We start from the raw sequence: 71,336 nt of genomic DNA, 5'->3' as shown, positions 1-71,336 counted from the left end.
TACAACACTCAAAGATAAGTAAATATAAATTCATCCTAATAAGAGCCAGCAAATAGCAATAGGACCAATAATCTCACACATACCACATCACACATATGCCCGAAGTCACTGCTACAAAAGTTAGAATTCGCGACGATCTTAAAAATAATTTTTTAGGAGACCGTCGTTACAAAAATTAAGTAACTGTTTAAAACCGTTAAGAAAAATTAATATTCTCGACGATTTATAACAGTAATTACAAGAATAGACGACGGTTTTAATTGAAATTTGTGAATTTATATATTGAGCCCTTAAAACTGACGGATAAGAGCCCATTAAAAAATCGTCACCTACTCTCGCCACATTTTTCACGTGTCCACCTACTTCTTTTTTACTTCCCACATGCCCACCTATTTCTTCTCAATTTCCCACACCCTAAAACGAAAATCTTAACTCTACAAAACCCTACGCCTCCGCAACATCGCCCTCCTCTCTCGCCGTCTTCCTCCCTCTCTCGATCTCCCTTTCTTCTCGTTTCTCTCGTCCATCGATCTCCACCCACCCCTCCTCCCGTCGGTATCCCTTCGTCGCATACATCGGACCACCACCACCACCCGTAGGTGTCCTTCTCATCTCCGTCTCATACGTCGGACCACCACCACCTCCTAGCCGTCTCCCTCTCTCTTCAAGCTCGGTATAAATATATTTATTTATTTATTATATATATTTATTTTGTTATCGTATAAATTTAATGTGTTTAAAGTTAGTTTTTATTGTAATAGAATTAATTCGTTGTTTTATTTTAATTCATATAAATTTAATGTGTTTAATTCGTTGTTTTATTTTAATTTAGGTAAAATTATAAAATTAATGCAGGAAAAAATACGGGAAATACAAATTTTTATGTCATTAATGGCAGAATAATTTGTATATATATATTTTTACATTCCCGATGGTTTAAAATCGTCGCCTATACCCTGTTATAGGCGACAGTTTTAAACCATCGAGAAATCCACATTAGCGACAATTTTTAACTGTCGCTTATTTTACCCGTTTTGCGACGGTCATATAGGCGACAATTATAGAAACCGACAAGAATATTTTAAATGACTGTTTAAAAACGTAAAAAAAAACTATTTTTGTAGTATTAAGTCATAGTCATTAATAAATTATTATTAGGTATTATAGTGTCAGGTACCACTACAAGGTGGTGCCTCACGAATGCATGTTAACGGATTTTTATGATTATTAAATTAAGATATAAATACACTATAATAGTACAATATCTTATAATAGTATAATATCTTCTAGAGGTATGTATCTTTAGTGTCCTTTAGTATTTCATACTAAGTACTATAGCATATAATTTGTTTATATAAATTTATATGATTTTTTCTTTTTTTTTTTACAAAAAATAGAGTACTAAATTCGAAAGGTTAATATTATTTTGGATTTTGTGTTTGTAAAAGTTATTAATTTGACCATTTGTCTTGTAAATGATAAATTGAACCTTGTATTTTTTTAAAATAGTACAAAATAGAATCCTAATATCAATTTTTGATAATTTTTTTAAATAATATAATCAATTTGAAGATAATTTCTAATAAAAACCGATATAGATATTGTACTTAAGTTTTATCATAAAAACTCTAGATATCGAGTTATTATTAACTTTTATTTTGAGTAAAAATTAATTCATAATACTATTTTATGCCATTATAAAAAATACAATGTTCAATCGGTAAAAAAAAACATAAAATTTAAAATGGTATTAATTAACCCAAATTCAAATAACCCTAACTAATAACCAATAAAGTGTGATGATTTGTGTATTAAACATCAATATATGACATATATTAGTAAACAATTAATTATTTCTTGTACAGTATTAATATATATGTAGATTTGTGACATAGTAATATATATAAATATAAATATATACATATAGTCTCATGAATTAAATTTGGGATCAATATATATATGAGGATGTTAGTAAGGGTGTGCATAAATCGATCTAATCTAATGAGAATTGACCGATCTAATTACAATTGATCGCCAAACATTAATTGGATATCCAATTGGATCGGATCGGATGGTAGATGTGGTGTCTAAAAATCTAGTACATCCAACATCCAATCGAACTAATTTGTATTTTTATTTAGTTTGGATGAGTAATTAGATTTTATATTATTATACGTCAAATGTATATATAAAAATTAACATTAATTTTTTTTATTTTATTTTTGGATTTGATGGATCCAGTCCAATCCAATGCATAATGGACCTAAAATATATCCGATCCGATTCAAGAAAATACTAGGTCTAAAATATTGGATAAAAACCTAAATTAAACTAATAAATATATATGAAATACATATAATGGATAGAACCGATCCAATCCAACATCCAATAGATGTTGGATAGATTGGATGACTGAAATTGATTAGATCGGATCGGATCGGTGGTAAAATTTAACTTCCATATATAATTAGATCGGATCTGAATAAGCTTAAAAATATTGGATGTGATTCAATAAACACTGCATATAGTAGTCCCTTAAGTGTTTCTTTATTTCTTCATTAAGGAAATCATAATTCTTGATTTATTATTAATTTCTGATCATATTAGTTTTGTCAAATGAAAATATGTGCTTTTCAAATTATTTCTACATAATTAATAATATAGTACGTATAACTATATATACATACGTAATCTAGGAGAACCGACACTAAATCATATATATTATTATATATAACCAAGTCTTTGAAGCATTATAAGAAATATTAATTAATTAATTCATCAAAAATAATAATATTACTGGTATAATATTAATAATAATAATTTTGAAGGAGTGCCCGCTTATTTAGAACCAAAATATTATTATTATTATTATTATAAATAAGGATTAATTAATGAATCCAAATTAAGGGGTACTTTCATGATATGATCACATTAATTAACTATAAATATTTATTTATTTTATATAGTTTTTCATAAATATTAATATATAATTTTCCAAGTTTAATCTCCCAGCCTCCTCTAAATATATGATAATTGTTATTAGACATCATATTCTATAAGTAGCGTTTCCACATAATTAATTAACGATAATTATAATTTTTTTTTTTTTAAGTTATATATATGACACCGAGTAGAGTGTTAGATACTAGTAATACTTTTTAATAATTATACCCAAACATATTTATAATATATTGCATGAAAACTTGGGTTATATATAAATATATTTTTATATGTATAACAATATAAAAATAAATATAGTTCATGTACTTATAAGTTACAGCTAATTAATCAAATTAATTACTACAATATATATATATATATACCATGAAATATATATATGGAAATCAACAACGTGTTGACTAGTCAAATAAATGTACGTATACGCGTACGTACGTGCATGGCTCACATTCATGCATAATTTATATAAGAAGTTATAATAACATATTAATTCATCTCGTAAATTAAGGTGAAGAAATAAATTACATATACTAAGGTAGATAATTATTAGTCATTATGTAACGATCTCTCTTATAATATTAAACTTAGAAAAAAAAATATTTATATATCCAGTTTTTTCTGGCTTTATTGATAATTAATTAAGACACAATATATATACGTACGTTATATCAACAATATTATTAATTTTAATTATCTATTTATTATTACTATATATTTTAATATTCACGTAATTTTTATTTATTTTTTTCATTTATCATTAATTAAAATTTATGGGGAGATCAGGGTGTGTATGTCGGTGATTTTATATATTTAATTACAATTTGGTGGCCATATATGATCATGTGTTGAAGCATTTTCTAATTAATTATAATTATTAATTAAAACAATTATAATTAAAGTGATGAACACAAATAACTTTGGCACATGGGCGTGGGTGCTTATAACTTATTTACTTCTTCTTCTTCTTTTTTCTATTTTTATTAAGAACATAGTTATGAAACCCTAAAATTATATGAAACAAACACTACTTTAATTTGGGAGCCAATATGTTAAGTCTATATATATATATACATATGATTATTTTATGATATAATAAATAAGATGATTTATTTTAAAGAAAGTACATAATTGTATATAAGAAAAGAGAATACATCATATGATAATATATAATTATATTTATTAAAAAAATGATACGTACTAATAACATTGGGATTGTTGCCAAAATTACAAAATGGGTAAAGTCATCCTAAAAATGGGGTTCTAAAATGATCATTTAAATTTGACTTAAATTTATTGCATCCATGTTCAAATTTCTCCTCCTTCACTTACATGCATTAATTGTATCCCCCTTATACTAATCAAAAACATTAAGCACCTTTACTACCTAACACTATTTGTTAATAATACACTATTAAAGTTAATACATTAAATTATGTAAGATCTGATATTTAATTATATTGATAACAATATGATATATTGATATATACTAAGAAGAATATATACTACTTGTGTAACTATATGAGAAATAGTAAAAGGCATTAGTATTGACGAGCACCCACCATGTCATATATTGGTACAATTAAGTATTATTAGATCCTATATATAGCTTAAGGTAATAATTTTTAGAAAAAAATGTTAACCAATCTTAAAGCGCTACCTCTAACGGTATCATTAGTTGCCCAATAATATATATTATTATTGCCAACACTTTACATAACTCTTCTAGATCTCTCTACATGTATTTATGAATATATTATATATCTTTAGAGAAATTCAAGCATATATTCAATGTAAAGCCAAATTTGAAAGAATAATAGATAAGAGTATCTATTCAATAATAATCAAAAGAATAGATGAGTATTCGAGAGGCCCATACTGTCCCATAATGCACCTAAAAAATCTAAAGTCTTAAAAATACCATTTTAATTTACATAAATGGAAAGTACCTATTTTCCATAGAGTACCAATCATCCTAATTCTTTCCATAAAATTAATTTATTAAAAAGAAAACTAAATAATAATATAATGGTTGATTTTGAGAGGAAATAAAGTTAAGTGAATTTATTTATATCTTCCAAACAAATTAATTAAGCAAAGTCATTACAAATCATTTTTTGAAATTTAAACAATATATTAAGCATACGTATTCTTCCATATTTTTTTTCAATTATATTTGAACTTTTATTTACTAGTTATTTTTATTGAAATTTTCTTAATTAACTATTTATTAATCAATATTTTAGTAATTTTATGATTTTTTTGTTCTAGTATTACAATAATTATAAATTTCGAAGCTTACTTATGTAGTAAAGAAAGATCTCCTAAAATGGGCCACCCATTATTAAAGGGCAATAGTACTGGGCTTATTGGGCTTTTCTTCTACTTCATGTACTCCACACACAACCACCTTTGACAAATCAACCTCTTTCTCTTTCCTTGCTGCTATAATTCTCTTTGTAGACTTGTAGAACAAACCATAAATTATCAACTGGGCCAGCCCAAACATTAAGCCCAGCCCATTGGGTATCTGCAATTGCAAGATTCATCATTTAACAAAAAATGACTGAAATGAAACATGATGAGTTGGGTTTGTTAAGGTAAACAATTTTCATTAAATAATTTTTTATTGAAAAAGATCATATTTGGACTTTGTAATTTGTATATTATTCATTCCGTCTATATTTATTAAATGATAATTCAGACTCTGTGTTGCAAAAAATCCAATATATGTATATAATAATATTTGGAAATTTCTCTTCTTAACCCTAACCCTATCAATTGTGGCCCACAACTAATCTAATTATAATCTTACAAAAAGTTTGACCAAAATTGGGTTTAGTATATCGTTATATGAATAATCAATTGGTAACTTCTGTAAAACACAGACGAAATGTGAATTCGATAAATACCATAATTATGGGATCGAACCGAATAAGAGCATAAGCAATCCAAACAGAGCTATTGACAACAGTGGCAAGAGAAAAGAAGAAGGGCATGTATTCCACACTTTTTGTCTTAATCACCAATTTCTGCATTGTTCATTTGATCATCATAATTAAATTATGAAAAACAACAAAAGCATATAATAATGACTAAATTAGGATCATTGTCATTTTCATTTAAAAAGACGAATGTTGGTTGTCTTAAATATCAAATATTTTAATATAAAATAGAAATACAAGATTTAATACTAAAATACACCAATTATTATAAAATGTGTAATTTTCACATAAACAATCTAGAGCGGTCATTTTTTATTGATAATTATTGTAATAAAAATTCCATGTTCGAAAATTGAAAAATACCTATTTTTTCACTTATTTGAAAGAAAATTGTAATGATATATACATAAGATGCATAAAAAAAAATGGCAAAATTATAGTAACTTGTAACCAACATTAATTATCTTCTCTAACTTTCTTTTTAAAAATACCATATTTTTTACTAAACATATGAGGTAAATTCTCTTCATATATAAAAGATTAGAAAAAGGATACTAACCATGATGGCCAAAGGTGAAGAATACATCAAAATATTGAAGAAGACACAAACAATGCCTATAATGAGTGACCTCTTAGCATGAGTATGAGCAAGGTTTAAAGCCAAAAATGCTAGAAGAGAAGTGAAAATTAGCTCCAAAATAAGGACCACAAGTACTTTTAGCCTTGCTTTCTTGTCTGAGAAAATAAAGAAGATTAAGATGAAACAAGACTCGATGACAATCCCAATTCCATTGATAGTCAACACTAAAAGACTTCCTGGCTGCACCATTGGGAGCCCATATAGGCCCCATAACATGCAGTTCAATAGGGTTGCAAGGTATGGTATTGCTGAGTAATGTTCTACTCTACCTTTTCTCCATATATCAATCATTGTTGGCCTGCATCAAAATTACCCATTAATATATAGAGAGAAAATTAGAATCCAACTTTTAGCATCCAATCTAATTGTAATTGAATATCCAGCTTTTTGTAATTAGATTGGATTGGATCTGTTCGGTTCAATTAGATTAGATTGGATGATACCTAGGCCTAATAGATACTCATGTATTATACAAAGAAAAATACTCACATATAATATAAAAAGTATTGTTATTGGACACTAGTTGTGCCCAAGTCTTTTTATAGGTGTCATTTTGCAATTGGTTAGCGATATTACTTGAAAGTTATTGTCTTAAGTTATATGAGATCCGATATTTAATTACACCAAGAGCAATATAACATCCAGGAAGATCTTTTAGCATTTCTCTAATATATACCTAGATAAAACTAACTAACTGTGAGTTATAATGGTTAGTACTCGAGCTGAACCAAAAGTTATTTATAGCCAAGTCTTAGAGTCATTTTGTAACACAATCCTAGAATTTAGTGAGGGAAACAGGGAGAGTTTAAAGAGAAAAGAAGAGAGACAAGGAGGGATGTTAACAGGGTCGATCCTAAAATTTTAGGCCTTTATTTAGAAAAAAATGTGATATTATTCAACATCAATAAGAAAAATATAATTTAAAAGAAAAAAAAAATTGGGCCTCTGGACTAGGTAGGCCCTAGGCACAAGTCTAGTGCACCTATATGCTTAGGACTAGCCTAGATGTTAATGACATGGTGTGCGCCTGATTAATATTGTTACAACTGAGTTCATATTGTAAAGAAACTTTGCTTTTCGAGTGTCTTGTACAACACACTCTGTACTGTGTTCTCTCTAATTCTTTCAACTCAAATAAAGATCTCAAGTCCTTGTAGTTGTTTTTGATGGAAGAGTAAATAAGAGTGATTCATCATCTCTTATTCGAACCTCGTAATTGTTTTGTTTATTATTATTTTTATTATTTTTTGTTTTTAATTGGTCATTTAACTTGTTTACTTGTTTATGTTTTGATTTCTTTGTTGAGTTTTGTTCTTTAATAGTTGTGTTTCACAAGTACATATGTATTTTTAATTAATTAGACTTATTATTTTGAATTATTAGAATTGAATAATATTGAGTTCTATCTAAAAACCAAAACTAACATAATGTAAATGTAAGTAATCATATTCTCATTAATCAATATATCAAAATTTATATTCTCTATAATATACGATCTTGCTGTGAATTCACGTAAATTATAGATTAATTAATTAACTTATTTGTATATATTTACACATAGAATTTTGAAGTTTATATTTATTTACCGTAAGTGTGAAAAATTATTCAAGACATAATTTTTTTCTTTTCTTCTTATGTTAATATTATAATATTTTTTAACATTTATGTATTTTTAATCAAAGAAATTAATAATCTGTCTTCGTTTGTTTATGAATATATCAAAATGAAGCAGAAAGTTACAATAAAATAATTAAATTAGTTAATTATTTTATTAAGCTTACATTGGGGACAAGAAGAAGATAAGTGCAATGATGTTTCCTGCAAATTAATATAAACATATAAACTTAATTAATATTAATTATCAGCTTAATTAACTATAAATTATTACTAATTAAAACCAAATTAAGTGTAAAAGTAGTAGAGTTTATATTATATATATATATATTTATTATATAACATGCAAAATATATATTAATAGATGAATTAATAATAAGTTATACCAACCTAATATACCAACAAAAGTTCGAGCAGCATCAGCAGAAACCATTATTGAAATTTGAAAGATTATTAAGAATACTCAGAAAAATTATTAGGTGATTAATATGCAACTTATTAAGAGCCCAAAATATTGAATTAGGGTTTTATATTGATTATAGTACTTGATGTATATATAAATGGAAATTATGTAGTGTAATTTAAGAATGTAGAAAGTGGAAAAAGAATAATAAGATATATGAAAGTAGTTCCACTTAATTAGTATTGGGCCTCCCATATTAGAGAGAACAAATGCCCAAAATATAAGATTAATTTGACTTAAAGACTAGCTAGTATCTATATGGAAAAAACTTGACTATATTGATTAGCTATGTCAATATAATCATCATGATTGAGTATTATTCTAATTTCTTTTAATTGATTAGGATATATAAAGAAGCAACCACTACTAGTCTACTACTAGCTAGAAAGAAAAAGAAAAAGAAAAAGAAAGAAGAAGAAGAAGAAGAAGAAGAAGAAGAAGAAGTAGAGAGGAATAGAAAAAGATCTTAATTCACATAAAATTTGGTTACGTACGTTATATTCTTAATTTGGAATGCATGCATATAATTGTTTATTTTGTCGAATATAAAAATATGTAGAAATGAAATAATAAGGCACTATAAGAAATGTCACTTTTACCAGCACAATTCTTTATTGTGCTGGTAAAGGTAACTTTTACCAGCGCATTTCGCAAACTGCACTGGCAAAGATGTCAAAGTTTTACCAGCGTACATTTGCAGTGGCTAAAATCTAACTTTGACCAGCGCATTTACGTGCTGGGAAAAGTTATTTTTGCCAGCACTTTTCATTTTATACTGGCAAAAGTTCTAGTACCAACATTGATTTGCCAACCCCCTTTTGCCAACACATCACAAGTAAATTCTCTTTTACCAGCGCAATACCAACTTTTTCTAGCACAAAAATGTATTGGCAAAAGTGACATTTCTTGTAGTAGTGATGGTACTATTATTAGTAGTTATAAATCATTTTTAAGAATTATCATCATCTATATTGTGGACATTGTCCCACATAAAATAAATGGTAAAGTATTGAGTCGTATATAAGAATATATGCTACTCTACTTGTAACGTCTCCCTATTCATGGATTGATTGGTACTACCTATGTCAACAAGGTGCATCTTGTTTTTCTGGTAGCCCATCACGAAAGAACTCCACGGTTAAGCGTGCTTGACCTAGGGTAATTTCAGGATGGGTGACATCCCCCGTTCATGGATTGATGTACTCGTGTATATAAGAGTCATCATTCTGTGGGTGTAAGGGCCCAATTGAGGCTTGAAGCGGAGACGTTACATCACTTATTATCAATTGATTTTAAGATAAAACCCCATAAATCTCAACAATGTATATATATAGATATTTTTAATATTTTCGTTATATACATATATAAGTTGCAACTTCATTTTTTTTTTATTATACATGACAATATATGATATAGTTACATGAAATTCTAAAAAAATTCAAACAACAATTATTAATTAATGCTTTGAAGGTTCTAGACATGTATGGAAAGATAAAGGAGTTACTATAATTTTTTTTTTTTTTTAACTTTTATAGTCTCAGCAAAAAAAGTAAAATAGTTGAGACTAATTATAAATCATCATTCTTATACTGTAACTAAAAAATTCGTGGCTAAAAGTATTAGCAATTAGCATTATCGGTAATGCTAAACTTTTGGAGCCGATCTTTAGTTTTGATCCTCTTAAGCACAGATAACCACAAGATAAAACTATATTTAAGAATGTTAAGACGACTCCAAATAATAATACTCTATGTGACTCTAGTTGTTGAAGGGCAAAAGAGTTGATATCCTTGGGAAATTTTGAACATGCTAGCAGTGAAATGATTTGTATCAATCAAATTCTTCACTTTTCTTTAATTGTTACTAGCTTTTGCCAATATCAGTTGCCTAAACTGAGACTTTATATAATTCTACCATTCTTCTTTCCTCACATACTCATTATGTACTAATTTCACCCACAAAATATCCTCCTTCTTGACTATAGTCCAAACATATATGCTACATTTCAATCTAAAATGCTTCTAAATCCCATTCCACCCGAAGATTTAGGTTGGCATAGAGTATTCCAAGCAACAACTACTGTCCCTGTTAACATGTGACTACCATTCACAAGAAACCACGACGTATAGCTTCAATTTTACTTACATTTTTTTTGCAGCATTATCACTTGACACTAGTAGGAATGGATAGCCATTAATATTGAGTTGATGAGCACAACTCGCCCATCAAATGACAAGTTTTCAACACTCCATGTTCTTATTCTAGCCACAATCTTGTTAACAAGAATACTACATTCCTTTGCTAAAATTCTCTTAGGACAGATTGGTACATCCAAGTACCTAAATGGTAGCTCATGTCTTTTGAAACCCGAGGCATCTAGCTAGCACTCATTGGACATCTTTCTTACTCATATTACTACAATAGAAAGCAGTTTTTGTGGGTTTAGGCATGAAACTTGATGTTTGTGAAAACAATTTAATGCCTTGTAACATGAGATAAGTGCCCTTGAAATCTCCATTGCAAAATAGAAGGACATCATTTGCAAAGCTTAGGTGATTTAACTTCAAGTCTCCACACCTTTCATGGAATTTAAATTCTTGCTTCTGCCCAACTTTTTTTCATGATTCTAGAGAGATATTGCATGCCTAAGACAAAGAGAAGGGATACATTGGATCGTCTTGTCTCAAATCTTTCTTTGCCTCAAAGAAACCATGCAAGGTACCATTGAACATCAAAGAGAATCTTGGTGTTCGAACACAAGGCATTATCAGCTTAACGAACTTGCCTAGAAATTTTAAAGCATATAGCATCTCTTCTATGAAGTCCCACTCGATGGTGTCGTATGCTTTTTGTAGATCCAGTTTAATCATACAATTGATTTTGCTTATTTTCCTTCTATAATGCTGAATAAGATCTTGATATATCATTATATTGTGGCCTATGAACGTTCCTTGCACAAATTCTCCTTGGTTTTGAGCAACTAAATTTGGGAGGATTGTTTTGAGCCTCGAGCAGATTAACTTTGTAGCAGCTTTATAAAAAATATTGGAGCAGACGATAGGACGATAATCACTAAGTGTATTTGGATACTTAATTTTAGAAACAAGTGTTAATACAATTGAATTGATTTTTTTTAAAAGTTGGCAAAAAAAAAGGTTATAGCTTCATAAATGTTATTGTCTATCAATTCTCAATTATCTTGGAAAAAGAAATTGTTGTAATCGTCTGGCTGCTTTGTTACCAGGAACATAAAAAATTATAATTTTTATTTAGGGGGGTTTTCAATAATATACGTATATTATAGAAAAATTACACAATTCTGGTTAGATATTTTAATCAATCTCATACGGTACCGTACAAAATAATATCATCTCTTTCCTTTTCATTTTCTTAAGTCCGCACTTAGCATTTTTTTTCTTTTCTCTATCTTTATTGCATTTGCATGGCAGCTTTTTGTTTTTTTTTTATTTATTATTTTTGTCTACTTCTGTGTCTTTCTCTTTGATAATTGTGTAAAAGAAGAACTTAGTTTCATCATTAACTGTTTTAACTCAAGAATGGTACCAACTCAACCTACTTTTTAAGGTGATTATTTAAATGCATATGATAAATATATATTTTTTCACCCTTACAATAAAATACTTAGAATTAAAAGTAATTTTTAAGTTTCTTTTACATATTTTATTTTATTTTATTCAAAAAAAAAAAAAATAACAATTAACTCAATCTTAAACTCAAACAGCATTCAATATTTCACAATAATCTTTTATTTATTTTATATTTAAAAGTTACTATGTGTAGTTAAAAAGTAAGACACTAAGATATTAATTAGTTTTTCTAAGTGTAACTTTATGATAATATTATCTCATATATAGTTCATTACCTAAAGAAACTAAATAGTATCCTAAATATCACAAAATTAATTACATTATTAAAACTTTATTTTAAGTAACAATATTTTATTTAAGATAATTCTATGTTACTTTTTATATTTGTATCAACATTTTCATTACTTTCGAAACATATTTGAGAATTTAATGAGATACAATAAAGTATAAATATTTACTACATAACTTATGAGTGCAACTATAAGTATAATAGTTTTCATAATATAACTAATGGTATAATGTTTAAAATACTATTTAGTTACTTTATCGTTTTTTAAAAAATATCTTAAAACAATTTTACTTTTTTTTTTACCTGAATAACTCTATTAAATAGACTTATTCTATATATATATATATGATTTAGTAACTAATCTATTACTTATTTAACTGTATCTAGATTATTTTTTTTAAGTAAATTTTCACGTTAATTGTAAGTATTTTTAAGAAATTAATAATTATAATTACATAAAAAAGTTACTATTAAGTAATAATCACATATATATTTATATGTAAGTGTTACCTTTTAACTTTATCAACAAAATTAGTATAATAATAATTAAATACTATTTGGTATCCTTTATAAATTACTTTAAAAATTTATTGAAATTTTTCTATAACACAAACTTAGAAAATATACAATATGTTAACTTTTAGTAGCTCGTGAAATTGGTTAGTTTATTAAATTTAAGTAAAATTTAAACTTTGACCATTCTTTAATTATTCTCATATAACATATGTGGTTAATCAAATATAAAAAAAATTAAAAAGTTACATATATTTTTTATCATTTTTATTGGTGAAGGTAAAAAAATATTTGCTTCTTATTATATTAAAATGATCATTTTGAAGAGTAAATCACAATAGTATAATTTTTAAACCTAAATAATTATTAATATGGCCGGGAAAAAATTTAAAACTTAAAAAAAAAAAGTTTTTTTATAATATTATAAAATAAAAAGACAAAAAAGAAAAGAAAAAAAAAAGAAAATAGGTGTCAAATAATTGGATCCGTACCTCTGCTATATAAGAAAAACAAAGCAAAATAATAAAAGGACAAAAAAAAATTGTTTGTCAGAGGAAGAAGGACCAGCGGTATTTTAATATGAAAATGGGCGGTATTACTATTAAAACCAACGGTATTTTGCATAATTAAATATCCGGGCAGAATTTTATAATTAAAATGAAATTTACGTCACTTGATGTAAATTTCTCTTTTATTTATGTGGAGGAGATATTAATAATTTTTTTAATAAATAAATATTTTTTAATTAATTAATTGTCACTTTTAAGCTTTGACCAGAAAATAAAATATTTGTCTCTAAAAAAGGTTTAGCTATAATTATATATAACTCAATAATTTATTGCTTTTTTAATACATATGATTAATCAAAATTTTAAAGATGATTAGGATGGTCTTATAGTGATATTTTTTCTTATATATTCTCAAATTTTTATTACTGGATGTACAAATATTAATTATTACATTTTGACTAAAATAATAATATTGCTATTTTTTTGGCCAATCTAGAAGGATTCTTAGTGTTAGGAATCATTCTATTGAAAGTAATTAATCATACCAATTAATTATATTTCTAATTTGATAAAAACGTCTACCATTTACATGATATTACCAATTAATTACCATACATTAAAAAAAAAAAAAGCAGAAAATATAAGAGCTAGGAATTTTTATTTATTTATTTATTTGTTTTCTTATGAGTGGGCATATAACACATGTTACAAATTTACTCTTTATAACAATTAGAGAATCTCTATATATGAGAATAATTTTGCACATGAAGTAGTGATAATATATATTTGTATATTCGTATATATTATAGATATCATCATAGATAATATTCTTGAAGAAATTTTGCAGTGACCTATTCCTTCATATATATATATTTATATATATTATATAATGTTAAAAGAGTTATTAATGGTGATTTTTGTTTTTGTTCATTAGTAAGAATTAATGTTTTTTTAGGAGTAATTTGCACCATGAATATTTAAATTTAACTCTCAGTTGCAAATAAATTTTTAAGTTTAATTTTTAGCACCAATAATACCTAAGTTATATTTCTAGAACTCTGTAGGTACTTAATTATTAAGTATTAAGTAAACTGCCATGTGAGAATTCCTGATTGGTCTAAGTCATAAATTTTTATTTTTATATTAAAAAAAATAAATTAAATATACAAATAAAAAAATGATACGTGGATAATAACTTGACATGTAACTGTCGGGGTACTTACAAAGTTCCAGAAATATAACTTAGGTATATTACCGCTAAAAATTAAACTTAAGTATTTATTTGCAACTGAGAATTAAACTTAAGTATTTATTTGCAACTGAGAATTAAACTTAAGTATTTATGCCGTAAATTACTATTATTTTAGTAATAAATTTTAGGGTGATTCTACAATGCACTCCCTTAAAAGGGATGTACTGATGCACCCTTGACTTGTTTCAGCATCCGAAAGAATTTTTTAATCTAATTTTTTTTCATATTCATGTACGTTATAGCTATTTAAGATAACCTACAAAATTTTGAGAAATTCAGAATAATTTACAATATAGAAAATAATGTTCAAACAGTCTATTTTACACGCGTATAAAATAAAATAATCACGCGTGCAACACACTGTTTGAACGTATTTTTTGGCGTGTTAAACTTTTCCAAATTTCTTAAAATTTTGCAGGATGTCTTAAATAACTATAACGTACATGACCATGAGAAAAAATTTGACTAAAAAATTATTTCCGGTGCTAAAACAGATAAGAGTGCATCAATGTATCCATTTTAAGGGGGTGCATTGTAGAATTTCCCTAAATTTTATATCTCAAAACATCACTTCTCTTTCTCTCCATTTCAAGTAGTTTTGGGGCCATTTTTGATAAGCAATTTAGATGGCAACCCTATTATTGTTGTCCTTGTTGGGTTCTTGTTTTACATTGAAGTTCAAGTACTTCATCCACTACAACCACTTTTGATAAATCAACCTCCTTCCCTTTCCTTGCTTCCATAATTTTCTTTGTGGACTTGTAGAATAAACCATAAAGTGTCAACTGGGCCAGCCCAAGTAATAAGCCCAACCCACATGATATCTGCAGTTCCATGATTCAATACTATATAAGCAACTGAAATTTTTTTTTAGTAAATTTTAGCTTTTTTCAAAAAAAAAAAAAAATACATATATTTTCTAAGAAATTTTTTAAAAAATATATGAAAAAAATAGCTTACGGTATTATCTCAGGGTAACCAGTAACAATAACATTATACTTTTTTCTCTATATTTTAAATTTTTTTCCCAAAAACTAATTATTCTAAACAAAAAGCTATATATTTTCACAAATAATATAAAAACCCATCAAATGTGTAATTTTCACAAAAAAAAAATATATATATATATATTTGATCTTATTTTGAAAAATGGAGTAAGTTAGAAGTTGGTTACTAATTATTTTGTCTACAAAAACATGCATGCATAATGAAGTTTCTAATTTATTAAATAATAATAATAATAAACAAGTATTAATAAATCTCTTATAACTACTAGGTGGTCTGCAATATTTCATGTCATTTTCTAAATTCATACTTGTAAATACTAGATAAATTTCCATTCTTTTTAATTAATTTTCAAAAATAAGTAAAAAAGAAAAAACCCCAATAATTTTGCTTAATTAATGGATGCATGAAATTGAAATTTAAGATATGAAAATAATAAAAGAGTTGAGTTTGGTAAATTACCAAAATTATGATATCAAATCGAATGAGAGAATAAGCAACCCAAACACTACCATTCACAACAGACGCAACAGACAGAAAGAATGGCATGTATTCCACACTTTTTGTCCTAATCACCATTTTCTGTAACAAAACGACAATATCAGATCAAAACGACAAAGAAAACTACAACCATATTAATGTCGTTTCTTCGTTCTACTAGCAAAGACCATTGTCGTATGTATTTTTTCCCTTGAAAGAAAAGTGATGAGCATTATTTTTGACATATTATGAGCATATTTAACTAGAAAAATTTATCAAATTCATTCAATTAATGTACTCAATACCTTTTCATAAAAAAAAAAAAAAAAAACAAAAAATAAAATGCATTCCATTATGTATTTAATTATAAGATTTGTTTTATGTACACTGCGGAATGTATTTTAGACTTAGTTTGATGTATTAATTTTGATTTTTAACCGTTAGATCAATTCAAAATTATCACAAAAAATCACTCCCATATATAAAATTCAATAATAAGTCCATAAATTATTAAATAGTAAGATTTTAGTCATATTTTATGATTGCATAATATAATTATTTTAAAACTTCATATATATATATATATATACTAGATGATCGTTACGTGCCAAGCCACGTACTATTAGTTTTATTTAATATTTTAGTTTTTTATTTTAATTAATAATTAAAATAGTATAATTATTTGAACAATTTATTTTAAAAAAATAAAATATGTGTCAGTATATTTAGTAAGTAAAACATAATTATGTTATAATAATTTGAACAATTTATTCTAATATTTAGTACGTAAAACATAATTATGTTATAATAATTACTAATAAGCACCAATAATATTTTCATATTCTAATATTTTTTAACCTTCTCCTCTTGGTGGTAAAATTAAAAATAAAACTAAAAATAATCACAAACATATAAGGTAAATATCTATATTTTTCTTTTTTTTTTAAAAATGCCGTTAGATAGGCACTTTTAATATATAAAGATATTAAGTTTTAATAAACCACGCTAAAAATAAAATTATAAAATTAAATACATAACTAGTGAGAATCAATTTTTTAAATAACATGTTAAATTTTCCTTTATGCATAGTTTTTTTTTTCTTAAAAAATCTATTACTTCAAATTGTGCCCTTAAATTTTTGCCATTGTTAAAAATTCTCTCCTAATTAACCAATACATTAATTATCTACAAATATTATTGTATATACATCGGATTAAAGATGACTTACCATGATGGTCAAAGGTGCAGAATACATCAAAATGTTGATGAAGACACAAGCAATGCCAACTATGAGTGACCTTTTAGCATGAGTATGAACAAGGTTTAAAACCAAAAATGTAAAAATGAAAGTAAAAATGAGCTCCAAGACCACTACCACAAGCAATTTAATTCTAGTTTTCTTGTCTGAGAAAAGAAAGTAAAATAAGATGAAGCAAAATTCGATCAAAATCCCTGTCGCATTGATAGTCAGTACAAGAAATCTTTCGGGTTGCACCATTGGTAGCCCATATAGGCTACACAACAAACAATTCATTAGGGTTGCGAGGTATGGTGTTGCTGAGTATTGCTCCACTGAACCTTTTCTCCATATATCTATCATTGTTGGCCTGAAAAGTTATGATGATATATAATTTTTATTTTGGGGTTACATTATACATTTTAATTTGTTTATTAAAATATGGGTTGATGAATAGTTTTTTGTTGTTTTCACTCATATAGTTAGTGATGCTATATAGTTATTAGTCTTAATATTTGTATGAAGTCTAATTAAATCAAAAGCATGAGCTTTTCTAATTCAACTAAGTTTTGTTACTAATCAATTTTAAATATATGAAACTGGAGTTTATTTCTCTGATCAGAATATAATTAATAATTGATAATTAATAATAAGTTTACGTACATTGGGGACAAGAAGAAAAAGAGTGTAATGATGTTTCCTGCATGCATGCAAATGAATCACAATATCAGTTTATTAATATTATTATAAACAAATTAATTAATAAGCAAAAAATTATGAAGATTTCTGTAATAAAATTCATATACATATATATTTAACTTAATTAATTGGTGTAGTAAATATATTTACTTTGTAGTTAAACAAATCTCATTAATTGTGCCACAATAATAATAAAAAAAAATCTAGTTAATAAAAATAATAGTTGTTGTCATTAAAAAAAAAAGTAGCAGTAATTAGAGAAAATAAAAGTGATGAATTATGAGTAGTTTATAATAATAATAATAATAATTAACACATAATTATTACCTAATATACCAACAAAAGTTCGAGCAACTTCAGCAGAAACCATTATTTGAAGAATGAAAAAACTCAGAGAAATTATAATTAGGTGATTAATAATAAGAGCCCAAAGAGGGCTTTATTGATTGTTATAATTAATATCTTCTATATAATTAGTATATATTATAATTCATTTATATATATTTATATGAAAGTATATATACTTAATTCCACTAATTTATTGCCCCCCTCCCAATTAGAGAGAACAAATGCCCAATATAAGATTAATTTGACGTGTGAAGAATATAATTATGTATATATAGTAGTATACCATATTAATTAATGTTGGCTTGATTATATATAATAATAATAATAATAATAATAATAATAATAATAATAATAATAATAATAATATGTATGTGTGTATATATTAATGAATATTCACTTAATAATATTATATAAATACAAAAAATTTTACTTTTAGTTACAACAAAACTTGTGAATGAAAGTAAAAAAAAATAAGTTATAACTAATTATAAATTATTATATTCCTATGTTGTGACTAAAAGGTCCGTGACTAAAAATATTGGTTACAAAAATTACAATTTATTGTGACTAAATATATTTTTAGGCACAACAAATAACTAAATTAGTAATAATTTGTAGCTAAATATTATGTTTTAATCACAAGTAATTTTTTGTTGTGATTAAAAATCACATTATTATAAAAAATTTATGTTGCGACGAAAAAATTATCACTAAATATAAAATAATTATTTTTTTAGTATATATATATATATATATATTAATACATTTTACAAATTTCAATATATATAATAATGTGAAAGAAAATATTTAATAAATATAATAACTACATTCTATCATTTATGGCATATGAAAATGATACAATATCATAACATATATAGAACATATCAATTTCACTCTTGGATTTGATTGATTAAATTGGTGAATCGAATTAATTCTTCAAATTTCACCATATCAAAAAAACTAGAATCGACTTTCTATTCCCACAACACAAATATATATATATATATATATATATATATTTATATAAAGCTATTATATCTAATCAAATCAATAATTTTACCGCCATATAATTCACCAAAAAGAAGAAGAATATATAATCTTACTGCCATAAAATACTATTGAGAATTTATTCAGTAAGTTTTTATGGTCACGCAGAATGCATCCCACTATGTATAAAAGTATTTTATTTTAATAAAATTTAATCAAAATTTAATTTGATGTGCGTAACTTTTTTAACGATTAAAACTCATTTGATCAAAATTTAATTTGGTGTACATAACTTTTTTAACGATTAAAAATTATTTGATCAAAATTTAATTTGATGTACGTAACTTTTTTAACGATTAAAAATCATTTGATCGACTTAGCTATTGTATATCTGTAACGTCCCCGCTTCAAGCCTCCATTAGGTCCTTACACCCACGGAATGAATGACTCTTATACACGAGTACGTCACTCTGGCTGCTTCTTGGACTGACGACTGACCCTACAGACCAACACGAGTGTTTCCAGCGTGCTTTGTCCTCACTCACACACTTCCTGGGAAAACTTCCCAGGAGCTCACCTATCCTGAAATTGCCCCAGGTCAAGCACGCTTAACTATGGAGTTCTTTCGTGATGGGCTACCAAAAAACAAGATGCACATTGTTGATATAGGTAGTACCAATCAATCCATTTAAGCTCTCTTCAACTGTTTAGTCCCATACCTACACAGTCTCAGAATCATCCCACTTGACCTTCCCCAGGCGATGTGGGATTGCACAGCTTACCCGATATTTCCCCTTACGGATCACGGGACTACTGACTGTCACAATCACCCCCCTTACGGGGTCCGACGTCCTCGTCGACCACACTTGCGGCTGGGTCAAGGCTCTGATACCATTTTGTAACGTCCCCGCTTCAAGCCTCCATATTAGGTCCTTACACCCACGGAATGAATGGCTCTTATACACGAGTACGTCACTCTGGCTGCTTCATGGACTGACGACTGATCCTACAGACCAACACGAGTGTTTCCAGCGTGCTTTGTCCTCACTCACACACTTCCTGGGAAAACTTCCCAGGAGGTCACCCATCCTGAAATTGCCCCAGGTCAAGCACGCTTAACTATGGAATTCTTTCGTGATGGGCTACCGAAAAACAAGATGCACCTTGTTGATATAGGTAGTACCAATCAATCTATTTATGCTCTCTTCAACTGTGTAGTCCCATACCTACACAGTCTCAGAATCATCCCACTTGACCTTCTCCAGGCGATGTGGGATTGCACAGCTTACCCGGTATTTCCCCTTACGGATCACGGGACTACTGACTGTCACAATATCAATAAAATTTTCTCAATATATTAACATAATTTATCCAATCAATTTAATGATCACTAAGAGTACTTGTTATAAAGTACTAGATCAATTGTTGCCAAATATTTTTACAAAAGAAAGGAAAGTAAAGACAAGGAAAAAGAAAGAGAGAGAGAAAAAACTATATTTATTAAGCATGAGTTACATGAGCTTATATACAAGCATATGTAACAAACACTGAACCAATATAACCAACTAATGACAGTTGGGTAACTAACATATATATATATATATAGTCAAAGTAACAAATTGTTTCCAATACACACTCTTAAACTTATAATTGGTAGGATCACCAATTTTGAGTTTGTATCTAAAAGAAGAGAACAGTTGACTAAAAATCAGCTTGGTTAGACCATCAGTAAATTGATCAAAAGCTATAATATGTTTCAGTTGGACCATTTGTTGAAGAATTTTCTCTCTCACAAATAGAGATTTAGTTCTATGTGCTTTGTGTGATCATGTAAATCTGGATTAGCAGTTAGAAAACCTGTACTTACGTTGTCACACCACACAACAGGAGTTTAGGCAGTGGAATGTGTAACTCAATGAACAAGAAGTGTAACCAAGTGTGCTCTGTGATAGTGTATCAATTGTTGCTTGATCCAGGTCTTTAAATTTTTATTTAAGAAAATTGTTTAAATATACTAATAAGAAAATGATACGTGTGGATAATGATTTGACATTTAACGGTCAAATAGCTATGAAGTTCAAGAAATATAACTTAAATATTATTACTACAAAAAATTAAACTTAGATATTTATTTACAACCGAGTTAAATTTAAGTATTTATACCAGAAATTATTTTATTTTATATATTGCAAACACTTATACATAGATGTTATATATTAATGAATATGATATTAATTATTTATGATGTTAAAACAATTTGATATCTTAATAATTCTTTTTTTTTTCTTTCTTTTATTGCATTATACAATAATATCATTAAATTATACAGTAATATTATCAATATATCTATTCTATATAAAGTGTGCCTATATAACTGAAATTCTTAGTTTATGAGAAATTCATGGGTGGTTTTTTATTTTTATTTAATAAAATAATAATAAAACAAATCCCATTAATATTTGAATTGATATTTGAACTGATATTAAATATTCGAGAATCACAACCCATTTAAAAAGAATACACAAAGGTTAATTCATTGTTTTTTTTTTACTTCTTTAAAAAACTTCATGATCTTTGAGATTGATTATTGTCTCAATCGTACCTCTTTAAAGGTCAATTCATATTATGGTGACAGTAAAAATTTTATTCGGATATTATATACAATTAATATAGTGGCAACTCCAATAGTCAAATTAAAATATAGTATCAAAATAATACTTAAAAAAATATAATTTTAACATTAATTTTTTCTTATATTCTAATCACAATACTAAAATTTACCATAAAAAATATTCTTTATTACTATACTAATTTATTAAATTATCTCACATTATAATATTTATATAAATATAAAAATTTAATCATAGACACAATATTTTAATATTAAAAACTAAAAAAAAAAAATAGTCTATAGTGTCTCACTATTCAAATATCATAAAATATTTCACTTATTCAAATCACATTAAAAAAAAAAATTAATATGAATTTTAAATTTTTAAAAAATTCAAGATATTTTCACACTTAATATTTTTCAAATATTTAACCCCAAAAAAAAAATAAATAAAGAACAAAAAAATAAAAAAATCTTAATATGCCATAGAATAGAAAGATCAGGTATATATATCAAAACTAACAGCTCGGTTCATATTACGACTTCTATAGAGACAAGTATAAAAAAAATGAAAGGAAAATCATTAATTTGCTTCTTCTTCTTCGTATTGTTTTCGAAGAGAAAAAGAAAAGGTTATCTAATTTGTATAAATTGTATTGGTATTACAAATATACAATACTTTAAATTGTATTGGTTCTACAAAAATACATTACCTTTTTTTTTTGAAAAAATACATTACCTAAAAGAGAAATACATTACCTAAAACAAAAACTAAATATAACAATACCTTAAATTGTGTTTTCACATTTATTTAGTCTGAGTTCACATTTATTGATTCACTACATATTTTGTTTTATAATTAATTAATTGTTAATCAATTTTTTTATGTATCTCTATAATTTCTATTTCTTTTATTAATGTGAAACTTTAGCCTTAATTAGTTCCCTTCTAACCTAATAAAATTAAGCCAAATCTACTTCTCACTTCTCTTTCATTATATTTTAATTGATGTTTCATTACGTGATTCTTTATATATTCTCTATATATTTTTCTAGATATTTAGTCATTGTTATTATTAATGATTTAAAATTGAATTATTGATCTTAGATATTAATTGATAATCAGTATTATTATAATTAATAAGATATTGATTACATTTTATGACTCTTTTTATTGATTACGTAGTCATTACTATATTTTTTTATTTTGTCTATCTATTGTTTTATTTGAAAACAGGTGAATAAATGGCTACAATATACACAACAATTAAGGACATCACTCCAACTACAGAAAGTTGGAAGATTGAAATGAGAGTGTTAGAAAAATCTGGAAAGCGGACAAGCAAGAGTTCACCACTCAAATATCAAAAGCTTATGTTAGCAGATAAAAAGGTATACAATTAATTTATTTACCGTTGAAATTGTCAATACTCTACTAATAAATGCTATATTTTCCGAATTCTGACTATAAACACGCTGCAACAGATTATTATTTCATAAATATATTTTTTTCCTTAAAAATGAACACAGGGTAATGATGTTGAAGCAGTAATATTTGGCACTGAAATTGATGCTATAGAAAACACTTTGAAAGTGTTCCACACTTACTACATCAGCAACGCCTATGTAAAAAAAAACAGCCCCACCTTTCGATAAAAAGCAAGACTACAAATATTCTTGGACAGTGAACTCAAGAACAGAAATCGAAGAATTCCAAACAGAAGACAACCAGGTATCAGCACCAAACTATGATTTCATTCCGTTTAGCAACCTGCATACACCTAAAGAATTCAGCAAACCAATAGGTATTTACAATTTAATTTTCATAAATATATATTCCTCATTGACTAATTATTTAATATTTCAATTTATTAGATATTTTGGCTATTGCTCTCAAAATGAACCCACCAAAAGAAGTCAACACTCCCTATGAACTACATACAATTCAAGAGATATATTTAATTGATGAAAGGTAAACTATACATTTAATCTACCACTATAAATACACCCTTGTGTTCATTTTTATTGCGATATATTAAATACTATTTAACAAAATTTATGCTAATACATTTTTTTTTCTTTACAAAGTTGTAGCTTCAAACCAGTATGTTTGACGATGTGGGGGCATAAAGTCCACGATGAATGCTTACAAATAGCAGAAGTAATCGAAGACAGACCCATAATATTGGGATCAAAACTAATTGTTCAAACCAAGTTAAACTATTGATATTTAAAAGCAAAAATTCAAAAATTCAATTAACACATACATTTTGATTTAGGGCTGTCTCTATCGTCACGCGACACGAGTACCTTCAAAATCAATCCTCAACTCCCAGAGGCAGAAGCACTGAAGGAATGGTAATACTCATAAAATCAAATACACATACTATTATAGATACACATTTTACAAAAAAAATTAAATTTTTGTATACTATATTTATAATAATACTTACTCTATTTTAAGGGCGGAGAGTAACGAAACAGAAATTAAAAACGCAATAGCAAACTGCTTGACATATGAATCTTCTCCAAAATCTTTTGTTGGATTACACGAAATAGTGACTAACATCCAAATTTCAGAGTTGACGAAAAATCTGCAACTGAATGAGATAAAACTACTATAATATTTACTTTATAAAATTTTTGTTTCAATATCTTACTATTATTAACACCATTTGATTTGGATGTACAAAAAATATTTTTGGATTGAGGCGGCAATAAAAATAACTGATACTCTCCAGAATTTTTATTACATGTCATGTGACGCATGTCATAAAAAAATAGAGCAATACAATTGCGATGAAAAAATCATATGTGACAAGCCAACATGCGGCCAAGAAGGATTTCCTACACCACGGTATATTACAAAAAACATATGATGTTATTGAAATTAAGTTAAAATAAAAAAAAATATACTAACAATCTTATTATGCATTTTACAGTGCTATAGCATATGTTGAACTTGATGACAATACAAAGAGCCTATCTACTGTCATGTTCGCAGATATTGTGGAAAAAAATATTTTCGTGTAATGCTGCTCAACTAATGAAATATACTAATATATTGCAAACACTAAGCTTTCTTAAACACTATAATATTTTTAGTTTATTTTTGGATTAACTTAAGAACATATTTAAATCATTAAGCTTTCTTAAACACTAATATATTGCATTCAGTATTTAATAATAATCTCACTTTCAAATAACATAAAAAAAACCTAGCATAAAATTTAGTATACGTGCCTCGCACGTAGTTTTTTGCTAGTATATATATATATGTAAATATAAGAATCAGAGAGTGGAAAATTAATCCTTATTAGAATCATGATCATGAGGAGCAAAAGTAGTTGTTGAAGTAATTTTGTTGTGTTGAAGTTGAATAGAAGAAACTACCATTACATCTGATAAAATTACTTCTTTGTCCTTCCTCTCTTCCATAATTTTATTTGTTGACTTGTAATAAACACCATATAGAATCAGCTGTGCTACTCCAAACACTACCCCTAATCCATTCGGTACCTGAAATTATTATTGTTATTAATTTCAGATGTAAAATTACCTATATATAATATATACTTATATATTGACTTAGGGTTTATAAAAATACCCTTACAGTAGAAAAAGATCTTAATGACTACATTAGTTGTAGTCATAACAAAATTGAGAAATTTCAAACAATTTATAATGTCGAAATTAAATTTCAAACAATTTATAACCAAAATGAATATGGTGAATCGATTATCGTTACTTAACATAAGGGTACTTAACCAACTCGACAATTATACATATATATTATATATAAAGAAGAGGTGATTAATAAGTTTGAGGAATATTACAAGGATAAAAGGGTCAAAACGGATAAGAGCATAAGTAGACCAAACGAGACAATTGAAGAATGCAGCAAGTGAGAGTGAGAATGGCATAAACTCCACACTTTTTGTTGATATCACCAGCTTCTGTATAATTAATATAATAAAATAACAAAATCTCTTGTCATTATTTAATTATTATAATACATATAATCATATATATACATCACTATAATATATATAATTCAGCTATTAGAAAAAAATTACATTATTATACTATGTGAAATTTATTGTGTGTATACATACATGCACCACTAGTTCTTAATTACAACAATATGTTATAGTTATAATTATAATTATAATGTATTATAACCCATGCAAACATTTTTCAATATTTCATGATTAATTTTTTTTACAAGTAACACTACTTGTTTTAAAAGTTAGTTGAAAAATACTACTCTCAGCTGATTATTTTGCCACAAGAAACCAAATTTGAGTTACAAGTGATATTTTTAATACACAAATATTAAAACAAAAATTTAAAAATATAAATAATATTAAGAAAAAATTTAATGATTATAATTAATTACCATGACAGACAAAGGCGAAAAGTACATGACGATGCTGAAGGAAACACCGACGACACCAACAATCAAAGATCTCTTCTTGTATGAGTGAAATAGAGTTAGAGATAAAGTAGCGAGAAGAGCTATGATGAAGAGCTCGAGAAACAACAATAGAAGAAGTTTAAGTCGTTTTTTCTTGTCAGAAAAGATCAAGAAGATGATAAGTAAGATAGTCTCGATCACAACTCCTAAAAAGCTTATGGTAAATACCAAAGTGCTCCCGGGATGCACAATAGGCAGCCCGTAGAGAGTCCATACCATGCAACTCATTAGGGTTGCAAGGTATGGCAATGCCGAGTAATCTTCCACTGCCCCTTTCTTCCATATTCTAACAAATGTTGGCCTATATAAATATATACATACACACAAATTATTTATATTTAATTATCATAGAAATAATGACTAATATAGAGAAGATAATTTTTTAATAAGCAAAACTATTTATATATATACATAAACTTACACTGGTGACAAATAGAAAAAAAGGCATATGATGTTTCCTGAAATTAATAAAGTTAAATTATAAGTATACTAATTTTGATGTTATATATATGTTGAGAATAATCACACATATATCTATACTCAAAGTATATATATAAATAATAATTAAGTAAAAAAATAGATATACCTATGATACCAACTAGAGTTCGAAGAGCTTCAGCAGAAACCATTGTGACTTGTACTAGTAAATATAGTAATTGATCACAATATGAGATTATTAAAAGAAAAGCTATGTATATATTATATGAAGATATAATTAATATTGCTATATATCAATTAATTTGAGTAATATATATAGGAGTAGACATATATAGATGTGTGTATCAAAATTTTATTACTTTTTACTTTTGGTATATAATAATATACCAAAAGCAGTATAAGGGATTATTTTGATAGGTGGTAATTAATGATGGAGAATAAGAGCAAAAAAGAAATGCTAAAAGGTACTAGCTGTATTTAATATTCTCTTATGTATTGATTTAATTAACTATCAGGTCTCATATAATTTAATGTAATAATTTTTAGAAAGTATTTCTAGTCAATCTCAAAGTGACATGTTTAAAGGTACTATATAAGTATCACGGGTGTCTAATAACAATGCTCAATATAAAAATAAAGGCTATGCGCTAGTGATGATGATGATAATGAAAGTGATGAATTTAATTAATTAATATTAATTAGTGTGTTAATTACTCTAATTTCATTGCTCTATTTATATACTCCAATAAGGTACAACAAAACTAGTAGTGGAAGTGTGGCTTGACTTCATTAATTATTATTTATTACTAATTAAATAGCTAATATCATATGACATCATCCAAATCAAATTAGTAATTATTTGTGCATATATGATGCGATTAGATATGCTATAAATGTTTAGTTTGCTAGATTGTATAAGAGTCGTATAAGAGATCTAAATTAGGACCCGAAATGGATATAGACCCACACCCTAATGAGATCCGAATCTAGGACCCAAGACCACCCGAATTTAGGACCTGGACTTGGACTTGGGACATGGGACCCTATTGTTTGACCTGGAATCCAGAACTGGTCTCGGACTGGACTCAGATCCAAACCCAGGACTTGAACCCGAACTCGGGACCTGAGACTCGGACCCTAACCAAACCCAAGACCCAAACTTGGACTCACAAACCCACTTGGAATCCGGACCCAAACCCGTAGTCAGTGTTAGCTAGGGTCGAGTTTATTAAAAATATATTATAACCTTACACAATCTATTAATACAAATCAATATCAAATATGCTAGTATTATATTAAATACAGTAGAACTTTTATATAAGAATACTCTATTCAAGAATAACTTGTAATTTGTTTTAAAAAAATCAAATCCTAATTTGGGCCAATTATAAATAAGAATAACTTCTAAATTGTAATTATTTTTCTAAGTCTCTTATTAACAAACTATACTTCTATATAAGAATTTTTTAATAAAATATATACATACATATATTTTATAAATAAATTTACTCTAAAATAATTTTTATCATTCCTCCTCCAATATCTTATAATCTTAACCGGTTTCACATTATTGGGTGTAAATTAATTATAAAATATATAACTGAATATTATAAATTAATTTCATCAATTTATTACTATGTATGCATTATCTATAAAAAAAAATACTATATAAACGTACTTAAGATTATGCCATACTTACAAATTTACTTTTACACACAAAGCTCATAATTATAATTATTATAATGTGATTTTCAACAATACAAAATTATAGTATATATTAAGAATATTGCTTTGATAGTATAGTATTAGTACGTACGTAGTAGTAGCAATAAGTAATAATTAGTGATATAATAATAGATTTTCCTTTTCCAAAAATATATATATTAATATTTATATATATGTCCCTACATACTATTATAAGAAGAATATTATCCTATATATAGTATATATATATATATATATATTTAAATATAACAAAACAAATTATAAATAATATATATTTAAATATATGTTAGCCTGGCTATGTATACGAACATATTCCTCATATGTGTTTTCCAACAAGAATAGTACGAACTAATTAATAATGGTATTTGATTCTTATTATTACACTTTGAATCAAATTCTCATTATTTGCATTACTTTTAACATGTGTGGAATGAGACCTATAAGGATATGATTTTATTTTGTTATTGTACTTTCACGGATTGTAATCCGTGATGTACGGCAGCCGTCAAATAAGAGAATTATTTGATCTGACAGCTGAGATTGATCTAAGGGTAATTAAGGTTAAAAAGTAGAAACGTACCCTAACACTCATTTAATGTACCCTAAGACCCATCTAATGTACCACGGAATACATTCCGTGAAAATACATGACGGGACAAAATTATATCCCTATATATATATAGTACTTCAATTGCAAAAAACAATATCCTAATAATTAACAGTACATATTATATAAATATATTAATTTATATTATAAATTCTCTCTCCAATTATTAATTTTTTTTCTCTTCATCACCAAACTTTTTTGATGTTTTAGTAGACCAAATTAAGTGGAATGCCTAATATTACAATCACTAACTTTTCAAATGAAAGGATCTGATTGGTTCATTTTCATGAACAAGAATATTTCATTGAAAGTAAAATGCATAATTTATTTTTATAATATTTTAGTTGGTTTTTCCAGTCAAACCATTAGCATTTAATTTAATTAATCAAATATTTCATCTTACTCTTATTTTATTGGTGTACTTTGTTTAATTTGTTGGTTCACAGATTAGTCAACTATGAGATTTTTTTTTTTTTTTTTTTTTTTTGTAACATAATGGTATTTTACAATCAATTAATAACTTGTAGCTTAAAAGTCTTGGGTTCGAACTCATGACTTTTCCCTTTTCCCATCCTTCCCTCACCACTAAGCTAGCCTTAGTGGCTTTAGTCAACTATGAGATTGATATATCCTAATGATCACTTTGAATCAACGGCTGGAAATTATGGGAATATTTAATTTGACTCATAGCATATAATTTATAGCATATTTAAAATTTTAAAGGATGACCCAACTAGCCATTTAAGTAAGAATATCAATGTGACTCTAAAGTGGTAGTGCAAGTGTAAGCACTTCAAAAGAGAAGTTGTGTTTTGAATTGGTCTCTTTTAAATATTTTCTTGATGGTTTTAGATTTAATTAAGAAGTTTCGGTATTGTTCTTTTTTTTTATCAATCGTAAATTTAATATTGTAGCAGATAGTTTAGCAAAAATGATTAGATTGTTTAGCCAATTTGCTGGTTCCTATCAAGGGGAGGGAAATTCCCCTGTGATTCTCATCTCGTTTAAAAAAAAAAATGCTCTAGTAGTGTGAACTTTTATTTTGGCACTTAAAGAATAAATTATATTATAATTAGTTTTATATGTCTATATTGTAATTACAATTGGATCTTATATGTTTTTAGAAATTTTAAATATTTTACAGTTTTAACTTAAAATAAAGTTCAAAATAAATAATAGAAATATAAAAAAAAATTCAACCACGCTTGTAACTATTTGTTTAAATTTTATTTTTAATATTATAATAAATTATTGCGTAGATTTTTTTTTTTTTTTAAAAAAAGACCAAATGTATATAGTAACTATAATATACGATCTTATGTAAAAAATTAATTATAGTAATAACGATTTGTATTATCTTGTATTTAATATTATTTACAAAAGGTCCGGAGTTAGGGACTCGAACCTTGTACCCAACCTAGACCTCGACCTCGACCCTGAATTTGGGACCGAGAGTCGAACTCGAGCCCATTACCTGGATGCGAATGCGGACTCGGACCCAAGACTCAAATGAGCGAATCGGGACCTATACCAAATTTAGACTCGAACTTGGAAAGTGGACGCAAATGCATATGTAGACGCATACCCGAACCCAAGACCTAGACGCGGACACATAGTCAAATCCTTACGTGGCAATGTAGATCCTTAAAGTGAAAAAAAAAATGAATGTTAGTGTCACTCGTTTGAACCCACAACCTCCAAGTCCCCGAACATGGCTAGGGATCAACAGACTTTGATGTTAGATTCTAAGCTTTAATCCGATCATAAAATTTTAGTAATTAGATAAAAGTTAGAGGAAATTGCACTCTATATCCTTTTTATATTGTCTTCTTTTATTTTTACTCTCTTTTTTAAAGTCTATTATTTTTACCTCTTTTTTTAAATATTGTACCAATTTTGCCCCTGTCACTTCAAGATACTCTCCATGTGACTCTCTTATGTCAGGGTATTTTGGGTACAATACATATAACAAAAAGTATGTTTCAATTAAATATAAAAATAGAGGTAGATTTGATTAATTGATTAATAAAAGTGGTATTTTTCATCTTACCCCTAAAGGTAGATCATCCAATGGGCCAGGTCCATTAGTTATGTTTCACTAAACCATTTTTAAAGAGAAAGTATAGTAGACTTATTGGGTTCTTGTTCTAGTCCACCAACTAAATCAACCTCTTTCACTTTCTCTTTCTTTGCTGCTATAATTCGCTTTGTGGACTTGTAGAATAAACCATGTTATCAACTGGGCCCAAACATTAAGCCCAGCCCACTTGCTACCTGCAGTTCTAAGATAGAATAAACCATAAATTATCAACTAGGCCAACCCAAACATTAAGCCCAGCCCACTTTTCTTATATCGAAAAAGTGGTGTAAGTTTTTCAAAAGAAAAAAAAAAGTTTATTTCACAAATACACAAAAATAAAAAAAAAATTACAAAAATACGATTATACAGAATTTTAAATATTTTTATGATTTTTATAATTTTATTTACAGAAAATACACTCTTTTTATTATGTTGTACTCTTGTTAATTTGTTGTTATTTTTAAGTTGTTTTGATATTATTTTCTTGTTATTTTTATGTAGTTTTCTTATGACTTTTCGTGTTATTTTTTTTTATAAAAAATCGTAAAATTATAAAATAAATTCTTTAAATGTAAAGATGTAATTTTCTTACAAAAAATAGTATTTTATGTAAATATAAAAAAAAAAATGGAATAAGTTATAATAAGTTTGCTACAAATTATTTTGTGTAATTTTTTTTTTTTTTTTAAAAAAACAATAAACATGCATAATAAATAAACAAGGAATAATCACTTATTACCATGAGGTCTCGGAAATTGTCAAACACCAAAAATTATCTTTTTCTAAAGAAATATTTGTAATAATACAAGATAATCTGCAATTTAATTTATTTATTCATTTTATATAAAAAAAAATACTACAAATTTATTTAAGGGCAAATATCATTTTTAATTTTATGTTTTATAAAAATTATTGATTAGACAGTACACCTATTTTATAAACACTCTATATATATTTTACATATAATTAATTTCTCCATCAATGAAGACTTTTTATAAGAATAATGAACTTTAATTTTTTTCCAAATATGTTTACATATTATTCCATGAAAATAAACATATAAGTTAAACCTTTTTAAAAAATATAATTTTGTATCATATTCATAATCTACAAACACAATAGTATTTAGCATTATTAAAAACTATTTTTTTTTCAAATGAAAGAAAAAATTAAAAAAGATAATACGGGAAGATGATTTTTGGAGAGTGAACAAAAATTCAAAATATCTTTGTTTAGCATGAGTATAATTTTTTTTTTCTGAAAATCTTTGAGTTTAATTATAATAATTGGGTAGAAATTATTTTATTACATGTTTTTATTGATAGGAGAAATATTGAGGTCAAATAAAAATATATAATGAATATATATATCATTCATATTGATGATGTTCATTAAACAATATTTTAATTTCTTCCTATAGTACTAGAGAATAGTGATACTTTTTTTTTATTAATTATTGTATACAATAATATGATATATATTATATGATGATAATATATAAGAATCAGACGATGGAAAATTGATCCTTATTAGAATCATTATGAGGAGGAGCTAATGTAGTTGTTGAAGTAGTTTTGTTGGGTTGATTATTATTAACAGAAGAAACTACTATTACATCTGACAAAATTACTTCTTTGCCCTTCTTCTCTTTCATAATTTTCTTTGTTGATTTGTAGTATACACCATATAAAATTAGCTGTGCTACTCCAAACACTATGCCTAATCCATTTGGTACCTGAAATTATTTTTATTTGTTAGATTCAAAATTACTTAAATATATAAATGGGGTTCACAAAAATGCTCTTATACTAGAGAAGAATGATTTTAATTATGATGGTATATATATTCATTGTAGTTATAACTAGAGCCGACTCTGAAATATAATCGGTATAGAAAAACAAAATTAGGCCTTTATTTAGAAAAAAAAATATATAATATTTCTTAAAATCAATAAACAAAGAATTTTTTTTATTTGGCCTCTAGATTAGGTGGACTCTAAGCACAAGCCTAACCTACTTATACTCAGAACTGGGTCTGTTATAATAAACATTTTGTAAAAATTTTAAAATTTTCAAACAATAATTTACAGTGTTTGAAAACAAAGTGTTTGAACTTAAACTGAAAATTGAAAATTTCTTATATATTATTTGTATGTATAAAAGGAGGATGTGATTGAGTTTAGGGATCATTACAAGGAGAAAAGGGTCAAAACGAATGAGAGCATAAGTAGACCAAATGAGACAATTAAGGAATGCACCAAACGACAGTGAAAATGGCATAAACTCCACACTTTTTGTTGACATCACCAACTTCTGCAATATATACAAAATAATTATACATTATATAATTAATTATAATATATATATCACTATAATAATAGCATTATATAATTTTGCTTTTAAAAAGAAAAAAAAAAAACAACAATATTTATATATAGTGTGTTATAATTATAATGTATTTTTTTAACTAATACAAACAACACTACTTATTTTAAAAGGGAAATTTGATTTTCTATACTTAGAAAATCAAAAAATTTGATTCCTAAACCAATAATTTAAACCCTAAAAAAACTATACTTTTTTTTTTTCAAAACCCCAAAAATACCCCCAAACTCTCACAGCATCTCTCTTTCTCTCTCTATCTCGGCCGGTCCCAAGAATCCCACACCCCAGGTCCGACCCCATCGGACCCCATGGTCCGACCATCGGACCTGGTTTTTTTTTTTTTTTTTTTTTTTTTTTTTCTTCTTCATTCGATTTGAGAGAGACTTAGAGAGAGGGGCCGATAGTCGGACCATGGGTCCGATTGTCCGACCATCGGACACAGGGGCTTTTTTTCCTTTTTTTTTTTTTTTTTTTTTTTTGGCTTTCGATGACTGGCGGTGAAGAGGGGGCCTGGGATTCGTGGGCTTCGACCGCCGGTGATGGGGGGCCTGGGATTCGTGGTCAACGGGGGTGAGGGTGGTTCGGGTTGGGGTTGACGTGGGTGAGGGTGGTTCGGGTGAGGGTGGTTCGGGTTAGGGTGGGCGGTTGGGGTGAGATAGAGGGAGAGAGAGATGATGCAGAGAGAGAGAAAATATTGTGAGGGGGGGTATTTTTGGGGTTTTAAAAAAAAAGGTATAGTTTTTTTAGGTTTTAAATTTTTGGTTTAGGGAAAAAAAATTTTGATTTTCTAAGTATAGAAAATCAAATTTCCCTTTTAAAAATATTTTATAAAAATAGTACGTTGAGTTTAATTTATCACAAGAAATTAAGACACTAAATTTATTAGCGATTTACAAATTAAAACAACTTGTTTGTAATTTTATATTAAAACCAATTAAAAATTCAAACCGGTATATATAAACAATTTAAAGAAACATTAATTGATGATTACCATGATAGACAAAGGCGAAGAGTACATGATAATGCTAGAGAAAATACCGACGACACCAACAATCAAAGATCTCTTCTTGTATGTGTGAAATAGAGTTAGAGACAAAGTAGCGAGAAGAGCTACAACGAAAAGCTCGAGAAATATCAATAGAAGAAGTTTAAGTCTTTTTTTCTTGTCAGAAAAGATCAAGAAGATGATAAGTAGGATAATCTCGATCACAACTCCCAAAAAACTTATAGTAAGTACCAAAATGCTCCCGGGATGCACAACAGGCAACCCGTAGAGAGTCCATATCATGCAACTAAATAAAGTTGCAAGGTATGGCATTGCCGAGTAATCTTCCACCGCCCCTTTCTTCCATATTCGAACAAATGTTGGTCTGTATAAAATATTTATATATTACAAAAATATTAACAAATATTATAGATTAATAATTATTTATAATAGTAATCAAAATTATGATCAATATATATATAATCTTACACTGGTGATAAAAAGAAGAAAAGGCATATGATGTTTCCTGAAAATTAAGTTAAATAATTAATAGACAATTAATCGTATTTATGACACTAACACTTAATTTGAATTTGTAGAAAATCTAATATAAATATATAGACATGTAATTATATATATACCTATGATACCAACTAGAGTTCGAAGAGCTTCATCAGAAATCATTGTGTGTGACTTGTATTAATATTAATCACACAATGAAATTTTAAAAGAACAAGTTAATATATTTATAAGAATATTGGTATGTCAATAAATTTGATCTTTGTTGTATTGTATATATAGGTCTAGCTAGATCATCATGTTGTGTATCAAATTTTTGCTTTTACTTTTGGTATATAATAATAATAATTAATAAAAATGTATAAAGTAGTCGTATAAGGGATTTTATAATAATACGTGGTAATGATGGAGAATAAGAGCGAAATATATAAGGCAGGCTATATATGAGCTGGTGATGATAATGAAACTCAATTTAATTAATTAATATTAATTAGTGTGCTACTTAATTCCTCTAATTTCATTGCTCCATTTCCACTCCAATAATATTTTTGCTACACCAAAAGTAGTATTTTGGGTTTCACTTCATCAATTATTTTAGAGAAAGGCTAAAAGCTATTAATAGTGCTTAATATTCTTTTATGTGTATTTAAATGAACTGGGGGTTATCTTTTCTGATATTAAAGTCCTATTGTTTAGTTTTCCTGGGGGATCTCTTTCTCATGTTAGCCGCAACTTTAATGTTGATGCTCATAGGTTGGCTAAGCATGCCCTTAGGATAGATAATGAACTTTCTTGGATGGAAGAAATCCCCCCTCCTTCTGTGTAACTTTTGTTACCGTTTGTTATCTTAACCTTTATCGGTTACCAAAAAAAAAAAAAATTCTTTTATGTGTCAATATAATAAATTTGACATTTTTATGAGTGTTCTTAAATTTGATTTAACTAATTAGTTGTTATTGTATAATATTAGTTTGGATCTGATTATTTTTGTAGTTTAAATTCTTGGAAGTTTTAAGTAAATTGATTTTGAATAGAATTTGAATCTTTGAATTTAATAAACAAAGTTTTTTTTTTAATCAGAAGAAAAAATAACATTGTTCTTAAAATAAGATTTTGTGGTTAAATTTTGATTAAGTGTGTTAATAAGAATTAAAATATTAATTAAACTTATTTTTTAGTTTTTATAATTTTAAAATATATATTTTTTACTTATTGGAATAATATTTAATTAATTTTTTTAAAAAAATAATATGAGTTTGACCAATAAAAATATGAAACGTGTCATTTTAATAAACGTACAATCAGCATTTAACGGAATGGTAGTAATAGAAATGGATGCAAACGAACATATAGTATTTAATCCGTTAAAAAAATGTGATATTTAAGTGTATAAAATTAAAAACATAAAATATTTACACTATAAATTTTTCTAACTATAACGTATATAATTATACAAAAATTAGCCTAAGAAAATAGATATAAATACTTATGCATATGTACATTCGTTTTAGGTGGGTCGTGCACCATATAATTTTCCTCTGTTATATTTAATTTTAGAGACAAAGCATCATCATAAAACTATAATTCATGTGTGATTTTCAAACGTCTATATATATATAGAATATATATACACTAGTACTAATAAGTGATATAATAAAGTAATATATATAGGTCATTTTCCTTTTCCAAAAAAATATATACTAAAAATGACACAAACTTTATTTTTTTTTTCTTTCTTTTATATTATATATGATACTTTTGTGGAAGTAAAAACATTATTTTTGGAGATATATATATATATAAATATATATATATGTGATCTTCATCTCCTATAGGTTGGTTGATCATGGTGTGTACGTACGTATATATATATATATATACTAGGTGAATGTACGTGCCGAGCCACGTATTGCTAGTTTCATTTAAGATTTAGTATTTTTAAGATTGTGAATGTATTTTATTTTTAAAATTATAAATTTTTTGTTTGAAAAAATTAAATATTTATATTTGAAATATTATTTAATAATGTATTAAAATAATATTAGTGTAATTATAAAATTGTAAATTAATTTATTATTGGAGTAGTAGATTATTCTATTTAGTTCTTTTTTAAGATAGCATTGTAATGTAAGTTTATATCTATAAATATTCTGTAAAGTGTTAATATTATATGAACATCTCCATTTATAAAGCTAAAAAGTAGGTCAATGACAGAAGTGGTATATCTGCAATCACACAAAGATAGAAGTGGTATTTCTGCTTCCTATGCTTATCCAGAGAAAACATTAGAAAATAAAAAAAAATTATTAATATTCTCCCAAGATAAGTTTGTTAGAGAAATATGTGGCTAAAATGATTTTTTTAATTTAAAAAGAGATTATTAATATTTAAAAGATTGTTTAATTTTTTGGGTTAATTATTGGGTTTATTTGTTAACGGGAGATCAAATCTAATCGTTAAATTTAACAAAATATTCCTTTATTTTTAAGTATATTATGTTAATATATAAAGATATAACAATAAATATGAATGTATAGAATGGAAAACATGAAAAACAATATAGTACTATAACCTTTTTCGCTAGAGGGTTACTTTGAAACAAACATTAATAATCATAATTTTGTGGCTTGGCCCAAATTATCTGTAGCCAAAAGTTGTGTTGTAGTACCTAATTAACTTTTAGCGACATTAATTTAGTAGTTAAAAATGACTTATTAACTTAATTAATTACGATCTGACTATTAGTGCTCTTTATGGTGACAACTAATTATAATTGTGACCTTAGCCATATATATTTGATAATAGTTTTGAGGGTTGCTATTTGTTCGACACAACAAATTATTTTGGCGTAGTATTAATTATTTGTATTTACCAAGCGCACAAATTCTTCAGCTGCGATGGCTAGAATATCAGCACAAGAGACAACACCAGGACAAGCATTCTCAACGGCAGTTTTAATATTAACCACAACTTCAAAACCTCTAGCCAAAACCTTCTTTTTCGCTCACTATTGTATCAGTGCTGTCCAACAATAGCGATCCATCACAACCCTACAACATTAAAATTATATTAGCAATATATATTTTTTAAAAGGAAATTATATTATCATCAATATTAAAATATAGTATATATATATACAGTATATAGACAAACTGAAAAAAAAAAACATCGATTATACTAATTAAGATAAGAGTGTTTAATATGTATATACAATAACAAAGCAATCGTGGAAGTGAAGACGAATGAGACTCGCAGCAATACGAGGATCAGTCTGCAGAGCTTGTTGAATGACCCCTCCAACAATATTGGTCACACTTGGGCAGCTTTGCATGTAAAAAAATGGAGTGAGCTGAGCAAACCCTCCAGCCAAAAAGCCAATGCAGCAAAGACTTATTACCAAAATATATTGTGATGAGCCTGCCATTTTTTTGGTTTTATTAAGCCCAATATATCTTTATTGTTTATTGTGGGCAGAACATTAAACAATAGTCATAAATGCTGGTTACGAAGATAAGCCAAAACCAAATATATATGAATTAGTCAAATAAAGATCTTTATAGATTAGATACGTTTGTTAGAGAAATATGTGGCTAAGATGATTTTTTTAATTTAAAAAGAGATTATTAATATTTAAAAGATTGTTTAATTTTTTTAATTTAATTATTGGGTTTATTTGTTAACGGGAGATGAAACCTAATCGTTAAATTTAACAGAATATTCTTTTATTTTTAAGAATATTCTGTTAAACCAAGAAATGCCGTTAGATAGGCACTTTTAATATATAAAGATATCCTCAAAAGGAATATCAATAATAATATTTAGTGGGCATATAACAAAAACAACAATAATAAATGTAAATTTCATGTCCCTACGTACTATATATATGAAAAAATATATATGTAAATGACAAAAGAAATTATAAATATTATATATGCATGTATGTATGTATCTTAATATATAGGAACATATTCCTCGTGTCTTCCAACAAGAATTAGAATAGTATGACCTAATATTTAATGGTAATTGATTATTCTTATTATTATATTTTTGAATCAAATTCTCATTTTTTCACATTTTTAAAAGAGAAATGTTAAAGAGCATTTTTAGTGCTTAGTATTCTCTTATGTGTAGGACGGACTTAGGTATAGGCGGGTTAGGCTCGTGTTTAGGGCCCACTCATTGTAGGGGCTCAAATAATTTTTTTTTTTTTAATGATTTGTAAAAAACCATTTATTTTTATAATAAGGGCTCAAAATTTTTTTTTGCCTATAGCTCACTTTAAATTAGGGTCGGCCCTGCCTACGTGTTAATATTATATTGATTCAATTAAGTATCGATCGAGTCTTATATAGTTTAATATAATAACTTTTAGGAAATATCGATAACTAATTGTAAGGCAACACGTTTAAAAAATACTACATACTACTAGTACCCAATAACAATGCTCATTTTAAAATGTGGAGTTGGGAAATTAAATGACGTAGCTATAGTATATAGATATAGTACTATACTTCAATTTAATTCAAACAACAATATGCTAATAAATAGTATACACACATAACCTACTAGTACTAATGGAGGGGTTATAGCTCCTATTAACAAAAATATTATCTTTAAAAAAATTAAATGTAAATTTTTTAATTGGATAATTATAAATTAAAATAGTAGAAAAATTTTCATAAAATTAAATAAATCTAGTAAGAGTGATTATAATATAAGTATAAATATTTTTTAAATAATAAATAAGCCCTCATGAAGTAAAAATTATGGATCCGTATATATTGTAGAGTAATTTGCAGTATAAATTATAATAACTAAGTTTAATTCATGTTTACAAATAAATACCTAAATTTAATTTTTTACGGTAATATTAATAACTAAAAATTTTCGTAGGTATCTGACCGTTAAGTATAAAATCATTATTCACGTGTCATTTCTTATTGGTATATTTAAATTATTTTTTAAATAAAAATAAAAATTTAATGACCAGAACTAATCAACAATTTAAGTAGATACCTGACTGGAAAGTGTTAAGTCAATAGCCAATTGTGACAGTCAGTAGTCCCGTGATCCGTAAGGGGAAATACCGGGTAAGCTGTGCAATCCCACACCGCCTGGGGAAGGTCAAGTGGGATGATTCTGAGACTGTGTAGGTATGGGACTACACAGTTGAAGAGGGCTTAAATGGATTGATTGGTACTACCTATATCAACAAGGTGCATCTTGTTTTTCGGTAGCCCATCACGAAAGAACTCCACAGTTAAGCGTGCTTGACCTGGGAGCAATTTCAAGGATGGGTGACCTCCTGGGAAGTTTCTCAGGATGCGTGTGAGTGAGGACAAAGCACGCTGAAAACACTCGTGTTGGTCTGTAGGGTCAGTCATCGATCCAGGAAGCAGCCAGAGAGTGACGTACCCGTGTATAAGAGCCATTAGTCCGTGGGTGTAAGGGCCCAATGGAGGCTTGAAGCGGGGACGTTACAAATGGTATCAGAGCCTTGACCCAGCCGGAAGTGTGGTCGACGAGGACGTCGGACCCCGTAAGGGGGGGTGATTGTGACAGTCAGTAGTCCCGTGATCCGTAAGGGGAAATACCGGGTAAGCTGTGCAATCCCACACCGCCTGGGGAAGGTCAAGTGGGATGATTCTGAGACTGTGTAGGTATGGGACTACACAGTTGAAGAGGGCTTAAATGGATTGATTGGTACTACCTATATCAACAAGGTGCATCTTGTTTTTCGGTAGCCCATCACGAAAGAACTCCACAGTTAAGCGTGCTTGACCTGGGAGCAATTTCAAGGATGGGTGACCTCCTGGGAAGTTTATCAGGATGCGTGTGAGTGAGGACAAAGCACGCTGAAAACACTCGTGTTGGTCTGTAGGGTCAGTCATCGATCCAGGAAGCAGCCAGAGAGTGACGTACCCGTGTATAAGAGCCATTAGTCCGTGGGTGTAAGGGCCCAATGGAGGCTTGAAGCGGGGACGTTACACCAATATAACAGTCCCTAGCTATAATTAGCCTAAATCATTTAATTTTTTTATTTAAAAATATACAAATAACAAAATAATATGTGGATCTTAACAACAGTGAAGTACTTACGGAAGTTTCAAAAATATAACTTAAGTATTATTACTGTCAAAAATTAAACTTAGATATTTATCAGCAATTAAAAATTAAACTTAAAATATTTACACTGAAAATTAATTTATATTAGATGTAATATTGTTATAATTTTCTCTACTCCAATTCACACAAACTTGTAATCAATTCTTTTGTTTGTTTAAATTAGTTTAGATAATTTATTTATTAAGAAAAATATTTTTTCTCTTTACTAAAGTTTTTTGATGTTTAGTAGATCAAATTAAGTGGAATGCCTAATATTACAATCACTATAACTTTTCATATGATTGGTTCATTTTCATGAACAAGAATATTTCATTGATTATGTATATGGAACACTGAAAGTAAAATGCATAATATGTTTTTATAATTTAGTTGGATTTTCCAGTCAAACCATTATCATTAATAAATTAATATTGGTTTAATTTAATTAATTAGAATATTTCATCTTATTCTTATTCTTATTGTTTTATTTTATTTAATTAGTTGGTTCACATTCACAATATAGTCAACTATTGATTATCTTGATGATCACTTTATTGAACCAATGGCTAGAAATTATGGGGATTTAATTAGATAGATAACATAATAATAATAGCATATTTAAGGGATGGCCCAACTAGTCATTGAATGACATTGATTAATATAATTATGAAAAATCGAGTATTAGTAGTGCTTACGATTGGTCAGCGATATTTTTTTTAAAATGTATTTTCTTAAGTTATACGAAGTTTTACACTTAATTATACTAATAGTAATATAACTTTAAAAATAGTACTAAACACTAGTAATATCTTTTAGTTATAATAAGTATTGTGACTCTTTTGAATTTTTCTAAATAATTTAAAGTGCTAATAATAAAATTCCAACAATCAGTTGCACTCTCATTTATTTTTTCTATACACGTACATAGGGGTGTTCACAAAGTATCCGATCAAATCCAATCCGCAAGATTCAATCCAATCCAATCCGCAAAATGCGGATATCCGCACTTGTGCGGATTGGATTGGATTGAAAAATCTAAAATCCGCACTTGTACGGATTGGATGTTGTTTGACCTCAAAAAGTAACCGATCCAATCCAATCCGCACTTAATTATATATATTTTTTAAAAAATTATAATATGTAATATATATTAATTAAAAAAAGGCTCAAACTTCTAATTTCTTAATCTTTTTTAGTAATATATTGAGTTAGTGCATTTTATTTATTTTGTAATAAAAAACACAAGAAAAATAATTTTTATTCACATAGACACATACACATAAAGTTTAAATATATATATACTAGCTTATTTATTTTAGTAATTAGATACGTATATATTTTAGTGTAAATCTAAAGATAAGTATATATATATATATATTGATATATATGTATATTGGTTTAATTTGTATATAAATAGAGATGGAAATAGATTAGTATTGGAGATTAAGAAACAATAGTCTTTTTTTATTTTTTTTTTCTATGCAATATTAAATAATTTATTATTAAAAAAGTAATCGATCCAAAATAACCGATCCAATCCGCATTATTGCGGATTGGATTGAATTGGATTTAAACTCTTATGCAGATCGGATTGAATCCAAAATATGAAATCCGCACTTAGTGCGGATTAGATCGGATGAACACCCGTACACGTACAGTTTGAAAAATTTCAACTAGTGACACAATATATTCTTTCTAGCAAGACTTTTATCTTTATATTACCCAAAGAAAAGAATATATATGTTTTCACTTAATACATCTCTTTTTATGATTCTCACCACTTGATCTCTATACTTAGAATTAATTAAGTATTTCCTAATAATAATTATATATTATTAACTAAACCTAACATGACATGAGATGATAATCAATTGGATTGGATCAATATGGTAAAAAGATTAGATGAAATGGGGCCATCTGTGAGTGTTGAGTTGAGAGAGATTGACCATCATTAGTGAAATAAGATGCCTTAACCAATTGTTATTAAATAAATATCAATTTTCATAATCTTCAAACATTACTTATAATTCACACTATATAATTAAGGCCTTTTTTTTACACACTATAAATCAGCACTAATACACTGCACTGCTCTTTTTAAAGATTAATAGTCTAATCAGTAGTACTTAGAATAATTTCAACACCCAATTAAAAATAGTAAGATTTTCACTTTTGTAACATCACTAAGAGCATTTATATTTCTACCATTTAGAAAAAAATTAATGTAAGCATTCCATTTTATTTTATTTTATTTTTTGTTTTGATAATTTATGAACAATATACAATACAAAAAAAAAAACATATTTCAAAATTATAAATTTCACAGCACAAAATAAATGCGCTTCGGTATTTTAAGCGTGCTTTGTTTTCACACACTTTTAGAGTTCAGCAAGCTTAATTTTAGAGTTCTTTAAGTGTGGGCTATAAGCTTATAAACTTTTCAAATGTACCCATCAATCATTTTAAGTTTCTTTAATTGTGTAGTCTCGTATTAATATAATTTTAAAATCATCACACTTAACTTTTTCCAAACGATGTAGGATTGTACAGCTTATTTAATATTCTTTATTACGGATCACGAGACTACTGATTATTACATAGCAATTGAGGCGAAAGTAATGGCTTACCATAAAAGTATAGTTGTTGTAAAAAGAGCTGCTAGTATACATTCTGTTTTGACCAATATTTAACAGCAAACAATTATGCCATGCAGAAATGATGAAAGCCAATCTGTCAAGTGATTTTCTCAGCTGTATTATCAAGAAAATGCTTTAATTGAAAGAAAAAAACAGAACCAATTTCACTAAATGACATGAAGAAGAAGATTAAGAAGGCATACAAGAATTTTATTATTCACTCGGATTCATAACCTTTTTTTTAATTCAGTGAACAACTTCAAGCTCACAACAGCAGAAATTTCAATGAAATAATTAACAAGGAAAAATGAAAAATAATATAAATGAGAGAGAGAATTCCAAAGCTCATGAAATGGAAGAAAAACCTCAAGCCGAAATTTAATAAAAAAAAAATAATAATAATAAAAACTTCTTCAACCCTATACATGATGATGATGTTGATGATGATGATCTATGTTACATAATGTGCACTTTGTAAGAAGAAATCAATGTGAAGTGAACCTTTCCCTCTTTCTTTTTTCTTTCTTAAATTCTAAACCCCAAGCCGGGCCACCTCTTTGTGACCTCTTTCTTAGTCTTTTTCGAGGTGGGATCGATGAGGTTTTCGAGTGATTTTGCTTTTCTGTCTCGAGTTTTTCCTGCTTCTTTTAGAAGCTCTGCTAGCCTTCTCTTCTCGTCTTCGAAATCAGGATTTGCTATTCCAAGCTTTTCTTCGCGCAATTTAAGAACATACTCTAGAATCTCAATTGCATCTTGAACTCTGAAGAGAAAAAAATTCCAAATTTCAGTTCATATGCATAGACAACAGAGCAAATTACAAAGCATGAGAAGCAAAATTTCATGACAGAAACATTAGTGAACAGAACTTTCTCTCAAAATCTATCAAGATATGGATATAGCATGTTTGAAGAAGTACGAGTTCAAGAAAGTTCAGGAAAAATCTGTAGTACACTCCCTTAAAGGGATGTTTAGGTACATCTCCTATCTGTTTCGGTATTAAAGAAATCCAATTTCCTTTTCAACAGATAAAAGGGTGTACAGAAACGTCGAGGGTATACTATAGACTTACCCGAAAGTTTATATCTGAACAATGATTCAGAAAAATTTTACTAAATTCATTTGGCATTTGAGAAATTTAAGTGACATTATATGAGAGTTAGTTTTGTTTTGTTCTATTCTGTTCTTACCTCCCCATTGCATCATAGGTTGCTGCAAGATTGCTGTATACTCCAATAGTATCTTGATGACATGAGCCACATTCTTGTTCTAGTATCCCCCTTGCTTCTTCAAACAACTCGGCGGCTTCATCTATCTTAAACAGCTGAACACAAGCCAATCCCATCTGGTTCAACACAACCCCAAAGAAAGCAGATTTTCTTTCTCCACTAGCTCTAAGTTTCACTACAGCACTTTCAAAAGAGTTCCTTGAATCTTCATATCTCCCAACCATATAAAACATCACTCCCATTCGCGCTTCTATTCCAGCAATTGTGCTTTGCTGTCCCGGCTTGTCCTCCAACAACTTCATCGCCTTTTGCAACAGCTTCAGTGCTTCTTCAGGTTCATCAACAGACTCATATATAGCTGAGATTTCGGTCAGCCCACCAGCAATCTCTTCTGCTGTAGTTCCAGGCACAGGTTTTGAATATATCCTCAACGCATTTTCACAGTAAGATTTGGACTCTCTAAGCTTTCCTGTTCGATGGTATAGGTCAGCAAGACGAACAAAGACAGAAGCAACCGAAGGATGGCTGTCACCCTTTGATGACTTGAAAACAGTAAGCGCTTTTTGGTAGGAGAAGATAGCCTCATCAAACCGACATAGAGACATGTAAATGTTGCCTATGCTTACATCAATAGCTGCAACTTCAGTATCTTGTCCATTAGCAATCATTGCCATGCTTGCAAGAACAAGATGCTCAAGGGCTGCTTCATAATCCCCCTTTGCTTCACATACAAGGGCCATTAACCTACGATCAGCTGCCTCTTCAAGAGACGCCGGTTCACTATGAACTCGGTGAATTTCAAGAGTTTTCTTACACAATTCTTCTGCTCTATCAAACTGCATTGCTTGAACATGAGCCTCAGCCAAATACCTGAAATTTCGTATACTAACTCAACTTTATTCTTCTTCTTTTTAAGAAAGCTATTATTTAAGATTCAAGCACTAATCTCAAGTATTAAATTTAAACAGATTATTGCATTTAAACCATCTTTTGAAGAGCTTCAAAAGGACAATACTTATTTCCCTTTCCAAATTTGCTACACATAAACTCTTTGACTTCGTTTATTTTATCTTTTTCATTTAAGGAAAAATGTATTTTCACAAAAAGTGCATACTTTTTGAAATTCAACACAGAAATCTCACCTTAGACTAATATAGAAATGGTCAACTGGGACAGCTTTTTTCTGGGATATGAATTAATGCAACTAACAACTCATCTTAGAAACTACCTTATTCAGATTGCATTAGCATGAATGTAAAATATAATGGAAAAATGATCATAATTTCATTCCAGGAAATCAACACAACTCAAGTACACTAATGATTATGATTTCAGAACCATTTTTATAATAATAATAATTATAAAGAATCAATTTTTCTTAATAGCCGTTATTATGGTATATAAGATTTCACAAAATTTCATGCTGTAATTACACTACACGTATAAAAAAAGGTCCAATTTTTACTCGAAAAATGAGAAACCCACTTCAGATATGAATCGAAATATACTAAAAATTAACAAAAAAAAAAAAAACAGACCTTGAAGTTTCCCCAACTCTGGGATCAGTATCACCCAATGATTCGATCTGGATCTTCAATCCTTCCTCATAGCACGAAATGGAACGATCCACCTGTCCCAACATTGAGTAAGTATCACCCAACTGCATATGCCCAGAGAAAGCAGCAAGCGCGTGATCTGCACCTCTCGAAACCTCAGGCACCTGAATCGCCCTCTCCAAAACCGGTACAGCTTCTTCAAACCTCCCCAAGCTACAGTAAATAGCAGCAAGAACATGGAGACTCATAACCAAATCTAAACTAGGCTCACCATCAACAGCGCATCTCTCAAACGATTTCGAAGCCCTAACAGCGTAATCCAGAGCCTTAATCGGTCCTTCCCCTGAAGCGATCGTGTCTCTAGCTAATTTCAGTAGAAACGGGCCGAGATCCGGATTATCAAGCGAGGTTTCTGACAAGATCTGGTTTGGACTGTCCGGCTGGGGCTTCTTCAGTCTCCGGTCCGGTGAGGGTTTGGATCGGGAAGCTGAAGGTGATGGAGATGGAAGCCTCTTGGGTAATGGAGATGGGGTTTTGGGTATTCCGGGTTCGGATCTTTGGGTGGTATTATTGGATTCGGAGACTGAGATCCGTAACGGCGGCGCGTCCGGTGGGGTTTTGATCGATACTAATCCCGGCATCTTAACAAGTTAAAGACTGAAACTTTGAGTGAAATTGAAAATGGGTTTAAGCTTAAGATTACTAAATAAGAAAGAATGAAAGAGAAAGAGAGGTTGCAGAGTTAAATTATGGGATATGAACTCGCCACCATTCTAGAGAGAGAAAGAGGGAGTTTTTGTAGAGAGAGAAAGCTTTTCAATGGAGTTTTGGCAGATCAGATGTCTTTCTGTGCTGGCAAAAGAGTGAGACTGAGGACGAGGACGAGGACATTATTGTCTTTTCATTATTTTGAGACACGTGTTTTATTTTTATTCGTTGATTTGTTTTATTTTCTTTTTTAGCCCGTTGGAAACGATACACGTGTATATACGCTATTGGATTAGACAACGACGGTTGATCTCTATACGACGACGTTTTTTTGGTTTGAACGGTGGGGTCTGTTAAAAGCCGTTAGTTGTGGGAGAAAGGAGTCCAGGAGGGATAGGATTGTCTTTTCGGTGTCAACTGTGTGGGACACGTGTTTTGTTTTCATTGGTGGATCGTATTTTTTTATCGTTTACTTGTTCGAAACGATACATGGGAATACGCTATTGGGTTTAGATAACGACGGTTGATCTTTATACGACGACGTTTTTAGTTGGAACAGTGGTCCGTTAAAAGCCGTTCGTTGTGGGAGTTAGTGGTTACTGCTGTAAGGGCTAGATTGTCATTTTAACGTGATAATTTAATATTTGAATTAACTGATCTCTCTGGCTACAATTAATTTGACTTAATTAATGTTTGAAAGACTTAATTTAGGCCTTTAATAAAAGATTAAAACTGAAATTAGATTTCTTGTAAAAGAAACTGAATTGAGATTTAATTATTCTTTTTGTAAAGGATTAAATTAAGATGATTTTTTTTTTTATCAATGTTTATTAGTTTATTTGCTAATCAAGCTTTGTTGTCCTGAATTATTAAACAGTTGATTTTATGATTCAACTCTAATAATTGATTTTTTTCTCTAAATTTTGAAGGGAACGTTTAGTAATATTTTTTTAAAATTTTTTAATTATAAAAATAAAGTAAAATGTATATTTTTAAAACATAAAAATGTGTTCTATAATCACTTCTGTTTTTTAATTTATAAAACAGAAAATAGAAATGTGTTATATAATTTTTATTTTTATTTTTTGATTTTATTTAAGTCGAGTCTGGGTACAAGGTCGTGGTTTGATGTCCGAGATTGGGGCCGGGGCTGGAGTTCGTCCCAAGGTCAAGGTTGGGGTCAAAATCTAAAATATTGATCGAGAAAAAAAAAATCTCTTTAAAAAAATTGTGAAAGTGATTTTTTTTAAAAATTGTGAAAGTAATTTTTTTTTAAAAAAAATAAAAATTTGATTAAAAAATTAAAAAAATAAAAACAGTTTTATAAAACATGTTTTTAAGAAATATTTTTACTTTTTTAATTTAAAAAAATGATTAAAAAAATATTATCATAGGCACCCTAAGATTTCCGAAAATATTTAGTTATGTGAATTATTGAGAAAAATACTAATTAATCTTTCTCTTACGGAGGAAAAAAATACTAATATTTTCATTTTGAAAAAAAAAATACTTGTTTTTATATGATAATTAACATGTTCTCTTCAAGGTAAAATAAATCTCCTAGAATGAATTAAAATTTATTTTCTCATTTTATTAATCCTTATATAATTACATATTTATAGATTATCACATACTACTAATAAATTCATATAGCTTTTTTATACAAAATAAACATTGCGACATATAGGATTTCTATTTGCACCTATAAAATTATTAATACACCCTATTATTAAAAAAAATATAACTTAAATAATTTTTAAAAGTTACTCTTAATATTTTTTTAAAAAAAATTGCCTCACACTATTTTATGTTAATTTCAATATTTATTTTGATTTCATTTTTATAATTTTTTCTAACTCATGTATATATATTTTTATTTTTTTAAGAATATGAATTTGAAGAAAAAAGTTAAAAAAAACTTAATACAATTAAAGATATAAATTTTATATAAAATAAAAATTAATAAAATGGAATGTCTTTAAAAAAAAATTTGGGTGTAAATAAAATTGGAGAATTACCTCATATACTGTTTTTTTAACTTTTTTTTTTTTAAATTTACGGTTTGGGTTTCTAAAGTGGTTGCATCGTAGTTGCAATAGAAGTTTCTATACTATTTTTTGTTGCAATTTAGATTACAGCGCTAGTTGCAATAGAGATTTCCATGTAGATCATTCCTTAACAATGTAAATAAAAATTATTTTGAAATGTAAAAAATAAAAAAAAAAAAAAAAACCAATAAAATTTCTCTATTTGTGACGTACAACATTTTTATGTTGTCGTAAATATTACAATTAAAAACATAAGTTTTTTGTGGTGATATAACGCGATAAAAAATGTTGCAAATTCTTAAGTTATTTGCAGTAATTTTTTGGTTTTTTTTTTCAATAAAAAAATTGCCGCAAATAATTTAATTTATTGTGGTGTGTCATTTTTAGAATTGAATTTTCAAATTAACACAATAAAACATCACATGCCTTATTAGTCATTACAATTAATCCATGAAAGAAATTAAGCATTAAAAATTCAAAGATCAAGGCATATAGTTTATATTAATATATACATGTATAATTACATAATAATGTGGGGATAAGAATGACAAAACAAAATTTGATTCTATCCATCGTTTTATAAAACTTTAAGTGATCGATCTTAATATGTTTCACTTGTATATTTTTCTCCAAAATATTTCAAAAAAAAAAAAACAATACAACATAAATATATAAAATTCATTCATTTCATAACTTGTATATAAAATAGAATACTAATTATATGGTTATTTTAATTATTGGCTTATTGAAGGTTTTACTTCATTATCAAATGTTAGAATTATTTATTTGTGGACTAATATAATACCATAATCACAATCATTAGCTATGTGCCCAATATTTATTCACTACCATAATGGGATGGTTAATAATTAATAAATGTATTAGAGGCACATGGGAGCACCCTAAAACTATAATTGGCCCATTAAATTATAGTCCACCATTAATTATACTCATTACCCCAATAAGCCTAATATAACCCCTTAGGGTTAAGTGTTGTATATAAAAAGGGTAATATGTGTTTAGTATGAGTTAAGAGAGGGTGTGTGGTGAAAAGAAAGGGGTTTTGCTCTCATAGGTTCTCTTCTACCAATTTGGTGTTTTTCACATTGAAGGTGTTGGTGTCTTAGTAACAATGGAGAATAGCAATATGGGAGGTATGTGTTCTACATTTGTGATGCTCTAAATAAAATATAAATCTTGGTTAATGATTATGAGTAATGAAGATTAGCATTTAATGTGTTTTTGGTTAGCTCATAATCATAGAAAATTAACAATTGGTATCAAGAGCTAATATATTTGATTTTAGAGCTCCATAATATTTGAACTTAACCCATTTTTTTTACTTTTAAAATCTGATTTTTTATTTTCGGATTAATGTGTTGTTAATAGATATTATGAGATTAAATGTTATAGAATGGGTTTATCTTGTTCTTTGAATGATTATTGTATGGTTTCATTGTGAGATTGAAAATTTTGGTTAGAGTTTAACAATGGAGGATACCCATTTCGGATTTACCATTTTTTTTTGGTATATTATTTTGTGTTTTTTGAATTAAATGGGTATTGGGAGTGATAGAGTGTTGAAAATGGAACAAAACCCCTCAAATGGCGTCGGATTTGGTGGCCGGAGATGATACATCCGATCGGGTCACGAAGCGGGTCGCGCCGATCCGAATAGCAGACCCGCGGACCCGCGAGCTGGGTTTTTTGGGTGACAGGGACGAGAAATGAAGATTAGCATTTAATGTGTTTTTGGTGAGCTCATAATCATAAAAAATTAACATCAAAGACATGCATTGTTCTCTTTTTTTTTTAAGATAAATAAATATATAATTTCCTCTTAATTAGGTTTAATTTTACAAGAAAGTTGTGTGTGAATATATACTAATTCTTATTCAATATAATATTCCTAACCCTGCAGAATATTAATATCGAAACATTTCTCGTAATACATTATATATATTATATGCAAGCTGTTTTATTAATAATTAATAATATATATTATATATAGACATACTATAATTTATATAATCTTGATCATTAATTATAAGACTTTGCAATACATCAATTCATATTATTTTGTATCTTTCTAAAATTCGTATAAAATATGTATTTTAAATAATTTTATATAAGGAGTGTATTATAAGTTTACCATAAAATTTATTCACATGTGTTTTTTTTTATAACATTGTGTGTTTTGTTTTGTGCCTTAGGGTTTGTGAATATTGAAAAAAAAAAAAAAAAAACTTACAATTAAAAAAAATCAAAAATAATTTTTCCGTAAAAACATAATAAAATAAAAAAGAATTATATTATTATGATCATATAATAATTAATATCTAGATCTAATACAAAATCAAATAATTTCTATAAATAATTAAATGCAGATAAATATAAGCCTAAATATATATTTTTATATAAGCAAAAACATGATAATTAATTTCACATCTCCATTAATTATACAAATATGCATGTGTTTATATATCATTATATATATATATATATACACATTATACATAATCAGATCCACACCAAACACTGGAAAATCCATCACTCTCTCACTAATTACACAAATATATATATAGTTATATATATAGTACTTGCACTAATATATATATATATATATATAATTATTATAAGTTCATAATAATATGTATATATTTGATCAGTAGTACTGCTACATCAAAAGGAGCATATTAATTTTCCCTGATCATGATTATTAATTAAGTTGATAATAATTATAAACGTACTTAATAATAATTAATCACCACTAATTAATAATAATAATGATGATTAATTAGTGGCCTTTACGTGGATCATGAATAGGGTTTGCTCCTGGGTCTTGATAATCTAACATTGCATCAACTTTCATCAGTAGTTTCCTATTAATTCCCTTCATCATCATCACCTATATATATATTAATTTAATTAATTAATAATTAACCTAATAAATTATTACGTATAAATATTAATAAATTGTTTAGAGACTATATATATATATATACCTCATCTTGATTATTTGGTGTGTAATTAGTGAGCTCCATACCAATAATACTCTTGGAATTGTTTGCTCCTATAAATAAATTAATTTAATGTTTGTGATGATATATATTTCAAAATATAAGAAAACAATTAATTAAAGAGTTGTTAATTAAGTTTTAATTACCTGAAAAAGATGAGTTGATGAGTAGAAGGTACATGAGGATGAAGATCTTGATCTGTTGAGGAACCATATTATTATTGATATTTTCTTTTTCTTTTTTTTTTTTGGTGATGAAGAATATTGAGATTGAATGTATAGTAGATATGTAGATATTGGAGTGATGTGAGTTAGGTCTCCTTTTATTGTGAGTGGTAAGAGAATAGAGCCAAAACAACTTATCATCATCATCATCACTCTCTCTATAGCTACCTAGCTAGCTATCCCCCACATAAAAAAAAAAAAAAAATTAAATTATTATAAGTGAAAAGTGCTTTTGTGTGGGATGATTTTTCAACATACATTCCCTACTACTATTCCCCAAAGTCAACTATATCAAATATATTAAAGAAAAGGGTAGTGTTATTAGTTATTAGTAGTACCTAATTTAACATTAGTTAGTGATATTTTATAATAGTGATTAGATTAAATTATATAGATCTCGATATGTAATTAACTGTACCAATAGTGATCAACATGATATTTTGAAGGGTATTAAGCACCATTGATGCATTTTAAAAGAATATTACTATTAGACATTAATGGTGTCTAGCATCTTCTAGAGTGACGTCACACTATTGGTTAGTAATATTTTTTAAAAATTATTACATTAACTTATATGGACTCAATACTTAGCGATATGACACTTAATTAAGAAAGGTTGTAAGGCACCAATAGTGCATTTTAGTATTTCTCTTTTTAAAATGCTAAAATTTTACATATAAGTATCGAATCCTACATGATTTAATATAATAACTTTTATGAGATATTGTTAACCATTCGAAAAATATCTCATGTTGATGGCAGGGCCAGCCTAAGCATTCAACAACTTGGGTCATTGCACAAGGTCCAAATTCTTTTTATTTTGAAAGAAAAGCCTATTTCTTTTCTTTTTTCTTAAGGTAAATACTATTTAGACCCTGTGTTTTGCAAAAGTCATTAATTGGACTCTATGTTTTGTTAAATGACAAAATAGACCCTGTATTTTCCAAAAATGGTACAAATAGGACCCTGAACTAATGTTTTGTCAAAATAAAATTTAATAATAATTCGATCTGAAAGTGTTATGACAAAACTGTTTACATTTTCTATATTTGTTCGAGTTAGGAATTGTCTTCAAGTTGGTTATATTAAAAAAAAAAAAGTTGTCAAAAATTAAGCTCAGAGTCCTAGTTTTACCATTTTGGAAAATATAAGGTCAATTTTGTTATTTAACAAAATAGAGGGTCCATTTAGTAAATTTGCAAAACATAGAGTCCAAAATAGTATTTACCCTTTTTTCTATATATATACATAAATAAAAAAATTATAATTGAAAATTTATGAACAAATCTTAAAAAAAAAAGGCTAGTAATAGAACTGTATTCTTAATGTACACGGTGTATTTTTTTTTTTCTAAAAAGTCCAATTTCAAAATTTTGCATAAGGTCCTTAAAATATTTAGGTCGACCGGCGATGGACCCGTGATTTTTACTTTGTGGGGGCTTATTTATCATAAAAAAATATTTATAGCTACATTATAATCACTCTTACTAAATTTATCTAATTTTGTAAAGACTTGTTCTATTATTTTGGTATATAATTATTGAATTAAAAAGGTTACATTTAATTTTTTAAAAAGCAATATTTTTATTAGTGGAAGCTATAGCCCCCACATCATTGTAAATGGGTCCATCCCTGACCGTGATTGATGGTTGGCACACACTAGTGCCTAATAACAATCCTCATATATTAAATATATTATAATTTTCTTATATACCAAAAAAAAAAATAATAAAATCTTTTAGTTTCTTCTTTTTTGTGCCAAAGGCATTTAGTAGTGTTGGTGTGGAACAAAATACATGTGAAAAACTTGGTTGTATATCTTTTTGGATTATTATTTTCACTTACTTTTTGAAACCTATTCTAATATCACAACACCTAGCATAAACACTAATTAACATGTTAGGTATCATTCCATTTATGGTTATATGATCCCAATACATACCAATATATAATTAATTAAAGCTAATTAATCTCAATTATATGCTCTTCTAATAATGGGTTTCAACCCTAAAGTATAATTTAATAAATTATTTAATTAATTTATTTATTCTATGATTCATTCAGGTGAACCTATACCTACTTATATATAGGCCTCACTATGTACAAAAAGATCTTTATATCAACAAAAAAAAAAAATTATCACTAAAAGTAACAAATTTATAACTAAAAAAATATTATCATAAATATATCATTACTAGCTTAAAATAAGTCACAAAATTTATAATTTATTGTAACTAAATTAACTATAGTGATGATTTATGACTTACATTTTTAGTCATAAATAAGTTTTTAATAATATATAAATTTTCATATTTAGTAAATCCTTCACCTTGTGCTAATCTATAAACATTGATCATCATTAATAATCATGATTAGTACAGCCCTAAACCATTTCAAATTATTTTAATTATCTAGTCTAATTTCACATTAACGACACGATTTTCGATGGCGCCTTTGATTAATATTCATAAACAAATTTACATGTGTGTAATGAAATTCATAAATTAATTTTAAGGGGGTCATATATGAGTTGGGATTAAGTTGTTTATATTTGAATTAATAAAGGATAATTGGTAAATTAATATTTATAAAAAAATAATAATAATGGTGGACCTAACAATTAAGCTTCATTAATTAAGTACTAATAAAAATGATTAAGATTCTAATCGTTCTGTATTTTCTTGCACAACTTGAGGTTGTCGGTAGACATAATAACAAAACCCTAGCTCTATACTCATCATAATCATCATACTTACAATAAGACACTTTATCAGGTGAAAAAACATTATATAAATTTATTTATTTAATTTTTATGTATTAAGAAACAATTTCAGAGAAGTATCCCTATTGCTTTCTCCCACCCATTTTATTTTGTAATTATTTTATTCTCATTTTATACATATTTTCATAATTATTTCATTAATTTATTTTCTTTTCATGCATCCAATAAGAGATTGTCTTCTTTCATGAGCTTAATTAATTATAATAATGCAACTATATATATAATTCCTATATTCTATATTTTTCTAATGCTTAATTATTATGTACATAAAACACAATAAATTAAAATACTCATTATAATTTTTGGTGACAATATTTTAGTCATAACATATATTTTTTGTGATTAAATGTGATTTTTATATGTCAAAACAAAAAAATTAATTGTGACTAAAATATAGTATTTATATACAAATTGTCACTAATTTAATTTTCTTTATTGTGACTAAAAATATATTTAATTACAACAAATTTTAATTTTTGTGACTAAATTACGGACCTTTTAATCACAGCATATGAATGATGGTTTATATAATTAGTCACAATATTTTTATTTTTAGCCTGTGACTAAAAATTATAATATATATTATGTGTTTTTGCTTAATAGAATATTTGTCTTTCTTAATTAATTAAGGATTAAGGTTCATTATCTCTTATATGTATAAATAAAAATATTTTCTTAACATGACCTTTAAAATTTGATAATTTTTCTTGTACTCTATATATATTTGATGAAACAATGAACAACAATATCATCATAATATTTTTTTTCCTTATATATTTACCAATAATACTTTTAAATAATATATATTTATTATATAATAATGTCTTGGGATTCTAGTTCATATAATAATATGTTTAATAAGAATTAAACTCATCTAATTGCTTCATTAATTGTGCTTTATTAGCTATGGATCATCATATTTGTTTCCCGGAACTTTCTCATAATAAGTTGACTTTTCTAACTCTGCCAGTTGTATATTTGAAGAAAAATCTCCTATATATGCTTTAGTGCCAAATTTGCAAACAAGGGTCAATACTTTTTCTTAATTATTTTCCACTCCTTAGTTTCATTTTGTTCCAACTTAACTTGTCATATGTTGCATGTTTTGGGGGCCAAATTTATCCTTTTCAAGTGTGGAATGCACCACTTCATTATGATCTGACTAGGTTAGTGCACTCATCATAAAAATAGGGGGTTTCCCGACTGATTTTAACAGTCTGATATAGTATTGTTGTCGGTCTCTAAGGTTTACATTTATTTGACTGACGCAAAATTTGGTGAAATAGGCATTGGTAGAAAAACCGTTGGTTATAGTATAGTTGATATTTTAAAATTGTCGAGGATTCCCAATGTCAAAAGGGTCTCGTTTCAATTTTGTTAGTGTTTTAAACTGTCAGGTATTCTCAACAACTGTTTAAAACTGACGAGTATTCTTTATTATAACTATCGCTTTTAAACATTCACTTAATTTTATTAATGAACATACACTCGTTGAATAGAAGAAAACCACGACATTTTTTCAATAGTTGTAGTAGTAATGGTGTTAAAGAAACCGATCGAAAAAGTTGGCCGTCCAATTTGTCAAAATCTTGCCCTATTCATATAAAAACTCCTAACCCATACAATTTTACAGATTTTATTACTTTGGTAATAATATAGAGAGAAGTGTTAATTACAATATTCTATTATTACACATTTCTTTCTCAATCAATACATACCACAATATTTTTTATTTTCATGGTAATTATAACATTATTTCTGTAATTTTTTTTTAAAATTTCAAATTACAATTTACACTATCAAAAATAAATTTAAATTTTTTTAAATACACATAATAAACTGAAATATAAAAAATTCCCAAATTAATACTCATCTTATTATCAATTCCTAGAGTATACTTATACAAATATAAGAAGTAAAATTATTAGAGGAAATAAGTACACCTTAAATATTAATTACTCATGATATCTCTATAAATGGGTTTTGGTTTAGTATCACTAAAATATAGAACCTTATCAATTAGTGAGTACTAATCATCATTATTATTCATTAGTACATTAAAAAAGTTTTAATTAACTAAATATATATATATATATCTTTATATATTTAAATAAATCAGTGGCAGACATAATGCTGTATTGCAATGGAACTGTCTCCTATTATAAGATATGGAAATATAATAAGTTCAGTCATTTTGAATTTTGATTTTTTTTTTATTATGATTATTTATATGTATAATTTATCAATGTCATATAATTTCAGACCACACACGTGGTCTCTTTCAACTATTTATTATTAATAATTATATATATAACCCATTTTAGTATTTAATTCAACTAATAACCCTACTTATAATTTGTATCATTCTAATCCAACACGTACTATATATATATTATGTTTGCTTTGTTAGGCAGATAATTAATATTGTGTAGTGTTGTAAGTGTAACACTTAATTTCAAACTTTTGCAATATTAAACAATCATATCTTATAGACTTATAATTCAACCACATAAATATATATATATTTATAATCAAAGGTTTCTTAATATAAGGGCACAAATTTTTTAAACTTAATTAAGAATTTTTTCCTCCAAACATTAACATGTACCAAAGCATGTTCTTTGAACTTTTTTACCGTTAAAATTTTTTCTTAAACTATTGAGATTATTAGATCTTTCATTTTTCATTTTTCTTGTTTGACTTCATTACTTAGATCTTTAACTTTTAATGAAATTAAGATAAGTTGAGTCGTGGACGCTTTTAGTTTCACTGATCATTTACATATATTATCTTTCTTTTCTTTTTCCTCTCCTTCCAATTTTTTTTCAAAGAAACATAATTTCATTTTTTTAAAAAAATATATAATATTAAGAAGATGCACTACAAAAATTGTTAGAGAGTCTCACATTGCTAATGTTTGGAAAAATAATAGAATATATAAGATGAATGAGCTACTCCTCCTATTGCCAATTGGTTTTGAGATAGAACCTCATTCACCTTATCCCAAATTCTAACAAAAATAGCTATTTTTAGTAACAATCTTTTAGTTACAACATAAATTTTTTGTGACTAAATATGACTTTTAGTCACAATAAAAATTTACATGCGACTAAAATATATATAGTATTTAGATGCAAGCTGTCATTAATTTAGTTTTAGTCACAATAGTACATTTAGTCACAATAAAATATAATTTTTGTAACTAATACTTTTAATCACAAATTTTTTAGTCACAACATAAGAATTATGATTTATAATTAATCACAATTCTTTTACTTTTAATCATAAATTTTATTGTGACTAAAAGTAAAAAAATTTATACGGAGAATATTATTAATCAGTTCATTTACATTTTGTAATAACCAAAATATTTGATTATTATCTTCTATTATGTTAGTCTAGATATCTCGATGTGGAAATAATGGTTTCATAGAATATAGTATTTTCTTGTAAGACACATATATATATATTGGGCTTATAAAATTAAGGGATGATTTAATTAATAATCAGTTGTATATAAGTACCTAAATAATATATATAGATAATTATACATTATTATTATTGTAATCATTGTAATTAGTAATGTTATTATTATTAGTATGGCTAGTCATATACGTGTGAGTGCATTATTGAATTAGAAATAAGCTATTTACACTTGGGCATATTGTTGTGAGATGTATAGAGAGAAGTTGACCGATTCCACTTAAACTACATGTAAGTTTATATATGGTTATTGTGTGCTTGGCTGAAGCTTTGGAAGTGGTCTTCACATGTGGCAAGTATAGAGAGTTTCACTATCAAATTAAGTAGAATATATTTAGAGTTCATATTAAGTGTGAAATAGAGATTCAAAATTTGAACACTTAAAAACTTTTACGTGGAGGCCTTAGAGAGATAGGCTCACATTAATGAACAAGAAAGACCAAGTTTGGTATTAAGTCGGATAAGGTGGGAAGTTCTTTTTCAGCGTTGAAGTTTTGACCGAGTATTACTCAAATAGTTAGAGTTTTATCTTTTATTACTATTTAAATAAGTTAAATATAATACAATAGGAGCCACGATATGGGTGAGTTTGGTTAAATCTCAGGGCTATAAATAGGAGCTATTACTCATTATTTTTCACACAACACTCACAAAAGCCTAAGAAGATTCTCTCTAGTTTCATAGTCGAACCAACCATGTTATCCACTTTCTATTGTTATATTATTCTTAAAACAACAAAGCCTTAGTCCCCTAGCTACACTACACCATTATTCTTCAAGATTTCATTATTGTTGTTTTCCTTCTTCCATATCGTCAAAAATTCCTTACTGCCATCACAACAACCATTATATTTATATTTCCATTCTCTTCTAGACATCTTCATGTTTAATTACTCAAGGCCAAGCTCGAGTAAATTACATAGCTACAGCTAGATTGTCTTTAAAGCTAAGGTATACCATTTTATAATTTTGGGTTTCTAGATTCAATTTAAGGTTTCACATATATATATATATATATATGTATATCTATACCCCTATAATGTGTTCTAATTGATAAGTGTGAAATTTAGGTTTGGCATAAAACAATTATTATTTCTCAAAGATTTCTCTCATTGCAATCAAGGTTAACACTCCACATCCGAGGTAAGGAAATTAAGTAGAAAAATATAAGTTTTCTGTATGTAATAACATTCATAGGAAGAGTGGGAGTAGTAAAAGAGAAGTTAACTAAGGTCTTCTGCCTGACTCTTTATTGTTTGTTATTTAATGTACTGTATAATATATATTTAAATAATATGTTTATAAGATTCATGTTATTTATGTATGTTTACAGTATTAGAGCATGGCCATTGCTAAAGGTATATATTTAAATAATGTGTTTATAAGATTCATGTTATTTAAGTATGTATGTAAATAGTGTGTTTATAAGATTCACATTATTTAATTATGATTGTTATGTTATTTAAATAATGTATAGTAGTTTGACATTATTTAAATTAGGCAGATTATAATTTATGTGACATGATTTGACCGAGAAGATAATGGTTAAATACTTGACTGTTGGGTCTATATGGTAGATAGGGAGCCATTTAGTAGTGGGTACGATTTTACTGAACCCAGCCCTCCGCCATTTAGTCCAATAGCTCGAGTTTATTTGCCAAAATTGGACTCGGGCATAATCATTATTATGTGATTTAGCTTAGAACCTAATTATTAGTGACTAGTGATATGATTAAGTGTATGTTTTGCTATCTGCCTAAATATGTACATGTGCATTTTAATTAAGTTTTGTTTTTATTTATGTGACTACCTGACACACATTTCCTTACTGAGTTTAGTAGCTCACCCTTATTAAATTACCATGTGCAGACCAAAGTAACTAAAAGTCTAGAATGCCGGTGGCGAGTGGAACTTTGGGCGCTTGTGTGTGTGAACTCGCTGAGGGCCATATAACTGCGGCGGTCTAGGGCGCTCTGTTTATTTATTTATGTTATTAAACTTATGTCGCAATTATTTTAGTTATTAATTATTATGTTTTTTTTTTACGAAAACTGGCCAGTTGTGAACATTTTCAAGTATTAAATAAAAATGCGACATTACGATTTTTCCGCGTTTAACGCTTGTAAATAAAATTAATATTTTTATAAAAGTACGGGCGTTACAGTTTGGTATCAGAGCCTTGACCCAGCCGGAAGTGTGGTCGACGAGGACGTCGGACCCCGTAACGGGGGGGTGATTGTGACAGTCAGTAGTCCCGTGATCCGTAAGGGGAAATACCGGGTAAGCTGTACAATCCCACATCGCCTGGGGAAGGTCAAGTGGGATGATTCTAAGACTGTGTAGGTATGGGACTACACAGTTGAAGAGGGCTTAAATGGATTGATTGGTACTACCTATGTCAACAAGGTGCATCTTGTTTTTTGGTAGCCCATCTCGAAAGAACTCCACAGTTAAGCGTGCTTGACTTGGGGTAATTTAAGGATGGGTGACCTCCTGGGAAGTTTTCCCAGGAAGCGTGCGAGTGAGGACAAAGCACGCTGGAAACACTCGTGTTGATTTGTAGGGTCAGTCATCAGTCCATGAAGCAGCCAGAGTGACGTATTCGTGTATAAGAGCCATTCATTCCGTGGGTGTAAGGACTCAATGGAGGCTTGAAGCGGGGACGTTACAGTTTGGTATCAGAGCCACAGTTATATCGGTCCCGAACGTTCTCACGAGTTACACTCATCAGCCAAAAAGTTTCCGCTTGCCACCAAGTAAGTCTCATTATATATGCTTGCATTTTATGTGTATTTGTGTAATTTCTAAATTTGCATTTTACTTCAAAAAAAAAAAAAAAAAAAAAAAAAAAACCTTAGTACCAATATCCAAGTTTAGGTACTACCCATATGAAATAATTTTTAATACATATAAATATATTTCAAGTTAATTTAAAATAAAAAAAAAAAATTTGGGTGAAATTTTAGAACTTGATGATAGATAGCACCATATGACTCTTAAAAAAAAAAAAAATGTGTGTCTTATTATTTTATGTGATTATTTATTTTATCTTTGAATAAATAGAAATTATTTGTGAACTAGTTATGCAAGTATGGGCATTTTTTTCTAAAATAGGGATATCTTATTCATGTTTATCTTCTTTTAGAGATTCTTAGAAACAAACAAGGAACATTAGGAAATAATGTCTCCAAGAAGATCAGTTCGAATCAACGGTAATAGAAACATCGACGTGGATGCAACTCCAGCACCCGCAAGGGGCGGAGGCCGAGGTGATGGACGACGCGGAGGCCGACGTGGAGGCCAAAGCGGTAGGGGAGGTAGACAAGGAGCATCAGTAGCACCGGTAGATGAAGTAGCACTCGAACAACAACAACCTCCCAATGCTCAAGCTGAGATACTCCGAGAAAACGCTCGTATACGTGAGGAGCTAACTCAAGAAATTTCAAGGCTACGAGCTCAGAATGAGGAGTTACGCCGGAATCAAAATCCACCCGTTAGAAACCTAGCTCTTGACCGAGTGCAATGAATCCAGAACCAATACAACGTTTTGAACCTGTGTACGAGCGATTCAGGAAACAACAACCACCAATATTCAATGGGAGCTCAGACTCACTTGAAGCTGAGGAATGGTTGCGCTCAGTGGAGTCCATATTGGAATATATGGACCTCAATGATAGGGAAAGAGTATCCTGTGCTGCCAGCCTACTTAAAAAGGATGCACGGATCTGGTGGGAAGTAGTAAGACTGTAATAACCAAAATATTTGATTATTATCTTCTATTATGTTAGTCTAGATATCTCGATGTGGAAATAATGGTTTCATAGAATATAGTATTTTCTTGTAAGACACATATATATATATTGGGCTTATAAAATTAAGGGATGATTTAATTAATAATCAGTTGTATATAAGTACCTAAATAATATATATAGATAATTATACATTATTATTATTGTAATCATTGTAATTAGTAATGTTATTATTATTAGTATGGCTAGTCATATACGTGTGAGTGCATTATTGAATTAGAAATAAGCTATTTACACTTGGGCATATTGTTGTGAGATGTATAGAGAGAAGTTGACCGATTCCACTTAAACTACATGTAAGTTTATATATGGTTATTGTGTGCTTGGCTGAAGCTTTGGAAGTGGTCTTCACATGTGGCAAGTATAGAGAGTTTCACTATCAAATTAAGTAGAATATATTTAGAGTTCATATTAAGTGTGAAATAGAGATTCAAAATTTGAACACTTAAAAACTTTTACGTGGAGGCCTTAGAGAGATAGGCTCACATTAATGAACAAGAAAGACCAAGTTTGGTATTAAGTCGGATAAGGTGGGAAGTTCTTTTTCAGCGTTGAAGTTTTGACCGAGTATTACTCAAATAGTTAGAGTTTTATCTTTTATTACTATTTAAATAAGTTAAATATAATACAATAGGAGCCACGATATGGGTGAGTTTGGTTAAATCTCAGGGCTATAAATAGGAGCTATTACTCATTATTTTTCACACAACACTCACAAAAGCCTAAGAAGATTCTCTCTAGTTTCATAGTCGAACCAACCATGTTATCCACTTTCTATTGTTATATTATTCTTAAAACAACAAAGCCTTAGTCCCCTAGCTACACTACACCATTATTCTTCAAGATTTCATTATTGTTGTTTTCCTTCTTCCATATCGTCAAAAATTCCTTACTGCCATCACAACAACCATTATATTTATATTTCCATTCTCTTCTAGACATCTTCATGTTTAATTACTCAAGGCCAAGCTCGAGTAAATTACATAGCTACAGCTAGATTGTCTTTAAAGCTAAGGTATACCATTTTATAATTTTGGGTTTCTAGATTCAATTTAAGGTTTCACATATATATATATATATATGTATATATGTATATCTATACCCCTATAATGTGTTCTAATTGATAAGTGTGAAATTTAGGTTTGGCATAAAACAATTATTATTTCTCAAAGATTTCTCTCATTGCAATCAAGGTTAACACTCCACATCCGAGGTAAGGAAATTAAGTAGAAAAATATAAGTTTTCTGTATGTAATAACATTCATAGGAAGAGTGGGAGTAGTAAAAGAGAAGTTAACTAAGGTCTTCTGCCTGACTCTTTATTGTTTGTTATTTAATGTACTGTATAATATATATTTAAATAATATGTTTATAAGATTCATGTTATTTATGTATGTTTACAGTATTAGAGCATGGCCATTGCTAAAGGTATATATTTAAATAATGTGTTTATAAGATTCATGTTATTTAAGTATGTATGTAAATAGTGTGTTTATAAGATTCACATTATTTAATTATGATTGTTATGTTATTTAAATAATGTATAGTAGTTTGACATTATTTAAATTAGGCAGATTATAATTTATGTGACATGATTTGACCGAGAAGATAATGGTTAAATACTTGACTGTTGGGTCTATATGGTAGATAGGGGGCCATTTAGTAGTGGGTACGATTTTACTGAACCCAGCCCTCCGCCATTTAGTCCAATAGCTCGAGTTTATTTGCCAAAATTGGACTCGGGCATAATCATTATTATGTGATTTAGCTTAGAACCTAATTATTAGTGACTAGTGATATGATTAAGTGTATGTTTTGCTATCTGCCTAAATATGTACATGTGCATTTTAATTAAGTTTTGTTTTTATTTATGTGACTACCTGACACACATTTCCTTACTGAGTTTAGTAGCTCACCCTTATTAAATTACCATGTGCAGACCAAAGTAACTAAAAGTCTAGAATGCCGGTGGCGAGTGGAACTTTGGGCGCTTGTGTGTGTGAACTCGCTGAGGGCCATATAACTGCGGCGGTCTAGGGCGCTCTGTTTATTTATTTATGTTATTAAACTTATGTCGCAATTATTTTAGTTATTAATTATTATGTTTTTTTTTTACGAAAACTGGCCAGTTGTGAACATTTTCAAGTATTAAATAAAAATGCGACATTACGATTTTTCCGCGTTTAACGCTTGTAAATAAAATTAATATTTTTATAAAAGTACGGGCGTTACAGTTAATAACCAAAATATTTGATTATTATCTTCTATTATGTTAGTCTAGATATCTCGATGTGGAAATAATGGTTTCATAGAATATAGTATTTTCTTGTAAGACACATATATATATATTGGGCTTATAAAATTAAGGGATGATTTAATTAATAATCAGTTGTATATAAGTACCTAAATAATATATATAGATAATTATACATTATTATTATTGTAATCATTGTAATTAGTAATGTTATTATTATTAGTATGGCTAGTCATATACGTGTGAGTGCATTATTGAATTAGAAATAAGCTATTTACACTTGGGCATATTGTTGTGAGATGTATAGAGAGAAGTTGACCGATTCCACTTAAACTACATGTAAGTTTATATATGGTTATTGTGTGCTTGGCTGAAGCTTTGGAAGTGGTCTTCACATGTGGCAAGTATAGAGAGTTTCACTATCAAATTAAGTAGAATATATTTAGAGTTCATATTAAGTGTGAAATAGAGATTCAAAATTTGAACACTTAAAAACTTTTACGTGGAGGCCTTAGAGAGATAGGCTCACATTAATGAACAAGAAAGACCAAGTTTGGTATTAAGTCGGATAAGGTGGGAAGTTCTTTTTCAGCGTTGAAGTTTTGACCGAGTATTACTCAAATAGTTAGAGTTTTATCTTTTATTACTATTTAAATAAGTTAAATATAATACAATAGGAGCCACGATATGGGTGAGTTTGGTTAAATCTCAGGGCTATAAATAGGAGCTATTACTCATTATTTTTCACACAACACTCACAAAAGCCTAAGAAGATTCTCTCTAGTTTCATAGTCGAACCAACCATGTTATCCACTTTCTATTGTTATATTATTCTTAAAACAACAAAGCCTTAGTCCCCTAGCTACACTACACCATTATTCTTCAAGATTTCATTATTGTTGTTTTCCTTCTTCCATATCGTCAAAAATTCCTTACTGCCATCACAACAACCATTATATTTATATTTCCATTCTCTTCTAGACATCTTCATGTTTAATTACTCAAGGCCAAGCTCGAGTAAATTACATAGCTACAGCTAGATTGTCTTTAAAGCTAAGGTATACCATTTTATAATTTTGGGTTTCTAGATTCAATTTAAGGTTTCACATATATATATATATATATATATATATATATATATATATATACCCCTATAATGTGTTCTAATTGATAAGTGTGAAATTTAGGTTTGGCATAAAACAATTATTATTTCTCAAAGATTTCTCTCATTGCAATCAAGGTTAACACTCCACATCCGAGGTAAGGAAATTAAGTAGAAAAATATAAGTTTTCTGTATGTAATAACATTCATAGGAAGAGTGGGAGTAGTAAAAGAGAAGTTAACTAAGGTCTTCTGCCTGACTCTTTATTGTTTGTTATTTAATGTACTGTATAATATATATTTAAATAATATGTTTATAAGATTCATGTTATTTATGTATGTTTACAGTATTAGAGCATGGCCATTGCTAAAGGTATATATTTAAATAATGTGTTTATAAGATTCATGTTATTTAAGTATGTATGTAAATAGTGTGTTTATAAGATTCACATTATTTAATTATGATTGTTATGTTATTTAAATAATGTATAGTAGTTTGACATTATTTAAATTAGGCAGATTATAATTTATGTGACATGATTTGACCGAGAAGATAATGGTTAAATACTTGACTGTTGGGTCTATATGGTAGATAGGGGGCCATTTAGTAGTGGGTACGATTTTACTGAACCCAGCCCTCCGCCATTTAGTCCAATAGCTCGAGTTTATTTGCCAAAATTGGACTCGGGCATAATCATTATTATGTGATTTAGCTTAGAACCTAATTATTAGTGACTAGTGATATGATTAAGTGTATGTTTTGCTATCTGCCTAAATATGTACATGTGCATTTTAATTAAGTTTTGTTTTTATTTATGTGACTACCTGACACACATTTCCTTACTGAGTTTAGTAGCTCACCCTTATTAAATTACCATGTGCAGACCAAAGTAACTAAAAGTCTAGAATGCCGGTGGCGAGTGGAACTTTGGGCGCTTGTGTGTGTGAACTCGCTGAGGGCCATATAACTGCGGCGGTCTAGGGCGCTCTGTTTATTTATTTATGTTATTAAACTTATGTCGCAATTATTTTAGTTATTAATTATTATGTTTTTTTTTTACGAAAACTGGCCAGTTGTGAACATTTTCAAGTATTAAATAAAAATGCGACATTACGATTTTTCCGCGTTTAACGCTTGTAAATAAAATTAATATTTTTATAAAAGTACGGGCGTTACAGTTTGGTATCAGAGCCACAGTTATATCGGTCCCGAACGTTCTCACGAGTTACACTCATCAGCCAAAAAGTTTCCGCTTGCCACCAAGTAAGTCTCATTATATATGCTTGCATTTTATGTGTATTTGTGTAATTTCTAAATTTGCATTTTACTTCAACCAAAAAAAAAAAAAAAAAAAAAAAAAAAAAAACCTTAGTACCAATATCCAAGTTTAGGTACTACCCATATGAAATAATTTTTAATACATATAAATATATTTCAAGTTAATTTAAAATAAAAAAAAAAATTTGGGTGAAATTTTAGAACTTGATGATAGATAGCACCATATGACTCTTAAAAAAAAAAAAAATGTGTGTCTTATTATTTTATGTGATTATTTATTTTATCTTTGAATAAATAGAAATTATTTGTGAACTAGTTATGCAAGTATGGGCATTTTTTTCTAAAATAGGGATATCTTATTCATGTTTATCTTCTTTTAGAGATTCTTAGAAACAAACAAGGAACATTAGGAAATAATGTCTCCAAGAAGATCAGTTCGAATCAACGGTAATAGAAACATCGACGTGGATGCAACTCCAGCACCCGCAAGGGGCGGAGGCCGAGGTGATGGACGACGCGGAGGCCGACGTGGAGGCCAAAGCGGTAGGGGAGGTAGACAAGGAGCATCAGTAGCACCGGTAGATGAAGTAGCACTCGAACAACAACAACCTCCCAATGCTCAAGCTGAGATACTCCGAGAAAACGCTCGTATACGTGAGGAGCTAACTCAAGAAATTTCAAGGCTACGAGCTCAGAATGAGGAGTTACGCCGGAATCAAAATCCACCCGTTAGAAACCTAGCTCTTCAACCAGCTGCAATGAATCCAGAACCAATACAACGTTTTGAACCTGTGTACGAGCGATTCAGGAAACAACAACCACCAATATTCAATGGGAGCTCAGACTCACTTGAAGCTGAGGAATGGTTGCGCTCAGTGGAGTCCATATTGGAATATATGGACCTCAATGATAGGGAAAGAGTATCTGTCGCCACCTACTTAAAAAGGATGCACGGATCTGGTGGGAAGTAGTAAGACAGAGTCGCAACATTACAACTATGACCTGGTTGGACTTTGTTGATGTGTTCAACAGGAAGTACTACAGTGCCGCCATACTGGCTGCAAAAGAAGATGAGTTTATGAATCTGAGACAGAACAATCTCACTGTCACGGAGTATGCTAGGCAATTTGACCGTCTGGCAAAGTTTGCACAAGAGATCGTACCAACCGAGGCCCTTCGGGTCAAAAGGTTCTTGAAGGGGATGAACCCCATGATAAAAAAAGATGTGAAAATCATGGTGGGGACCAACACAGTTTATGCTGAGGTGTTAGAGAAAGCTCTCGAAGCTGAGTTGCTCGAAAATGATATAAAGAAGGAGAATGCTGCTAAGTGGGAAGCCCGAAGAAACAATGGAGGAAATCAAGAGAATAAGAGAAAACACGAGGGAAATCACGGTAATGATCGTGATAAAAAGGGGAAAGCAGTGGTCCAAAGTAACAACAATGGGGTGAAAAGGTCCTATGTAGAATTCCCAGTTTGCCCCACATGCAATAGAAAACATCTTGGGGAGTGTAAGATGAAGTCAGGGGTGTGCTACAATTGCGGGCAGCCAGGCCATCTGAAGAAAAATTGCCCAAAGGGACAAAAGAAGGAGAACCAAGCTGCTCCCGCTCGAGTGTTTGCTCTCACCAGAGGAGAAGCGGCCACAAGCAACACTATTGTCTCAGGTCAGGTTTCTATTTACGGATTGCCCTGTAATGTTCTCTTTGATTCTGGAGCTACTCATTCTTATATAGCTACTAGGTTGATTGATAGTATAGATAAGCCATGTGATCTACTTAGATGTGGTATTGTGACGGAATTACCCTCGGGAGAAACCATGCTATCAACAAGAAGAATGCGAGATGTACCTATCATAATCGAAAGCAAAGAACTCATGGGCGACCTAATAGAGCTGGGAATAAAGGAATATGATGTTATACTTGGGATGGATTGGCTATCTAGTCACGGTGCGACAATCAATTGCCGAAAGAAACTGATCGTTTTTGAAACAAAGGCTGGGGATCGGTTTATATTCAAGGGCGACAAGCTAGCCCTTAGGACTCCATTAATCTCCTCCTTGAAAGCTAGTCAGCTAATGAAGGCGGGATGCATGGCATTCTTGGCCAGCGTAGTGGATCGAGCAATAGAGACGGAACTAAATGTGGAGAACGTGCACATAGTCTGTGAATTTCCAGAGGTCTTTCCAGAAGATCTACCGGGACTACCTCCAGACAGAGAGGTGGAGTTCATCATCGAATTAGCCCCAGGGACTAATCCAATTTCAAAGGCTCCATACAGAATGGCACCTAATGAGCTAAAAGAGCTTAAAATACAACTACAGGAGCTCTTAGACAAAGGGTTCATTAGACCGAGTTACTCACCTTGGGGTGCGCCGGTACTCTTCGTCAAGAAGAAAGATGGAAGTATGAGGATGTGCGTGGACTACCGTGAGCTCAACAAGGTGACCATCAAGAATAAGTACCCTCTGCCAAGGATTGACGATCTCTTTGATCAATTGCAAGGCTCCTACCGTGTTCTCAAAGATAGATTTAAGATCCGGGTATCACCGGCTAAAGGTCCGGAAGGAAGATATACCCAAGACAGCATTCAGAACACGGTATGGACACTATGAGTTCTTAGTAATGTCTTTCGGACTAACTAACGCCCCAGCAGCTTTCATGGATATGATGAATAGGGTGTTCAAGGAGTACCTAGATAAGTTTGTTGTTGTATTCATTGATGACATTCTTATCTACTCCAAAACTGTGGAGGAACATGAGGAACACCTGAGGATGACTCTAAACCGACTTAAGGAGAACCAACTATACGCCAAATTCAAGAAATGTGAATTTTGGTTAGAGAAGGTGGCATTCCTAGGCCATATAGTTTCCAAAGATGGAGTCGAGGTGGATCCTACAAAGATTGAAGCGGTCAAGAGTTGGCCAACACCTAAGACTGCAAGTGAAGTAAGAAGCTTCTTGGGTCTAGCTGGTTACTATAGACGCTTCGTTGAAGGATTTTCCAAGATCGCAACTCCTCTAACCAACTTGACTCGAAAGACGCAAAAGTTTGTCTGGTCAGAAAAGTGTGAGGGTAGCTTCCAAACACTTAAGGACAAACTAATAACGACCTCGTATTATGTGTTCCCAATAACAATGATAAGTTTGTGGTGTACTGCGATGCATCAAAACAAGGGCTGGGATGCGTGCTGATGCAAAATGACAAAGTAGTAGCGTATGCCTCAAGACAACTTAAGGAGTATGAAAAGAGGTACCCAACACACGATCTAGAGTTGGCAGCAGTAGTTTTTGCGCTAAAAATATGGAGACACTATCTCTACGGGGAGAAATGTGAAATTTATACCGACCACAAGAGTCTGAAGTACTTCTTTACGCAAAAGGAACTCAACATGAGGCAGAGGCGATGGCTAGAGCTTGTTAAGGACTATGATTGTGAAATCCACTACCATCCGGGGAAGGCCAACGTAGTAGCAGACGCGCTAAGTAGACGCAGTTATGCCAGCTTGGCAATACTGGCACAAATGGAAATGCCACTACAACAAGAACTCCAAAGAAGTGGTATAGAGATCATTACACAAAAGCTAGCTAACCTAACCATTGTCTCAACGCTGCTACAAGAACTTAAAGATGCACAGATTGTTGATGAGTTCTTACAGAAGAAAAGAGCAGGCATGCCAGAGAAGGAGGCAGAGGATTTCTCCGAAGGTACAGACGGCATGCTAAGGTATAAGGGA

At 28.6% G+C, this 71,336-nt stretch overlaps 5 protein-coding genes, 1 long non-coding RNA gene and 1 pseudogene across 9 annotated transcripts; 2 read left to right on the top strand and 5 right to left on the bottom strand.

Annotated features, from left to right (window-relative positions):
- Positions 1-5,114: 5,114 nt before the first annotated feature.
- Positions 5,115-9,128, bottom strand: LOC115717064 (bidirectional sugar transporter SWEET4). Its single transcript, XM_030646002.2, has 5 exons — positions 8,545-9,128; positions 8,322-8,358; positions 6,460-6,838; positions 5,868-5,987; positions 5,115-5,485 (listed from the first exon to the last, which is right to left on the bottom strand). Exons 1-5 carry the CDS (start codon positions 8,585-8,587, stop codon positions 5,300-5,302), a joined length of 765 nt encoding a protein of 254 aa, XP_030501862.2. The 5' UTR covers positions 8,588-9,128; the 3' UTR covers positions 5,115-5,299.
- A 5,513-nt stretch (positions 9,129-14,641) lies between these two features.
- Positions 14,642-18,810, bottom strand: LOC115716720 (bidirectional sugar transporter SWEET4). Its single transcript, XM_030645596.2, has 5 exons — positions 18,537-18,810; positions 18,174-18,210; positions 17,502-17,880; positions 16,256-16,375; positions 14,642-15,612 (listed from the first exon to the last, which is right to left on the bottom strand). The coding sequence occupies exons 1-5, from the start codon at positions 18,577-18,579 to the stop codon at positions 15,427-15,429; spliced, it is 765 nt and encodes a 254-aa protein (XP_030501456.1). The 5' UTR covers positions 18,580-18,810; the 3' UTR covers positions 14,642-15,426.
- A 4,542-nt stretch (positions 18,811-23,352) lies between these two features.
- On the top strand, positions 23,353-24,755 carry LOC115715574 (uncharacterized). 2 transcript variants are annotated; one of them, XR_009687999.1, is made up of 4 exons: positions 23,353-23,546; positions 23,685-23,959; positions 24,434-24,512; positions 24,619-24,755. It is a non-coding gene; the product is annotated as an uncharacterized LOC115715574 (long non-coding RNA). The 2 variants fall into 2 exon arrangements; XR_009687998.1 differs by lacking the exon at positions 24,619-24,755 and having other exon boundaries at positions 24,434-24,543.
- On the bottom strand, positions 24,246-27,357 carry LOC115716812 (bidirectional sugar transporter SWEET4). Of its 2 annotated transcripts, XR_009687997.1 has the most exons (7): positions 27,218-27,350; positions 27,053-27,089; positions 26,554-26,932; positions 25,991-26,110; positions 25,548-25,673; positions 24,608-24,754; positions 24,246-24,501 (listed from the first exon to the last, which is right to left on the bottom strand). XR_009687997.1 is itself a non-coding variant. In XM_030645719.2 (5 exons), exons 1-5 carry the CDS (start codon positions 27,258-27,260, stop codon positions 25,461-25,463), a joined length of 792 nt encoding a protein of 263 aa, XP_030501579.1. In that variant the 5' UTR covers positions 27,261-27,357; the 3' UTR covers positions 25,425-25,460. The 2 variants fall into 2 exon arrangements, 1 of the variants encoding a protein (XP_030501579.1); XM_030645719.2 differs by lacking the exons at positions 24,246-24,501; positions 24,608-24,754 and having other exon boundaries at positions 25,425-25,673; positions 27,218-27,357.
- A 5,463-nt stretch (positions 27,358-32,820) lies between these two features.
- Positions 32,821-36,230, bottom strand: LOC115717058 (bidirectional sugar transporter SWEET4). 2 transcript variants are annotated; one of them, XM_030645997.2, is made up of 5 exons: positions 35,492-35,840; positions 35,340-35,376; positions 34,857-35,235; positions 33,674-33,793; positions 32,821-33,216 (listed from the first exon to the last, which is right to left on the bottom strand). In XM_030645997.2, the coding sequence occupies exons 1-5, from the start codon at positions 35,532-35,534 to the stop codon at positions 32,986-32,988; spliced, it is 810 nt and encodes a 269-aa protein (XP_030501857.2). In that variant the 5' UTR covers positions 35,535-35,840; the 3' UTR covers positions 32,821-32,985. The 2 variants fall into 2 exon arrangements, with proteins under 2 accessions (XP_030501857.2, XP_060972099.1); XM_061116116.1 differs by lacking the exon at positions 33,674-33,793 and having other exon boundaries at positions 32,832-33,216; positions 35,492-36,230.
- An 8,061-nt stretch (positions 36,231-44,291) lies between these two features.
- Positions 44,292-48,074, bottom strand: LOC115715898 (protein KINESIN LIGHT CHAIN-RELATED 1). Its single transcript, XM_030644575.2, has 3 exons — positions 46,875-48,074; positions 45,298-46,206; positions 44,292-44,870 (listed from the first exon to the last, which is right to left on the bottom strand). Exons 1-3 carry the CDS (start codon positions 47,531-47,533, stop codon positions 44,636-44,638), a joined length of 1,803 nt encoding a protein of 600 aa, XP_030500435.1. The 5' UTR covers positions 47,534-48,074; the 3' UTR covers positions 44,292-44,635.
- Positions 48,075-68,597: 20,523 nt separating this feature from the next.
- LOC133038520 (uncharacterized) lies at positions 68,598-70,809 on the top strand (annotated as a pseudogene).
- The last annotated feature ends 527 nt before the right edge of the window (positions 70,810-71,336 follow it).

This window comes from Cannabis sativa, chromosome 5, assembly GCF_029168945.1.
Source record: "Cannabis sativa cultivar Pink pepper isolate KNU-18-1 chromosome 5, ASM2916894v1, whole genome shotgun sequence".
NCBI classification, from domain to species: domain Eukaryota; kingdom Viridiplantae; phylum Streptophyta; class Magnoliopsida; order Rosales; family Cannabaceae; genus Cannabis; species Cannabis sativa.
Note: the sequence above shows the minus strand (reverse complement) of the source record. Positions and strands in the feature narration are given on the sequence as shown.

Excerpts from the sequence above, each read along its gene's own strand:
- LOC115717064 (XM_030646002.2), bottom strand. The coding sequence starts at position 8,587 with ATGGTTTCTGCTGATGCTGCTCGAACTTTTGTTGGTATATTAG. Across the intron at positions 5,988-6,459 it reads CTTCACCTTTGGCCATCATG|AAATTGGTGATTAAGACAAA; the intron begins GTTAGTATCCTT and ends TGAACAATGCAG. Across the intron at positions 5,486-5,867 it reads GGTTCGATCCCATAATTATG|ATACCCAATGGGCTGGGCTT; the intron begins GTATTTATCGAA and ends TTGCAATTGCAG.
- LOC115716720 (XM_030645596.2), bottom strand. The coding sequence starts at position 18,579 with ATGGTTTCTGCTGAAGTTGCTCGAACTTTTGTTGGTATATTAG. Across the intron at positions 18,211-18,536 it reads AACTTTTGTTGGTATATTAG|GAAACATCATTACACTCTTT; the intron begins GTAATAATTATG and ends GCATGCATGCAG. Across the intron at positions 16,376-17,501 it reads CTGCACCTTTGACCATCATG|AAAATGGTGATTAGGACAAA; the intron begins GTAAGTCATCTT and ends GTTTTGTTACAG.
- LOC115716812 (XM_030645719.2), bottom strand. The coding sequence starts at position 27,260 with ATGGTTTCTGCTGAAGCTCTTCGAACTCTAGTTGGTATCATAG. Across the intron at positions 26,933-27,052 it reads TTTTTCTATTTGTCACCAGT|GCCAACATTTGTTAGAATAT; the intron begins GTAAGTTTATGT and ends ATATTTATATAG. Across the intron at positions 25,674-25,990 it reads GTTTTGACCCTTTTATCCTT|GTACCGAATGGATTAGGGGT; the intron begins GTAATATTCCTC and ends TAATAATTTCAG.
- LOC115717058 (XM_030645997.2), bottom strand. The coding sequence starts at position 35,534 with ATGATTTCTGATGAAGCTCTTCGAACTCTAGTTGGTATCATAG. Across the intron at positions 35,377-35,491 it reads AACTCTAGTTGGTATCATAG|GAAACATCATATGCCTTTTC; the intron begins GTATATATATAA and ends CTTAATTTTCAG. Across the intron at positions 33,217-33,673 it reads GTTTTGACCCTTTTCTCCTT|GTACCAAATGGATTAGGCAT; the intron begins GTAATGATCCCT and ends AAATAATTTCAG.
- LOC115715898 (XM_030644575.2), bottom strand. The coding sequence starts at position 47,533 with ATGCCGGGATTAGTATCGATCAAAACCCCACCGGACGCGCCGCCGTTA. Across the intron at positions 46,207-46,874 it reads AGAGTTGGGGAAACTTCAAG|GTATTTGGCTGAGGCTCATG; the intron begins GTCTGTTTTTTT and ends ACGAAATTTCAG. Across the intron at positions 44,871-45,297 it reads ACCTATGATGCAATGGGGAG|AGTTCAAGATGCAATTGAGA; the intron begins GTAAGAACAGAA and ends TTTTCTCTTCAG.